The following is a 72089-nucleotide window of genomic DNA, read 5'->3' on the forward strand; positions in this document are numbered from 1 at the left end:
TGTTTTTTTTAGGATAAATTTTTAGATACGGAATGACTAGATCAAAGTGAATTTATTGTTTAAGGATTTTGGCAGGTATTGAAAAAAGCAGCTTTCTAATACAACTGAATCTATTTTTAATCCCATAGGCATTGACGATAGTTTCCAGACATTTTAAATGAGCCAGAATAGAACTGTCAGCAACATCAGAGAGCCAGAGTATATTGGAGACTTTACATTAACAGATGAGGACACTGAGGACTGTCTTCCATATTTGTAGGACGTTTAGCATCTCTGGCCCATAGGCGGAACCCTCTCCCTTCACCCCCTACTCACACGTGCCTCTCACTTTGACCATCTCACAAACATTTCTAGGGGTTAAAAACAATACCTTTCCATAAAAAGCACAATGTATATAGCACCACCTCCAACAATGTAAATACATTTACTTACCAGTTTTTCTGTACCAAACGCAGTATTAGACACTGTAGATCTGAAATAAATTTTAAAAAATTACTGCCTTTAAAATTTACTTATTTGGAGGAGACAAACATATAAACAATACTTAAAATATCTATAGCCTTAACTCTAACCTTTCCAAAACCATTATATAGTCTTAGTACACTGGAGAAAAAAAGAATAATAGATATTTTTTCCTCAATAGTAAAATAGAGTATTAGGGTATTTCTCTTCCAATTCCAACTCTCAAATTTGTTAATTTCCTAGAAGATGTGGTTTTTGCACTACCGGCAATTATATCCATTATGAATCCATTTTACAATGAACTTAAATTTTAAAAAGAAATGATTCAAAACTTCAACATCTATTGTTTCAAAAATCATCTCTATGGTGTTGCTGATAATGTTTCTAATAGTGGGTCATGGGCTTTTTATCAAGTAAGTGGCTTTTATAGTTACGAAGGCTTAAAGGCTTGTTATAAACCAGAGGAAGCGGGTCAGAGTTCAATTCACTTTTGAAACTGGCCAGAAAACAGGCTTTGTGATGAGCATCTCTGTAGGTCTAACATATTCATACAGAAGTTGCCAACACAGATTGGAAAAAAAAAGATACCCCACAAGAACCAGTGGAGTGGTTAAATCAGAAAAAATAAAATCAGCACATGGGAGGAATGCACAACTTCACACTATTTGAACTTCACGCTATTTGAGCTTCACACTATTTGAGTTTTAGACATATTCATCACTGCTTGTTTTTTCTTTTTCCTAAAAGTGGAAACTCCTGGAAAGCAGGGTTTCCTCAACTCCCTAGAGCATTTAACTGTGAAATTCATGACCACTAGAGGGTTAAGAGTCAATTGAATATTCTAACTAGGAGTTGCTGATAGTTCCATTTCAACCCCTGTAGTTGGTAATAATTCTAAAACATACTTCTCCCTTCCTGTGAGGAAAAGCCACCTTTCTGTAAACAATTGAATCCTTCTTTAATGATTCTGAAGTTTGGTGCCTCAGGGACACCCTCAGAAACAAGTTTTCTTTGCCCCAAACCGTAACTGTGGAAAGTGTGGGAGGTTGGCCTTCTTAAATTTAATCCTTTAGTAATAGGTTTTTCTTAAATTTGCCATTTCTTCCAAAAGAGGAGTATAAAAAAACAAATGGTCTAGGGGCAGTAAGCCATAAACAATTCTAACTAAATATTTCATAGGACCCCAAATTGTAAATGTTTATAATATACTCATTCTTGGCTCCTATTTTTAGACCCTATTCAGACCCTATTTAGATCCTATATTTAGACCCTATTCAGAAATTAGAGTCACAGACGTTAGGCATAAAGGATGAGGCTGTCTGTTCTCAGCCACCAATTTATCTCCTAATATGGCCAGTTGCTTTGCAAAAGCAAGAGTAGACTCAGCTATGGATGGATTCATACACATCCATCTTTACTGAAAAAACTAACAGCTCAGTGAGCACATACTTCTTGTGCTCTTTCAACATATGAAAGATTCTATTAAATATTTTGCCATCTACCTGGCATGAAGCCATTAGGTAAACAATTCAAATCAACCAACATTTATCAAAAACTAACCTGCCACAGCAAATATCTACCATTGATTCTCAGTGAATTTGAGAGAATTGACAAGTAATATCACAAACAGCTCTACAGCCCAACCAGCTCTACATGCTGGGCGGGATTAAGGAAATGGGGCTAGCCAGTGCCATTGTTTGAGATCCAAAACAACCTCATGGAGTATTTTGAGGAATGCTCCAAGGTCCCACCAGAGCCATCTTCTCACTTACCCGCTGTGAAAGTCCCACCAATAAAGTTGACTCTCCTGAGACCGTCAATAAAGATGTATTTGTTGAATTTGTTTGCTTTTCTGTATTTCCCTAAGTAGATTAGAAGCTGCTTGGTAGCTGCATGAAAGGTATTCATGAGTGTTTGCCTAATTAATTAATAGAATGTATTTGTATCCGATTATTTCTAGAAGACCTTGTTAAAGTGTTATCTGCGGAGCGAGAGACTCCTGAAGGCTCAAAGTTTTTCTTTCTCCCACTGCAGCTTTTGAGCTCTTGACTCCTCAGAGCCTGAGAGCCTCGTGGCAGCTGTTGTTTGAATTCATTTCTTCCCTGAGTCCCCAGAACTGACAGATCAACTATTTCTAAAGGCAGGGAGGAGGGACAGCCATTGGTGGTCAGTTTGACAGACGTAACGTGTGTCTAGAGCTACAGTTTGCTTCTCTTCCTCTTCACCTTCTAGTCTCTCATAAAGGTTTCCAGAATTCTTTAAAATAATGAGCAGAGAACCAATCTGCATGAGCAAGTCATTGGATAAGCACCAAGGCTCATTGTCATAATTCTCTTCATTTTGTCACAAACCCTAACAACAACTCAGGAAGGAAGATATTATCTCACTCTACACTGGAGAAACATAAAGGCTCAGAGAGGTTGACTCGCTTACCTAAGGCCACCCAGCAGGCAAGTGACGGAGCCAGGCTTTGAACTCAAGACTGTCTGACTCCAAAGTCTTCTCCACTTTTCGTCATTTGGGGCCAATGCCTTGCCTAAGTCTCAGTTTCATCTGTATCTTGAGGATTTCATATTACATAACTTTGAGTGTTCTTCCCAGTGAACCCTTCAGAATTTATGTTTCATTATCTCATTTTCCAGCACTTGAACATCCACTTGACCCCTGACAAATTGAGACCCAGAGAAGTGAATTGACTTGCCTAAATTCAGTGAGCACCTCACTCATTGTAGCCCCTGGCCCAGAGCCTATGTTCTAACATCCATCCCCAGTCTCTTTAATATCTGACATCCTTAACCTGGCCTATCAGGCCCTAATCTTTCTGGCTTTTCTGAATGCCATTTTCCCCTTTATTTTTTACAGTCTGACCATAATGATTGCCTGGTCTACCTATCCTTACCCTCTGTTTCCACCCCCAAACCTTTGAATTGGGATAACACCAACTTATTCTTTAGGTCTCATTTCAGATATCACTTCCTAGGAGTAAGTTTTTTAGCTACCCTCTCCTCTACCCCACACATAGCGTTGCCAGATAAGATATAGGAGCCCAGTTGAATTTGAATTTTGGATAAACAATGAATAAACTTTTTTATGTGTGTCCCAAATACTGCATGAAGCATAATTACACTAAATGGTTCATCGTTTATCTGAGATTCTAATAAATTGGTGTCCTGTGTTTTTATTTGCTAAGTCTGGCAACTCTAAAACACTTTCAAATGAGATCTTTTCTTCTTGTTATACACTCTTAAGAGTATAACCCTCATCGGCTCCTCTTTCATAACTGTTAATAAAATTATAAGTAATAATTTTTTATGATGCTTTGCTTACAGATGGCCTCTGTGCCACTCTAGACTTGCTCCAAGACTGTGTCTATTTTGTTAACCATCTGATGCAGAAAGAAGAAAGAAAGGAAGAAAGAAAGAAAGAGAGAAAAAGAAGAGAAAGAAGGAAAGAAAGAAAGAAAGACAAAAGAAAGAAAAAACAAAGAGAAAAGGGAGGGAGGGAGAGAGGGAGGGAGGGAGGGAGGGAGGGAGAGAGGGGAGGGGAGTGGAGGGGAGAGAGGAGAATAAGAGTTATCTCAGTTTTCTCTTTGGTTAGTGAGAGTTCACATTAACATGTGTGTAACTTATCATGATAGCAACAGGCATTTTAGGCTCATTGAACTAGAACCCAGGCACTGCTCTTACGTGCAATAGCTTCATTCCTTTTTCATTCTTTTTCTCTCCTTCCTTTACTTCCTCAGCATCTATTGATGTTCTGGAAAATACCGTTATTTTTAAGAGAGAAAAGATGAGTTTTGGTGTTGGGAGACAGTGCTCCACAAATATTTTCATGTTTCCTCATGGTCAGAGCTTTATGAACAAATAACACTGAACAAAGAACATTTGACTGAATATCAAATGTGTTAGTCCATTTGGGCTGCTGTAAGAAAGTACCATAGACTGGGTAGCTTATAAACAATAGAAATTTATTTCTCACAGTTCTATGGGCTGAGAAGTCCAAGATCAAGGTGCCAGCATATTCAGTGTCTGGTTAGGGCATCTGCTTTCTGGTTCATAGATGGTGCCTTCTCCCTGTGTCCTCACATGGTGGCAGGGTAAAAAAGCTCCTTCAGGTCCTTTTATAAAGACTCTAATCCCATTCACGAGGCCTCCACCTTTATCCTCTAATCACCTCCCAAAGGCCCCACTTTCTAATACTGTCACTTTAGGATTAGGATTTCAGCACATGAATTTTGAGGTTACACACATATTTGGACCATAGTATGAAACCTAAAGATAGAGACCTCAGGATTTTTCTGTCCCTGAAACCATTTGTTTACAGTCTAGGGTGGTAAAATAAAAACCCTCCTATCTTCTCCACAAAATAATTTTTTTTTTCCATTTGAGAGTAAAGTATTTCTTTCTTCCTCTTTCCAGAAGAAAACATGGATGGATGTCCCATAAACTTCCAAACTTTATAACTTCAGGGTTCCCCTTCTCCTGTGGAGCCAATGCCACTGCACATGCAGTGACATCAAGCCCTCATTGTGTTGCTTTGTGAGAACGTGGCATGCAAAACCTGGTCAGATATAAAGTTATATATATATTACACACCTCACACATGTGTGCATGCACACACACACATAAATATATATATATATATATATATATATATATACATATATACACAAACATATATACATATTGTGGCAGGATAACTTTTTAGCTTGCAAATAGGGTAATATCTCAGATCTTTCTCAGTTTGGACTTAGCATTTTCAGTGTACTTGCTTGGAGGAAAGAGGAATAGGTAGCATGAACTAGTGTGGTTATGTTTTCTATTCAGGTACTTTGAGGTCAGAGGTCACACACCAAACAAAACTGCCCAAAGGAAGCATTGTGAGACATTGGGCACATGTAGGGCAGTGTCTTCCAGGCTCAGGTTCAGGCAATACATTTATCATTGAGCAGCAAAGGATGATATTCTCCTTATTTCTGTACAAAAGCCAGACCATTCTGGTTTCTCAAAACAGAACAATTATGGCACATTTGAATATAGCATGTTTGAAAAAGCTGGTTTTTTCCAGCCTTTTACAGAAAGACAAGGGTTGTATAAAGACTAGGGGTCTTGCCTGCTGCTTGCAAATTTCTGGCAGCCCTGACTTCCCTGGCTTCTGACCTGCCACTTGTCCATGAATTCTCTCTCACTCCTGAGTCCCTCTCGGTGATTACTGCCTTTGGATTTTGGTTCCCTTTGACTTTACTTCTCCTGGGGCTATGGATTCTTGAGTGTTCTCTCCTTGGCTTTAAGTACTGCATTCTACCACTACCTCCATTCCAATGCTACACCCTACTTCCACCCCATACAGAGTGCAGTGCCCTGGGCCTTGGCATGTCTAGTAGGAGGCACTAGACAGAAATTACTAAGTGAGATTGTTTGTCTGGCTAGCAGTGCCTTGCTAGGTGACTAAAGCCAAGTCACTTACCTATCTGAGGTTCAATTGTCTCATTTATTTAATCCAGCCTCAGGAACTGGATTAAACAATCAATAAAGAGGCCACTGTTATGCCTCAGACAAACGATGATGAGTTTGCCAAAACAAATGCACCTACTGTTACTTCAATACACAACAAACCAAGCTGCATCATGAGCTATTAGACTCTCACTTACACTGGGAAAGAGGGAGATTCCAGGAGAGTGAAGAAGAAAAATAACAGCAGAGAGAGGAGTTAAGTGCACCAAAAAAGAACATCAATGTTTCAAACCACATCCTGAGCTGTCCATTTTTTCTCAATAGTTTCCCTTAGGCCAATCACCAACTTGCCTTGGGAAGTGAATTGGCTCCATGGCAACAAGAAAAATGATACCTGAGGAAAATTTTGCAAAGCTAAACCCAAGAGAAACAGTGCCAAGCAAACACTAAATAGTTTCAAAAGCATTTTATTCTGCCCATGGTAATTTCCTGAGTATATATTGCAAGATCAACGCCCTCTATACCTCCTCTGAATACCCTCCTCACTGTGTTCCATTGTAGAAGGATCTTAAGTCATATAGACCCCAAAACTCTGTTCTACAGAACATCAACATCTACAAAAATAGGTTAGTATATAATTCCATGGGTGGGGAAAGGATGCTGTGATAATATATGCTGAAAAACACTAAAGTTTTTGGGATTCACAATGCACCTTAGCCCACTAAAGAATCTGAAAAGACTTTCAGGGAAAAACTTGTACAACTTATCTGGGTTCCTTATATGCTATTAGATCCCTAGAACTCTTCCATTTCACAGGAACATATATTTTGAGAAATTTTATTGTGGATGCTATATTAATTTTCTAGGGTTGCTTTAACAAATTAGCAACAATTGGGTGGCTCAAAACAACAGATATTTATTCTGTCACAGTTCTGGAGGCCAGAAGTCTCAAACTAAGGTGTTGGCAAGTGCACACTCCTTCCAAACACTAGGAAGGAATCCATTCCTTGTTTCTTCCAGCTTCTGATGGCCCCAGGGGCTCCTTGGCTTGTGGCTGCACCATTCAAACTTCTGCCTACATGGTCACATTGCATCCTCCCCTTCTGTTTCTCTTCACTTATCAGAATACATGCAATTGCATCTAGGGCCCTCTCAGACAATCCAGGATAAGCTCCTTGTCTCCATATCCATTTAAGGTCATATTTCTTGTTAACAGGTAAGGTTATATTCACAGGTTCCAGGAATTAGGGTGCAGACATATGTTTTTAGTGACCACCATTTAACACATTACACATGTTAATGGATAAGCATCAAAATGATAACTTCAACTTGATTCAATTTAATTCTACTCAGCCATCATCTGATGAGCCTATAGTATGTGCCAAGCACTGTCTTAGGCCAGATCATCAAATGATTCAAAGCCTAATTATTACCTGTAAGCAATTTACATCCCAGTGGAGGAAATGGACATGACAGTAGACTAATACCATGCAGAGTGATAGGTGCTTATAAAGTTATAATCAAAGCAGAACTGAGGAAGGGATTACTTCTTCCTAGGGAAGTAGGGAGAGCTTTCCAGAGGAGGAGATCATTCCGTTGAGATTTGAAGAATGAGTAACAGTTCCCCAGGCAGAGCACCAAGGGAATTTCAGGTGGAGGAAACACCATGATCAAACATACAGATCATGGTGATAGAAGAAACTTGTCAAGATAAAATGAAAAAATGCATGCAGACCTACTAGCACAATACTTGGCACTCAGTAACGTTACCTGTTTTTCCTAAACTAAAGAGGGTAGAAGCAAGAGATGAGGCCGAAGTCTTAGGCAGGCACCAGACTGCTCTAAACTTAGTCTGGTGTATTTGTGTCTTTGTGTGTATCCATATGAACATGGAACAGGGCCATAGAGAGGAACTTAGAGAAGGTTCCATAAAAATGGGGTTTAGAAAATTATGTATGCAAATAGAAATAAAAACCAGTAAACTTCAGCCAATAGACAGTTATTTTGGAAGAAAAACAATGGATTTAGTCAATAGCTAGATGGTTGGTTGACTGAATTTATTCATTAAAGCAAACAAACACACACGCACAATAGTTAGTCTGCAGATACTTCCACAGTAATTGGGGAGCAGTTGCATCACTTACATGGAACTTAATTTTTTTGGTCATGCCTCAGTACATGCTCTCAAAAGCCTCATGGAGCAGTGTTATGCCCAGTGTTGAGAGCCTGGCACTCGAATGCCACTTTAGAATGCTTGTTTCTAGTAATAGTCTCCACCTTGATGAATGACCTTATTTTAATGACACTGGTATGTTGGCTGGGATGGAACTGGAGCTGGGTCTGCCAACCTCTGTTGCCAGTGAGACATTTCTCACCTGGTAACCATCATTTGCAAGGGCCTCGAGTTCATGAAGCTAAATTTTGATAGAAACAACCGAGTTTTCCCATGAGTCCTTGGGTGACCTTTTAGGTCTCAGCTCAAATTTCATTTCCTCAGAGATCTCCATTACATCTAAAATAGCCCCACTCTGAGTCCAGTTTATCTTTACTACTGCACTCTGTGCTTTACCCAAACTACACCTATCACAGTCTATAATATCCGGTTCATTCATGTTTCCATGTGTTTATTTTTACTTTCTCATCTTCTACTAGAATGTAAATTCTAAGGCCAGTACCTCCTCTGTCTTGTTCAACTTTATAGTCCCTACACATGGAATAGGACCTGGCATAGTTGTTGGTCAATAAATATTTCTCAAATAAATGAGTGAATGAAGACTGGAATCAGGGAATAATTAAACCGATAAAGGGGTCAGAATGGATGCTATAGGAAATAAAAGGTAATGAAATATTCCCTTTTAGGAATTAGATCAACCACTTCAGAATAAGTAACATAGCACAGAAAAAAATTAGGTGTAAATGGTCACTCATGGAATGAGCTCTCACTTGAACTTTTTGAAGGAGTTCCCACAATAACTTTACATTTGACATTTAGCAATTGTCCATATTCTGTTTGTGAGGAATGTTTTGTACAGGGAAGAGCCAGATTGGATCTCTCAAAACCTGATCTTCATGATGCAAACAAACTTCTAGGGGCATTTTTCTAAAAAATAAAAGAGTTCATCTTACTTGCAAAAAAATGATAGAGATTAAACAGTATTGCTTGACTCCCATAAATAAATGCAAATCATACTTACTGAAACTGAAAAAGAGTAAGTTCTAAATTGATTATTTAACTAAGATAATAGGAAGCAGTGAGTATTTCAAAACATATCCCAAGTTTCTGACGTAGAGGAATTAGCCTCTAGGAGCCTGACATTTTATGAGTGACTGCATTAACCTAAGTGACAATTGAAGATCATGGAGCTGCACAGAGGGTAATGGCACAACTTGCCCTAAGGAAAGTAATTTATTCCAAGAACAATTCTAGAAGATTATACTTAAAATATGCTGTGGCTATCCCAAACATGAGACTGTAGATAATTACAGGCAGTAAAGATTAACCAAAAATAAAGTCATACAAGATGGACTTCATTTCTACTTTTATGACAGTTGCTTGTATCTCTCCTGATATTGTGCCTTTAAGCCTCTGAACTTGACCCTATCTTCTGGGATTATGCCTAAAGATTGGGTCCTTAGCCAAACAAGGCAGGCTTGAGACAATTACACCAGGAGGTCAAGCTTCTTTCATGGGAATTTAGCAAGGCTTTTAACCACTTCTCATGAATAGTTTTAGGCAAAATTAAGGCATGTAGGCTGTTGGATTAATTTCTTTGAATACATCCACTCAGCAAAATATTAAGTAATATATTAGGTGTCAAAACGTTGGAGAGATCTGTACTACAGAACCTCAGCTTTCTGAACTTGACTCCCTTCTATCCAGTATGTTTAATGAACATATAAATGAAGACACAGACAGCATGTGTACCAATCTTGCAGACACCAGAAAACTAGAGTACCTTCTCAGGTATTAATCAGCATTCAAAAAACTGGCAGAAGGGTCAAAACTGAACAATTCAATGCTTCAGTTTAAAGGAAACGTTTAACTGCAGGTTAAATAGAACAGATCTGACTAAGCAACAGTTCTTGGGGAAAAAAGACAAAGAGTTTTAGTTACCTGCAAATTCCATATGAACTAGAAGCAACAGGGTTTGTAGAATAAAGTATGCATTCACAACCATCTAGCACTGTAATTTCAAAGCTAAATAAGACCAAGCCTGGCTTAATTAATATTTTTGAGTGAATGAACAAAGGAACAATTTAATAAATGAGATAACTAAAAAGTAATTTTAAGGTTTTACTAGGCAAAACTGGTCATTCAAAGAGTTGTATCAAGTATTTCTTCACAATTGTAGCTGTAAATATTCGATAGGTTGCTTTATAAAGTAGTAAATTCCGCAAAGTTGGCCTTATAAAAGTAAATAGTGCCCTACCTTACAAAGAAGCTTTGAATTGCACAAGGGAATTGGGCCGGATGACTTCCAATGCTCTCTCCATCTTAGGATTCTCTTGAAATATTTTTCACCGAGAGATGGTAGAGATGACATCCATAAAAGAAGGGATTTCTTTTTCCAGACCAGAAGGGAACCTGGTGAGCACTCTTCTTCACCCTAGGACAAAAAGAGAGGGAGAGAGAAAAAAAAAAAACCATAGGGGTTAAGTTACAATGACCTAGATAAAATCCTAGCTCTTCCGCCATAGAATTGTAAACTTTGAACATGTTAGTTATCTCTCTTAAGTCCCAGTCTTCTTGTCCATAAATTGGGAATAATATTATTCACTAGACAAGATGGTGTCCTGGCAGAAGAAGATAAAGAATATAGCATCTAGCATTAACTAAATGTGCAACAGCTAGTGTTCAAGGTGAAATCTATGTGTTCAAGCATAGGTCATGGCTGAGTGAGTCCCTGGGGGCAGTTACTTGTCTCTTGTCCTGCCCTTCTGGAAAAAAATGCATCAAATTGCATTTATTTTGTATGTTGTACATCCTATTATAGATATTTCTTTCTTTCTAAGATTGGCTTAGCTTTTCTCATTTGCCTCCTATAAAGGCCTTGATCTTTAAAACATAAACACACACAAAGAGACAGAGAGAAACAGACAGGTAGAGAGAGAGAGAGAAAGAGGGATTTTTTGAAACCCTGAAGTTAATTTTATTTTGGAAATAAATGTGTTCACCAAGTCAAGCCAGTCACAGATAAGCATTTCCCTCGATCATTTACAATTAAAATTTCCTCAAAACTAAGATTCAGACTATATTTGCAAGGTTGTAAAGATACGGTTTCTCTTGGGCACACAGATTTTGCAACTCAGCAAGCTTCAGAGGAATACCTGAAAGTTAATCACACCTTGGATATACTTTTGCATTTCCTTTGCATGAGCATTACATTTTGAAAAACAAGAATCAGCATGTTTGCTAGGTAAAATACAAAATGTTTTTAAAATATAGTTTCTGTTAAACATCTCACAAGTCCTTCTGAGATCATTTTCAGAGTGATGAACTCCTCTTAAGACAGAAATATAGTAAGTTGTCTCTAGAAGAGAATAACTAAATTTCATGTACATTGACACAGACAGCCACAGAGGGGAAGATAAATAATATCGCTATCATGCTAAGCAACTGAGTGGATCAACACTCCCTTCAACTCTCCTCTCATTACTGAGAGACTGTTTTTGCTGTGAAAGTGCACACCATTCTGAAATTCCAGGTAAATGGAATCAGTTGTCATGGCAGAAACAAAGGACAACGAAATTGACATTTGTTGGCACTGTGCAAAGCACTGTGTTTCCTAATTTAATCCTCAGGACAAATCTATGAGGTAAGTTGCATTGGCCTCATTGTAAAGATAAGTTATTTGAGGGCTGCTGAGGTTAAGTGACTTTTTCAAACCAGGCTGACTTTTCAATATTTCTTACTCACTGTGGTGGATAAGCATAAGAAAATGTTTGTCCTTAGATTCATTACTGATTTTTTTTCCTGCTGTTGAAATAATTATTTTACTTTGCATCAAACATCTTTGAGTCTATTGTCAGGTATTTCTCATCCACATTTTTATTTTAAAATCAGGGCTAATGCAATTCCATTCCTAGATATTTACTCGAAGAATTGAAAACAGATACTCAAATAAGTACATGTAACTCATGGTCACAGCAGCACAATTCACAATTGCCAAAAGGCAGAAACAGCCTTAATGTTCATCAACAGATGAATAGATAAACCGACTGTGGGACATATATATAATCTATTGTGTATATATCTACAAAACAGAATAATATTCAGCCATAAGAAGAAATGAAGTACTGATAACATGCTATGATATGGCTATATCTACAAAACATGTTGAATGAAAGAAGCGAAACACAAAACATCACGTATTGTATGATTCCATGTATGTGAAATGCTGTATCCAGAATTGATAAATCTATAGAAACAGAATGCAGATTGACAGTGGTCAGGGCTGTGGAGGAGGGGGTAACAAGAAAAAATGCTTGATGGGTAATGGACTTTACTTTGGGGTGATGGAAATGTTTTGGAACTAGATAGAAGTAGGTGACGGTTACACTGAGTTGTCCACCTTAAAATGATTGATTTTATGTTTTATAAATTTCACCTCAATGAAATTTAAATCAATTATAAATTGATCTTTTAAAGTCAGGACTAATGACCTTTCATCCAAGATTGCTGCTGAGGGCTCTTCGGTTTTTTTCTTTTCGAGATGGAGTCTTGCTCTGTCGCCCACGCTGGAGAGCGGGAGCGATCTCGGCTCACTGCAACCTCCGCCTCCGGGGTTCAGGCGATTCTCCTGCCTCAGGCTCCCTAGCAGCTGGGATTCCAGGTGTGCGGCACAGTGCCCGGCTAATTTTTGTATTTTTAGTAGAGATGGAATTTCGCCATGTTGGCCAGCCTGGTATTGAACTCCTGACCACAAGTGATCCATCTGCTCAGCCTCCCAAGGTGCTGAGATTACAGGAGTGAACCACCACGCCCAGCAGCTGAGGGCATTTTCTTTGTTGAGGAAAGTAATAGTGATGATCAGATTTGTAATTTTCTTGTATTAAATGCCTAGAACTCTACAGTCAACAGATGGCGCTCTAGTTCCAATTGTTACAGAAGTTCTCTGCCCATCCAAAAGCAAAGGGTTGTTTTCATCAATGAAAAGAGAATAAACACTGTGCTTTAACTTTTTTACGTAGCTAGAAAAAATAAATAATGCGTCTTAATTCCTTTCAGAAATTACTTTCAACTCAATTATGAAGTTAATATTAGACAGCGACTTTTAGAACAGAAGTCACACTTGAAAATATTATGCAGATCAAAACAGCAGATAGAGTTTTAAAAAGCAACAGTTTTACAAGCAGATAGACCTGGATTCTAATTTAAACCCTACCATTTGCTCACTGTGCGTCCTTGAGTAATTTGCTGAATCTCTTTGAATCTCAGTTTCCTCTTCTGCAAAATTTTGACAATAATACCTACTTCTGAAGGTAGTTTTGACAATTAGAAATAATGTCACATGCTTTGCAAAATATTTAGTATGTAGTAACTACTCAGAAAGATATAGTTATTCTAATTAGTGACAGAGAACATATAAACATACAGGTAGGATTACTCTGCCTTAGATCATCTGTGTTTGAATGAGTTTGAAGCATCAGAGTTCTAGTTGTAAATTCTGAGTAAGCTGAAAGTGTTATATGGTTATGCTTCCTCTAAACCAATCACTGAAGTGATGCCATATTAATATGGCAGAAAGCTTGTAATATATTTTTAGGTAGAGAGAAAAAAACAGATTGTAAAATGGTAATATACTGTCATCCCAATTTTGTTTAAAAACAGTATACATCTGGTAGGATATAAACCAAAATGTTAAGGTTAGTTATCACTGGTTTATGAGACTATAGTTTATTTCTATATTTTTAATACTTTTCTGCATTTTTAATATTTTCTATAATAAATAAGTATTCATTTTTCATGACAAAAAGAAATGTCATGTAATAATATGAAGTCAAACATATATCAAAATTGGTACTGCAGAAGTTTTCTTTTGTGAACCAATTGAATCCATAGAAGGACCGCTCTCAGAGCTCAAACACAGTGCTCCAGGGCGCTACCTGCTGCTTAGAATTCTCCATAGGAGAAAAGAGAAAAAGAAAAACCAAGCCCAGTTATGCTTCTCTGTGCCAGTTTTTGAAGCCAGCATATATAGAAGTATCTAGAAGATATACAAATGATTAGGAAGCAGAAAGTTCAGTCAGCCACATTATTTAGGATCATGTCAAACACATCCCTAAAAATTAAAAAGTAATACGATTTCAGTATTTCTTATTAATCTTAATTCATGAGACAAGGCCTTTGTATCAATTCATAATAAATTTAGGAGTATTCGTGAAAAATTTTAAACACAATATATATTTTGACCAACAACCCCACTTCCTGGACACTGACCTATAGAAAGACACATTTGTGTACCAAGTTTCATGGCCAAGAATTGTACAGGAAAACATTGCAAGAACAAAGATTTCCACTAACGGGGAAATGATTTTAACATAATGAGACATTTATACTATGTAATGCTATGCGTCTGCTAAACAGAATGCTATAGACTTCTACATATGGACATGGAATGATCTCCTACACATATTAACTGTAAGAAAAATTAGCAAATTCCAGAACTACTTCCCAAAGAAACCCCTTTTATGTTTTAATAAATCTATATGTGTGCATATATTTGTATATTTATATATGTAAATACATGGAAATATTGAAAAGATCTAGAAAGATAAATACCCAATTATAAACAATGATTATGTCTAGGAAAGGTAGTTTTTAAAACTTTATGTTTTCTGAATTTTTAATTCTTTCATACACACACATTTCCATTTATAAACTTGAATTCAGTTGAACTCTTGGCAGAGATGGAAGACATGGTGTCCATCTAGCCACAGAGACATAACTGATAGCTCAGACTGGTAGGAGAATCAATTAACTCACTCATTGAACAAACATTTATTAAATATTTACAAGATGCCAAGCCTATACTAGAAACTGTAGGTGCAAAAATGAAAATAGTAAAACACTGTCTCTGTCTTCAAATTTTCCAAGAAGGTACACATACCTCATTAAAAAAATCTGGATTTTCACTTGTTCTTTATCTTATATGTTTTTTATAAACTTAGTAGAAACAATGGTTTCTTAGTGTTGCAGAAAACGCAGTAATGAATCATTAACAATGAATCAACAGTGGCTCGAGGAAACATCTTTATGACTTACATCATTAAGATTTGAAGAACTGATTCCGCTCCCACCTCCTAACGTATACCCTTCTTCTACCCCTAAGCTCACAGTTGATGCCAAAATCTCTTCATTGTGAGTTACACATAGACAGGAGCAGTGACGCAAGCTGCGTGAAGTCTACTAAATCCACTATTGCCCTCTCGGTAAACCAGTATGAATGCAGCAACAGGAAGGACCACAAGATGGCAGACTGGAGACGAGTCACGGAGCCTACAGCAGGCGATGAGGTGCTACAGCCAATGGAACCCCGTAGCCCTGGCATCTGAAGAGAGACTGGGAAAGGCTTTATAGTTCTGTTAAATGGAGGCATCAGAGCGAAGAACAATTTTAGCACCACTCTAGTGCTTGCTCACATCTCTTAGTGTTCTATTTAGTTGTTTTTACCATCTAAAAAAAAACCATGTTCATCTCTTCTTCCCACCCCAGATAGACGGTCATACTCATCAAAATCAATCATACTTTCTATTTTAGTATGATTGAGTAGTAGAATTTCTAAATTGGGCAAGATCTCCCCAGATTTGAGGATGAGGTGCTTCATGCATAGGGAGAAGGCAGAAAGATAGATAGGGACCTGGTGGGACAAAGAAGCCCAAGTCCACCTTGCCATAAGGAAAGGCCCTTTTCATGGTGTATGGGGGCTAGGGTTGAGGAATTATTTTCAGGAGGTTGTGTGAGTAAGGCCAAAACTGTAATTTTCCAGACTTTATACCTGTGCATGCAGAGAAACATAGGTAAAGATGTTGAGTAATGTGAAAGTGTACATTGGTGCTGCTGTTCTTATTTAAGCAGATAAAGTATCTACATAACCTATGACCCAGCCATTTCATTCCTGGGCATATATCTCAAATAAATCCTCACACAGGTTTCTAAGCATAGATGCACAAAGATGACAGTGTGGTTTGTAGTGTCCAGCAACTGGAGGTAACCTGGGTGCTCATAACTGGGAGAGTAGATAAGTAAGTGGTGGCTTACAGATATTTACAGGATCATGCATAAAAGGGCAAATGGCCAAGCACCACATATTTTGACCTGCCAACACGGTGTTAACCAGGATGCCTCTTGGAGACAGAAGGAGCAGACATCTGGGACCTCCAATATTGTCCTATCATACTCTAAGTCAGTGCACAGCAATCCGGCAGGGCCAACTGTTTGACTCTAGGAAAAGGACATTGAACCTTGAGCTAGGAGGTTTGAAAGCTATGACTGAGGCGGCATTGGCCTCTTTTGAAAAGCAAAATCCCAACAGCGTATTTTGAGAAAATTGATAATTTGTTGTCAAGATAACTTGCACAAAAAGTCGGCCAGGCACGGTGGCTCATGCCTGTAATCCTAGCACTTTGGGAGGCTGAGTGGATGGATTGCCTGAGCTCAGGAGTTCAAGACCAGTGTAGACAACATGGTGTAACCCTATCTCTACTAAAATGCAAAAAAATTAGCCTGGCATGGTGGCGCGGGCCTGTAGTCCCAGCTACTTGGGAGGCTGAGGCATGAGAATCACTTGAATCCGGGAGGCGGAGGTTGCAGTGAGCCGAGATTACACCACTGCACTCTAGCCTGGGCCACAGAGCAAGACTCTCTCAAAAAAAAAAAAAAAAAAAGTCAAAAGTAGAATAATTAATACTGTGTGGTATAGACATAGAGTCAAATTTATTGACCAGAACAGAATAGACATCAGGAAGAGAGTGCACCCGTGAAAGACTAAATGTACAAAAATACAGAAGTCTGACATTGCCAGACATTGGTAAAGATTTGAATCAGTGGATATTCATATACTTCTGATGGGGGAACACAAATCAATTTAATCGCTTTGGAAAACAGTCTGACACCTTCATATCAAGTTAAATAGTTTACATGCAAAGACCAAGCAATTCCACTCTTAGGTACCCTAGAAACTAGAAGAATTGTTGGGCATGTATACCAAGAGAAAGGAATAAAACATGTATCACAGTATCCTTCGTATCAGTAAAAATTGAAAAGAAAAAAAGAAAAAACCTTCCAATTTCCAACAACAGGAGAGTGACTAAATGAATTATATTACAGAATAATTATACAGTGGAATATTACACAGCCTAAAAATGAATGAACTAAAGCTACTCACAAGCATAGAAAGACATTTCAGAAACATAACGTGAAATGAAATAAGTCACAGAAGATGACATATAGCATGATACAAATAGAATGTTCAAAATCAAGCAAAAGTATACAATGTTATTGTTGGGGAAACATTAACTAAAAAGAACTAAACTACTAAAAATGTAAGAGAATGACAAGCATAAAATTTAGGAGAGGAGTTAGTTACCTCTTAAAACAGAGGCACAGGCTGGGCTTGGGGACAATCACATTCCTACAAGGGTTGACTGAGTTAAGATCAGTGATGGAGTCACAGATATGCCTTATATAACTTATATAAATGTTATTGTGATTTTTATACATTAGTTATTACATTAAAAATGTTAATATATGTATTAAAAGTAAAAAATAAAATCCAGACATTAATGACAGGATGTATTCAGGCATGTTTAGCAGTTCACTTTTCTCCTGTATTTATTTCCTTTAATACTTCCTTAAATGTACAAGGGTTAAACATCATGCTCTTCAGATTCTTTCTCACAAGTATTCTGTCAAAGAAGAACAGGGGTAGATTCGGAGAAAAAAAAGGAAAATCAAAGAACACTTCCAGGTACAATAGGGCCCTGAAGAAACAAGCTTTAATCTATCACTATGGTAAAGGTGAACTTCAGATAGTAAAGGGAACTTCATTTTCTTTTTACATAACTTTGATTGAAAAATTACACATACATATGTTTTAGTCATTCAAACTAGCCCACCAATTTAAGGGTAGGTTATGAGATCCTGCTATTTGTAAAATTTTACCTTGCCACAGGATATCTCTGCTAGCCTACAGAGTAGAGCGTGGGTAGATTTGTGCATTATTGGTTTGTGTCTGCTGCCCATAATTTAACAAAACTTACTTTAAATTCGGAAGGACTACTGAATAAAATGTGCTTGTCATTGGATAACATAAAATTTAAATTCTCATTTTAAGTACTTAGCCTATTGTTCTTTAATGTTTGACACCTTAGACCCTTGTAATTTTGCAAAGACCCGCATACATTTGGATCAAAAGCAATTCAGCTAACTTTGTTTTTTGTATAATATCATTCTCAGCCATATTTATTTCTTAAGTCACGTTTTTCCTGAATACCAGACTTCTTTAGTAGACGCTGAGGAATGAAAGCATGATATAAAGAACACAGGATTTAGAGTGTTAGGACATGAGTTTAAGTCTGACTTACTAAATGGTTCAAGTTTCTTGGCCTTTCTGGGCTTCAATTTACTCATCTGGAAAATGAAAAAAATAATTGCATTAGTCAAGATTTTTTTTGTGTGTAATTCAATTCAATTTGTTTGTCAATTCAATTCAAGATCACTTAAAAAACAAATTCAGGAACTTCACATTGCTGGAAGTTCAGTAGTCAATGCAATTAGATCTAGAACGTCATAAGTCTCTTTCCCCATCTCTATTTTCTGCCTCTCTCCAAATAATTACATTTTTATTCAAACAAACTCTCATCATTTGGTGGGAAAAAACTACTTCTAATTGACCTAGAGTCACGTTCTTCCAGCTCAGCCAATTCAGGAGGATTTTTTTTAAAAAAGGATAATTCTCTCACCCAAGATCAGATTGATCTTTTTAATGCTCATTTCTCAGCCAATTACTGCTCCAAGAACGATAGGCTGTTATAATTGGTCCACCTGGGCTTACATGCTCACCCCTGAGAACAAAGCAGTAGATACACTAATTGACAGACTCACCAGGGCCACTTGTTTTGGACAAGAACAGATCCCCACAGCAGGCAGAAGTGGTGTAGAGCTGAAACTCAATTTTCCACTTCACTAGTAATTTCTCTAGCTAGAGTGTTACAATGACTGAAAATCTGGGACACAGCACTTTGTATATTGTAGAATACATTACATCTTTGGTTAAGGTGATTTTTTAATTTAAAAAAAGTGAAAATATTCAAAGAGAGAACATAAGATCCTATTAAAGTGAGGCATCTGTTCAAAACAAGTCATTTATTGTGTAAAATTAGACAAAAGGTTATATATTTACAAAGCAAATTATATAAAAATGAAGGAAATAAATATTAGTTTTATGTTTAATATATTTTTTTGAGAAATGAAAGTTATCATAAAATCTCCAGTGACTTTAAGTTCCCACAATAAACTAAATGTCTCATTTTCTATCGAGAACTAAATGTGCTCAGGGGTGTGAACATGTCATGATTGCTTAGCTTAATGGGTGGGAAGTAAATGCACTCTTAACTAGAGGGAAAATTTTTTCTAAAGATCATTGCAACATTTATAGAACTATGCACAATTTTATAAAATTGAATGGTTGGAAGTAACCTGCAAAGTTCATCAAGCTTTGCTATGGCTTTAGAATGACAATCAAGGAAATATTAATAACTATCTTGAAATAGATTCTTTTAAATGTCTTCCAGGGAGACCCTCTCTGGGGAACCTATGTTTCATACAATAAATCAAGCTCCATCTTCACCTCTTCCCTTCCAGTTGCCAGGAAATAATTGGATTACACTACAGCTCCCAGGGCAGTGGTTCTCAAACTGGATTTTTCATCAGAATCACTTGGGAAACTTCATAAAATATAGACTTCCAGTCCTACTCTAGACATACTGAACCAGGGTCCAGAAATCGGTCCTTTTTAAAAGCCTCCCTAAAGTGTCAGTCTAGAGCTACTTTGATCTATGCACTGGCTTTGGGTAATCACAGAGTTTAGGACTCTAAATAATAATTTTATATATATATATATATATATATATATATATACACACACACACACACATATTATTCAAGGAATACATATGCAGGTTTGTTACATGGGTATACTGCATGATGCTGAGGTTTGCAACATGAATTGTCCCATTATCTTGGTAATGAGCATAGTACCCAATAAGTAGTTTTTCAGTCCATGCCCTGCTCTACCCCTCCCCCTTCTAGTAGTCCCTAGTGTGTATTTTTCTTATCTTTATATCTACGTGTATTCAGTGTTTAGCTTCACTTATCAACGAGAACATGTGGTATTTGGTGTTCTGTTCCTGCATTAGTTCACTTAGGATAATGGCCTCCAGCTGCACCCGGGTTGCTGCCAATGACCTGACTTCATTCTTTTTTATGGCTGCATAGTATTCCATGGTGTACACATCCACATTTTCTTTATCCAGTCCACCTTTGATAGGCACGTATGTGGATTCCATGTCTTTGCTATTGTGAATAGCACTGTGATAAACATACAAATGCAGGTGTCTTTTTGATAGAATAATTTATTTTCCTTTGGATTTATTCCCAGTAATTGCTTTGAGCGCTATGGCCATTTTGAGGATATTGATTCTTCCAGTTCATGAGCATGGAATATTTTCCATTTCTTTGTGTTGTAGGACTAAGAAGGTATTTGATCATGACTCTAAGATGTCATTGTCAAGAGAAATGTATCTCCTATTTTATCAGGTACTGGGAGAGAAACATGCAAGCTGTTTTTACTTTTCTTATTTTTTCTTTTGAGACAGGATCTCACTGTGTCATCCAGATTGGAGTGCAGTGGTGTGATCACAGCTCACTGCAGCCTCGATCTCCCAAGCTCAAGTGATCCTCCCACCTCAGCCTCATAAGTAGCTGGGACTAAAGTCATGTGCCACCATACCCAGCTATTTCTTTTTAATTTCTTCAGAAAAACGAAGTCTCACTATATTGCCTAGGCTGGTCTCAAACTCCTGACTTCAAGAAATCCTCCTGCCTCAGGCTCCCAAAGTGCTAGGATTACAGGCATGAACCACCACTCCTAGCTATGTTTTAATTTTTGAAGTTCTAACTATATGAAGGAAGTCTGTGACTCTCTCCATTTTCTAATTTTACCTTCAGAATATTGATGTTAATATTATGAATATTGACTATTAAAATATTGATATTGGTATCCAATTCTAAAACCTCTACAGGCAATAAATTTTCTATTACATGCTCTGGATGTTTGAAAGTGCTACAAAAAGAGATGGAATTATCAAGAGGAGGAGAAACAATGAGTAGACAAGTTCCCCTCATTTCATAATAGTTTCCTGAATTTATTAAGAGTGGTTCCATCCTTTCCGAAAAGGTTATCAGTTCACATCCAAATGGGAAACTATCATGAAGTTATTAAGTACATGATACTGAAAAATTTTAAAGAGATCAAGCCATGTAAAAAGTTTTTTATCCTGCTTTTTTTCCGTTTGCATTACATTATAAACATTTTCCATGCAGTTATAATTCTTCATGTGTATGTTGGAATGTACATGGCATATATGCATATGCATATACATAATCTATATATAAATGCATCAAAATACTAGCATGTTAGCAATAGTAGGATTAACAATAATGTTAACTTTATTCATTTTTGTGTTTTTCAACCTTTCTACAAAAATATATTAAAGAATTAAAGAAAAATACATGCTTTATAGCATTTTAAAATAAAGAATAACAGATTTTGCATTTTTTTCTCAAGGCTGGTAAAACCAAGCATAAAGTACCTTATACACAGAAAAATAATATGAATCTTTATCTAATAGGGAAAGTTTCCAGGAGAAATTAGGAAGGACCACTTACTATCTGTTTCTAATTGGAATTTATGTCCAGAATCAGCCCCTTCATTAAGGGAGAGAAACAAGCAAGCTATTTTCACTTTTATATCCAGAATCCATTTATATCCAGAAGCAGCCCCTACATTAATTCTCTTTTAGTAACTTTCTAATATTTCTAATAGGATGTATTACTTTATAAACAAGAAAAACACAATTTTTAAAAAAACTTGAAATCACAACTTTTGCATTAAAAGGAACGGTTTCACGCTGGATTATTCTGTTATGCAGATGCAACACCGTTACCTCTTGCTCTTACTCTGTTATTGTATCTCCTGGTATGGTTCTTATGTTTTGCTTTTTCTTTATTATGGAGTTCCTCTTTTTAGAATTTTGGCACAGTTTTACTGTGGTCTGCTCCAGAATACAAATCTGTGCCCTACATTCAATAGTACCCATTCTCAGCAAAAGCCTAACCAGACAATCTCTTAAGGGGAGGAGATTAAGAGATAGCACTTACTTCTTTTTCTTTCTTTCTTTCTTTTTTTTTGGGGGGGGGGGTTGGGGGTGGGGGGATGGAGTCTTGAGTCTTGCTCTGTCGCCCAGGCTGGAGTGCAGTAGCCCGATCTCTGCTCACTGCAACCTCCGTCTCCCGGGTTCAAGCGATTTTCCTGCCTCAGCCTCTCGAGTAGCTGGGATTATAGGCACGTGCCACCATGCCCAGCTAATTTTTGTATTTTTAGTAGAGACAGGGTTTCACTATTTTGGTCAGGCTGGCCTTGAACTCCTGACTTCAGGTGATCTGCCCGCCTCAGCCTCCCAAAGTGCTGAGATTACAGGCGTAAGCCACCATGCCCGGCCCTAGAGATAGCACTTATTTCTGATAGCCAAGCAACAGCCTTAATATATCTAATCATAGTGCTCAATGAGCTAATTGCTTTGAATTCTACTACTGGAAACACTTCAATATGCGGAGATTCACTGAGTACCTCAGGTAAGACATGGCTGATGAGAAGTACTTATTACCACATCCAAATGGACGAGATATGGTTTCGTTATCATCACCACCACCACCATCTGTTTTGCACATTGCTAAATCTCAAGTGCAAAGAAGAGACACTCAATGATTTCCTGCAAAGACTCACCTGGCAAGTAATATACATTAATATGAACCATCTCCCACCCATCTTCATGAAAGCAATTGATATAATGTTTGACTAACGCTCTTTCTCATATAATTCATGTACTTCTTCTAACACTTTTAAAGTATCTACTCTGGCACTTATCAGCTAACTGGGGAGGGAAAGGGAGAACAAGAAAAAGATAACCATGATAGGCAGACTGGGATGCAAGAATAGACCAGGTAGTACATAGTTCAGCTGTTTAGCAAAGGAATTAACTGACCCAAGTATTAGCAAAGGAATTGATTGGCCCAAGTAAGACTCACCACTGTTGACCCCTTGAGCAGCTGGGACCATTCACTCCTCTGTTCCTCAGCTCAGCCTCCCGTGCCATGGCAGGGGAGAAGCCCTTCAAGCAGCTTCATAACAAAGAGTCAGTGTTTGGTTTATCTGAGGGCAACATCCTACCACAATTCCCGTAATAATAGACTGCACAAGAGTGAGAAGCAGCTTCCTGTGCTAGATAAAACCAAGTTCTTGATACCTGATCACATCTGCATGAGTAAACTGACAAAGGTTCTTTGCTTGACCAAACTTTAATCAGACCTTTGAACCTTCTCCTAGGCCCATCTGTGCACTTCCTTGTAAAATACAGTGTTAGCAAAGAGCCCTCTTAAGTCAGCTTAGCAAGACTCTCCCCACCCTCAGTATCTGATCACCTTTGATAGCTGATCAGGTTCCCCACCCTCCACCATCCCTCAGGTGATGTTTGATCACCCTGGCCTGTCTTCAGGAAGAATCCTGTTAGGTCGGTTTAGTCAGAATCCCCCTCACCCTGATGTTTCCCCTAGTAACTGTCCATCCATTACCCCATACCCTGCTCTATGGCTGTAAGTTCCCACTTGCCCATGCTGTGTTCAGAATAGAACCCAATCTTTTTCTTCGTGTGCAAGACATCTTTGCAGTGGTCCCTGTACCTATTTCAATGGTCCTTATAGAGGTTTCCTTCCCATACTTTAACAAGTATCGTTGATTTTTTTTTTTTAACATAACTCATTAAGACAATTAGAAGGCACTTACAACTCAATGCTAATCCAATCTTCTTCCTGTTGGTGAACAGAGAAAGTATGGTGGGCATTTTCTCACTGATTTTTGAAGCATATGAATCTAAGAAGGATGGAGATGGATTCCTGTATGTGATGTATGCCTCTCAGGAGACATTTGGAATAAAATAGTCTGTGTAACGTTAGAAAAATGCATCTATTCTAGAATTTCTGAAACTCTTACTAAGGAAAAAAGGAATGTTATCAACAGTTCATCTAATCACAGATCATCCAAACAGAGGTATTCTCACCTGGGAGTTTTAGGAAGTTGTTTTTGTATTTTCAAACAGAGAAAAAGCTCTAAATGAGCACATTCAGCTTTGGATACTATATTATTTAACCTAGGCAATCTTGTTTTCAAATTTTATAAGCTTAAAAATAAAATACTTGACATTCTAAGTCACAAAAAATATAAAAAAGAATAGAAAGTGATTAGTGAGGATTAAGGACATCTGGCATGGTTTTCTGTTGGAGCTGAAATTTAAATTAAGTCTCACAAAAAGAGTGAGACTCAGACAAGCAGAAAAAAAGAAAGATAAAATTCCATGCCAGGGAATGCAATAAGTAAAACTTTGATATCATAAATTTGCACACTCTATTCAAGAAACTATAAGAGAAGTATAAGGAGATAAGTTTGGATTCATAGATAGTACTTGGGGAGAATTTTGCTTTGATTTTTATTTTATTCATGTTTTATGAATATGAAATATTTTAAACTTATAAAGAAATCCAGAAAGTATAGTATTGATAATATAACAGGATGACTATAGCCAATAATAACTTAATAGTACATTTTAAGTTACAAGGGTATAATTGGATTGTTTGTAACTCAGAGGATAAATGCTTGAGCGGATGAACACCCCGTTTCCATGATGCGATTGTTACGCATTGCATGCCTGTATCAAAACATCTCATGTACCCCATAAATACATACACCTACTATGTACCCATAATTTTTTTTATTATTTAGAATAAAGTTACACAACAGAAAGCTATGCGTCTATCACAGACTTTAAATAGATGTTAAAATTTGTCATCTGTGCCTGGGCTGCACATTTTAGGCTGGAGGCAGGCAGTAGTTTGAAGGGATAACACAACACCGCGGGGCCAGCATGAAGTGTTTTCTTAGACTCTGAACTGCACTCAGACATCGGGAGGGAGGGAAGAGAAATGCATAATAATTTCCCCAGTTAATCGTTTTTAACATTGTATCATTCTTAAATACTGATACATAATGGAGATAAGTAAAAGACTGATACAAACTTTTAAGTTAAAATATAAACTATCAAAGAAAACTTTTACATGCTGCATCTACACAAGGACTACATTCCCAGAACCCACACTAGACCCTCTCCATAGGAATACACCTATTTCTCTCTTTTGCTGTTAGACAGACTTCTGTGAAGAAAATATGAGATGTTCTCTTTTGGGTCATAAGGACTCACTGAAGTAGTATCTGTTATATGGAGCTTGGCATTCTAAATACTAAAATTATACTGTTTGCAACTTAAATTGAGTGTTATCCCATTAGCCCATTAAATAAGAATGGGCAGAAACCAGGCAACATTCTGGAGTCTTTCTCTGAAGGCAAGCCCCCACTGAGTAATACATAAAAGAATGGCAGAAGATAAAAATGTTGCATTTTGATTTTGTCATGACTCATATGTGTTCAATTTAGCAGTTACTTACATGAAGTTTCAAGTGAGCAGTGCTAACCCTAACCTTTGTTCTTCTCCCTCCCGGAGGAGGGCTTAAGTCTCCAGGATGACATGAAGGGCAAGGAGGGAAATCCAGGCAGTGGGCTGCTCAGATTGCTCCATTCCTGGGCTGGCTTACGCATGGCACCAGGCAATCAAGCCTGAGTCTCTGTCTGCTCTTCTACAGTGTCCTCCAGGCCCTGCTGTTAACCATGCAAAGCAGATAATACCATGAGAAAACACAGTCACTGTTATGGATGGAGTGTTTGTGTCTCCACCTCCTCTTCCCTAGTTCATATGTTGAAGTCCTCACCTCCAGTGCGACGGTAGCAAAAAATGGGATCTTTGGGAGGTAATTAGGTTTAGTTGAGGTCATAAGGAATTAATGCCCCATAGGAAGAAGAGACATCAGAGCTTCCTCTCTCACCATGTGAGGACACATCAGGAGGACAGCTGTCTGTAAGCCAGGAAGAGGCTTCCTCAGAAATTGAATCAGCCAGTATCTTGATTTGGGCCTTCCAGCCTCCGGACTGTGAGAAATCAATGTCTGTTGTTTAAGCCATCCAGTCTAGGGTATTTTGTTATAGCAGCCCAAGCTAAGACAGTCACATCATTTATTAATGATGAAAGAACCCCAGAAGTTATCCAACTCTCAGTCTTTGATTTACAGGGATTGTAGTGTAACAATTAAGATTATGAGATCTAGTTCAAAGATCCAGTTCTGCTACTTACTCTGTGCCTCAATATCTCCTTTGTAAAATGGATATACTTTGTCACTTAGAGAACTGCTGTGAGAATTGGATAATACATAGAGTATATTCAGAAGAGTGCTTGACATTATGTGCTCAGTGCTGGTTTTGTTATATATTTGTATAAAACCCAAGAACCATTCTAGTCTGCATTTCTTGTTTTGTATCCTTGTAAATTCCTACCCAGTCTCATCCCCTTGGCAAGCTTATCAATTTACCTACATTCCTGCCCAAATTAGGCATATACCTCCACCTCCCCACATTTCCAAGACCTTGTCATTTGTTGCTGGGGTGGTCTGATGGTCTAAGCTACCTTATTTGGTGCCCTTGCTGTCCTTCCCTGGTGATAACTCTAATAGTAATTGATTTTCTACCAAGCATGCGTAAAACATATCTAGAAGGTTTACAGCTAAAAATATTAACCTTGTTCTGTGTATTTTCTCATGCACCAATACCCCCTAGCCAACACTGAAACTGCCAAAAGTTTATTAATGTGAACTGCCAACCTCAGTGCCAGCTGCAGTTTCTCTTCTAAGAGGCATTTTTCCAGGGCTTTTACCTCTAGGATGATCCAAGAGAGAGAAGAGAGAGAAAGCGGAGGAGCAATTTTAAAAGAACTATACAGAGAGGGGGGCTTAGATGGGTGAGAAACAAGAACCTGCTGCTGTATTATACAAAGAATGAAGAGAATGACTGTCTTGGAGCAGGGCTCACACTCATTTCTTGTGGACCTCCTGCCACATAACAATCCTGGATATGTAGAAGGGCCCTCAACCCTTAATAGACAAGATCAAAGCAGGGGAAGCCTAATGGGAAAATCTTGCATCCTGATAAAGGTGATACTAAACTGAACTTGGGAACTTCCTTGTGTGAAGGAGATACATATTCAGTTTCTGTGGTCAAATTTATTGAAAAATGAAAAAAAAAAAAAAAACCATCCACTCTACCTTAAAGAAACCCATTTGTGTTGAATTAATTTCTTTGTAAATTTCACTGTTTTTGTCTATTTGGGGGTATAGCAGCACAGCTTCTCTCAGATATTGGATCTTCTTAATTTAAATTCAAACATACTAATTTCATTATATATTGTACATATCATTATTTTGCTCCCAAACAAAGTTCCTACATGGGACTGAAAAGAACAGAGAAAAGTCAAGCCTGATGGTACACACTTTGCAATCATCCATGCAGAATAAATAATTGAAGCCATGATAATAACGGAAATCTTGGAAAAGAGAGTAAAAGCGGAGAAGAGCAAGTCTTCAAGGGCAAAGTCGTAAGAACCCCCAAATGTTCTTGCAGGAGAAGGAGAAAGAGGTGCTCTCCTAGATGAGAGAGTAATTAACCAAAGATGTAGAGAACAAGAAAGAATTGGAGCTGGGCACAGTGGGTCACGCCTGTAATTCCATCCCTTTGGGAGGCTGAGGTGAGTGGATCACTTGAACTCAGGGGTTCAAGGCTAGTCTGGGCAACATGGTGAAACCTCACCTCTGCCAGAAATACAAAAAAAAAAAAAATTAGCTGGGCATGGTAGCATGCATCTGTGATCCCAGCTACTTAGGAGGCAGAGGAGGGAGGATAGCGTGAGCTTGGGGGGATGGGGTTGCAGTGAGCCAAGATTGTGCCACTGCACTCCAGCCTGGGCAACAGAGTGAGACCTCATCTCAAAGAAAAAAAAAGAATTGGAAGAAAAATGTCAAGTAATGAAGGCTTGGCCAATCAAGTTGATTGAGGCAAAAAGAAAACGGGAGTTGAGAAAAATCTTCTGGATTTACCTATTGGGAAGCTCTTGTGATCCTCAAAGAAGCAATTTCAGTGAAGCGCTGGAAGGAGATACTCCCTTACAAGAAGCTGAAGAGGGTGAGACTATTCTGGTTCCATGGAATAAAAAGACAGCTATGGACATAGATCTATGGGCTCTGCTCATAGATCCTGCCTTCCTCATTCATGGGGCTGCAAGTACTGTGGTCCTTCACCCAGACTCATTCAGTCCAGCTCCTCTGGTGAGCCATCTCACCCAGGAAACAAGCACATTGAGACTTTCTGGAAAGGATTTTGGCATTGGTTGTGGGATTCATCCAAGTATCCAGTATTCCAGCAGCACGTTTGCACTGAGTTGTGGCCTTCTCTCCACCTCCCATCCTTTTGGCTCCCACACTGTTACTAGGGTTCAGCTTTGACTTTTGGATTGGCATTGATATTTACCCACGGGTAGAAGAACATGCCCTGAATCCTATAACCTCCTGTCTTGGAAACTGGCTCGCTGACTAGCCTTTGCATAACCCTCTCCAAGGGTCTGAATTCTGTTTATAAGCCCTAGCAGGGAGTCATGGTCCTAAAGGACTAACTGCACAGAAGGAAGATACTGTGACCCACATGACTTCAGCTTTTATCACCATTTCCTAGAATTTTTTGCCACCTGCCCAAACCACAGGATTGGTCTTAAATGGAGATTAGCTATCATTTCTGTTGCACACAGTGTGTTAATGTAAAAGAATCCTCTGCCTTCTCCTGACTATCATGATCTATCACCTGTAGCTATACCACTGTGGATGGCCTTCAGTTCCTTGGCTTGTGTTCTAGCTTATGAAATGTCCCTCCCAAGCTTTTCCCTTTATGGAGATAGTTTGAACACTAATCTCTGGCCTTAAACCCCACCCTACTTCCAAAACACATAAAAACATGCACGCTTAAAGGTAAAGACATGTACACACACATAAAACCTTTGATTTTAGATGATTCTTTCATTCCTATGGGTCCCTTAGCTTGGTAGAGTCATGGATCCCCTAAAACTCCACCATCTAGGTGAAACCCCAACTATAGTCTCCCTAATCCCCCAGGCTGAGTAGACAGAATCAGATATAGCATTAGTTTATATCAACAGGAACCTACTGTCTAGATAAAGGGAAGCAAGAATCTTACTGTAATTGGTACTGGGAAAAGACACAACCAAGCACTGAATTAAATTTGGATAAGTTCATTTTAACTTTGGTGTCAATTCTTACAAAGTTCTAGCAATGACAAATAAGAAGTCTGACAAACCTAATGTCTTAATTAGAAATAAAGCCAACAAACATAAGAGAAAAGCTCAGTATCACTGATCATTAGAGAAATGCAAATCAAAACCACAGTGAGATAACATCACATGCCAGTCAGAATGGCAATTGTTAAAAAGTCAAGAAACAACAGATGCTGGCAAGGCTGTGAAGAAAAAGGAATGCTTTTACATTGTTGGTGGGAATATAAATTAGTTCAGCCATTGTGGGAGACAGTGTAGTGATTCCTCAAAGATCTAGAAAAAGAAATACCATTTGACCCAGCAATCCCATTACATATATCCCATTATATATATTATTATATACATATAAATAATTCTATTATAAAGATACATGCATGTATATGTTCATTGCAGCACTATTCACAGTAGCAAAGACATGGAATCAACCAAAAGGCCCATCAACGGTAGACTGAATAAAGAAAATGTGGTACATATACACTATAGACTACGATGAAGCCATAAAAAAGAACTAGATCATGTCCTTTTCAGGAACATGGATGGAGCTGGAAGCCATTATCCTCAGCAAACTAACACAGGAACAGAAAACTAAACACTGCATGTTCTCACCTGTAAGTGTGATCTGAACAATGAGAACACATGGACACAAGGAGGGGAACAACATACACAGGGACCTGTAGTGGGGTGGGAGGAGAGAGAGCATTAGGATAAATCGCTAACGCATGTGGGGCTTAATACCTAGGTGATGGGTTGATAGGTGCAGCAAACCACCATGGCACACGTTTACCTATGTAACAAACCTGCATGTCCTCCAGATGTATCCCAGAACTTAAAATAAAATAGAAAGTTTAAAAAAATAAATAAATACGATGTACATCTATTTTAAAACTAGACTTTTTTTTTTTTTAACTGTGGAGTCTGGTTGACAAGGAGTGTAGCAGATATACTTCAAAAGCAATCAGAAATACAGTTTCTTAGGATCTGCTGATCTCTAACATTCCTTTCAGGTCTTATAGCCCGAGACCCTGAAAAAATAAGATTATTCTACTATTATTCAGAAGTTTCCAGTTCAAATTTTCGTGTATTGTTTCCTCTTTCCAATAGTTGATGCCTCTGGCAGCACTTCCGAGAATCTCTTTCCTGCATCAGAGAATATCTTTTGAAAGACAGTAAATTAGTGAGATGATGGGTTAATAAGCTAATAGTCTCATACAATTTCTGTGGCAGGTTAAATGTGATGAGGGCTCAATGTTGGATCAAATTTCAATCAGGAACCAAATGAGGGGTAATTTAACATAAAAGAAAAAAATCACCCTTTTTAGTAACTCTGTAACTAACACTTTCATTATGTTACACATTGTGGTAGGCACAATAATGATCCCACCCACCCCAAATGTCCACATCTAATTCCCAGAAGTTGTGAATATGCTATCTCAGATGGCAAAGGGGACTTGCAGATGTGACTAAGTTTATAGACCTTGATATGGGGAAAGTACCCCAGATTATGCACACAGGCCCAATCTAATCATAAAAATCATTTAAGTTGAAGAGTCTTTCCCAGCTGTGTTCAGACAGAGATTGAATAACTGAAGAAAGGTCAGAGAGATGCAACAGTGCTAGCTTTGAAGATGAAGGAAAGGGACATGAGTCAAGAAATATGGGTGTTTTCTAGAAGTTGGAAAAGACAAAGAAGCAGCTTTCCCACTAGACATCATTGAGCAACACGGTCCCACTGATGCTCACTGCTGCCTTGATTTTAGCCCAGTGAGACCTGTGTTGGACTCCTGACCTACTGACACTGTAAGATGATAAATTTATATTGCTTAATCACTAATTTGTGGTAATGAGTTGTATACACAATAGAAAACTAACACATATATTGAATATATATATATTTTTACTTATGGTCTGCTCTCCAATACAAATTCTGCCCAGAGGACTAATACCTTGCAAACTCTGTGTATAAATACCTTTTAAAATTTTCCTAACAATTACATGTTTCATTTACATAGTGTTTATCATGTAAGATAGGCAGGGTATGGGTGAGTATTCCCATTTAATAGATGAGGAAACTGAGCTTTAGACTGTAAAGTGTCTTGCTCAAAGTTGCAGAATTGATAAGAGAGTGGTTGGGATAGAATGTCGATTCTTGTCTTTTGACTCTTTCAATCTTTTTTCCATAGCACCAACTCTGTCTCTAGCATTATTTCATGTGATCCTCATACCAACAGTTTAGGCAGAAGAAACAGATACAGATGCCATTGTTTTTATTTTATGGATGCAAAATTGTAGAGGAATTAAGTGATCAGTACTGAAACCAGGACAAGAATTCCTTACATTTAACTTGTAATCTAGGGCTCTTTCTGATCTGCACAGCCACCTATAAAATATGGTGTGTATGCCTAGATTTAACACATGCAGGATATTTAAAGGAAAGAACATATTGTTTAAATAAAAACAAACTTGACTTAGTAGTGACTTATAACAAGTTAGTTAATGTCCTTGAATCTTAGTTTTCTCGTTTGTAAAATACAAATAGTATACCAGCTTGACATAATTGTTGAAAGAATTTGTTCAGTTTTCAACAATAATGAGAAAGTTGCATTTAAACACAGCTCCTGGCATATATGAATATGTAAGCACATTGTGTCAGGGCATCATGTCAATTTCATGACAGCTTTATGTTCCTCCTCATAGACAAACAGAATCCACATTTTCAATCTGTCAAAAGTCACTACATACTGGCTCCAATCAAGCTAATAAATCCAACCAAAGAAAGAGATACGGGGAAAACAAGATGTTCCCTTCATTATCATGGATGAATCTGTAGTGGTCCCTTTGCCTTCTTGAGTCCAAAAGGAAAACTACATGAATGTGAAGGATTTAGTCTTCTGGGCTTCTGATAATTAGAGACACAAGAAAAAGTGAGTTTTAACTTCAGTGAACCTTTCCAAGAGAAGTTGCAATCATGTTCAAGTCTGTTCCATTTGTATGGTCTCTATCAATTCAAAGTTAACGGGAACAGAGAGCCCCCAACTTGAACGGGGAGCTCCTGAAATGCTAGGAAAATACATTTTCCACAATCATTTAAAAATACAGTACTACTTGACATAACTCTAGAAGGAACTTCTGTGGCTCAGCACAAACCTACTCTCTTGAGATAAATACAACATTCTATAAGTAAAAGCCTCTTTTTAAAAAAGAAAATGACTAATTAGCAATGGGACTGTAGACTGTGTTTTACTATGATGTAAGTTCTGATTATTTGGGGTATTTTTGTATTCTCATAATGAAGACTGCTAATACTATCTTATCAAAAGCAATTTTGAAGAAATACATATTTCTTTGCCCAAAATAATTATTCATAGACACTGTCATTTTGGATAATAAAAAGCAGATAAAACATTTTACAAAGAACTAAACATTTATTATTTATTACTCTATGATTTTCCTTTGTGATATAAATTAAAGGGAGATTAGGAATATATGGAATATTTTCGTTCTTTGAGTATATAGATCATGAAATCCAGCTAATGCTTTTTCTTCCCATTAAACATTGAAAATAGGTTATTAAAATAGACACACTGATGATATCTACCAACCACTTCTAAAGTCCTTCTATCCTCATGATATATATTAAATATGTATTCTTATATACTATTGAGTAACCAGAAAATGTCATAAGTAAACCTGCATAACTGAAATGCACTCAACATAAAATCAAGGACTCTCAGAATTAGATAGAAGTGTCAGCTCTCACGGGCTTCTTCACTTGGGCATCCTAAAAGCGATCTTAATTCAACAGTCCCCAAACTGAACTCAACATCCCCTTCTACCCTTCTCCAACCTACTCTTCCTCTAGGTTTTCCATTCTGAATGGCAGCAGCCCTGCCTCCCACCTCTTCACCCTGGTTGTGAGCCTGGTTACTTTTCCCCCTCCCTCCTCACAATCAGCAAATTTCTACATCTTGACAGTCACTCCTTAAATATCCCTTGACTTCAGTCAGAATACCACCACCTAAGTCTATACATGCAACCTCTGTCACGTGGATACCGGAAATGATTTCTTAGCTAATCCCCTGCTCTGCTCTCATTTCTCTCCTCCCCGTTGACACCTAGTTTCTTAAATATCACTTATGAGACTCCTGTGCTCGAAATTGTTCTTTTGCATCTCACTCCCTATAGGACGAAGACCATACATCTTAGCATGGAGTAAAATATTAGGTTGGTGTAAAAGTAATTGCAGTTTTTGCCATTACTTTCAATAAAACTTTCATTGCTTAGATCCTCAAAAAAAAAACAACTTATATTTTGCTGGTTGTGCATAAGTACCCTGAACTTGGCCATTCTGAACTCTTGGAAGTTTGCTCCAAATATGACATGCCCCTTCACAGCTCTGCACCTGATCATCTACTATCCTTACCAACTAAATTAGCTCCCCGCAACTTATCTGCCAATAAACTCCTGCTTGTTCTTTAAAAGGCTCTCTTCAGCTGCCCTTTCCTAATAACCCTGCTTTGCTCCAAGAGGCACTCCTTTCTCTTCCTGTACAGCATCCATTATGCTGACTTTACTTGTTTGTCTCCCTCGTTAAATGATAAGCTCTTTGCGGGCTTCTTGTTCATAATTGCTTTCTGACAAATGAATGGTTCTAGGCTAACATTTTCCCTTGTCAAAGGAGGTAATTTAGCTCCAGAGAGGTTGAGCAACTTGCCTAAGGCCACATAACTGAATAACAGACAAGCTTTCCAGGCAGACACCACAGGCCTCCAGATGCCAGCCTAGTAATTACTGTCTGCATCCAGATGCTTTCATATTTAGCACAATCATGTCTTACAGCAACATCTTTCCCTGAGTTTTCTATGTTTATTAGTGAACTATCACTGTTGAATCAACTTTTTTTTCACCAATGCCTTGATTTTCTCTTGGGAAACTACCTCTTACATATTCTCAGTGCTGTAATTAAAACAGGGCCAGCTCCATACCCTGACTTCAGAAAAAGGTAAGTGACACAGGGCTGCCCAATGGGAGTGCTATGTCCCCTGAGTGAATCAGAGACAATGAGTGTCAGCCCAGGACTGGAGAAAGAAAAGCTCTGTTTCCACTGGGCTATGAAGCTGAACCGAGAGAAGAGACTCAGAAAGAAGTCAAACGAGAGAAACACAGAGTTGAGAGATTTCTGAGGAAATCTGAGGTTTGAACACCTCCAGCCAGTCATTTCATATGCCAGTATGGGGAAGCTTTGTCATGTGTTGACTTGGCTAAGCTACACTCTATCACTCAGAATCCCCTTTGCTATAAGTGTCTGATTAGAGTGGAACACAAAAGACATTTTGCATGGGATTCAGAAGGTGGAGGTGAAGGCAACCACATTGTTTTTATGTCTGAAAGGGCTGGGCAGGGGAACCAGCTTCTGCTGCAGTGCATGTGCTTTGTCAGTTATCTACTCACTTTCCTTTGTTGTTGTGAGGCAACAGCCAGATTTACATCCACTCCACCCTCCCTCAGATTCTCTTACACTTTCACCGGTTCCTGGGCCAAGTGCATGTTTAGCTTCATGACAAAGGGTGCCATCTTTCCTTCTGCAGGAAGGAGTTGACGTGGTCTGCAGATGGTAAGAGACAGAACAGGTTCCAGTCCATCCTCAGAGGTTTTATATATATATATATATATATATATATATATACCCCACTTTCCTACTAGACAGCTAGCTCTGAAGTCTTCATGCTCCAGCATCAGAAATGAAGACAACAGCTATATGAAAACTCATTAACTAACCAGCTTTCAAAATTGCATAGATCTAATTCTTGTAATAAATCTTAGTGTGTGTGTGTGTGTGTGTGTGTGTGTGTGTGTGTGTGATTGCATAGATCTAATTCTTGTAATAAATCTCTTTGTGTGTGTGTGTGTGTGTGCGCGCGCACACACGCGCACAGACACCTTTGATGGATTGAGCCTTTCTCTGATTGGACCCCAGCTGATGCACAATATTATCAAGGGTCTTTTTCATTACATACTTAATGTTTAGGTCAGTATGGTTTAAGTTTAAATTTAAGCCAGATGGAATTTGGTTTCTGTCACTTGCCACTAAAGAATGATTAATATGCAGGATTATCCTATCTTGACTAAGCAACTTGATATCCTGAGGGCAAGATCTGTACTTCACTTCTCCTTAAATCCCCAACATGCAGCAAAATGTCAGATACATAGTAGGTACTCGACAGACACATGTTGAATGAACTAACAAAAGGCCACAGAATAAAAATGTTCTCTAAGGGACCCAGAGTTGAAGCCTCGCACAATGTGAATCATGTGGAAGATGAAAAGCGAGATGAGAGGAACCCCATGCCTCTGCAGAAAGCCACGAAGATCCTGGGTCTGAGGAGCAGCTGGGCCTCCCACCTGGCCGCCTGGAGGAAGGGGCAGCACAGGCCTGACATCTCATATTCACCACGAGCACAACAGGTGTCCCGGGGCCAGCCAGCCCTCGCACGGAAGCGAACTTCCTGTCACTGCCGACAGGGATTCACTAGATGTACATAACAGAAGTGGCGCAGGAAGGCATTTTTTCAATAGAAAATTTGAAAGCATATCAGGTTCCTAGAAAAGGAAGCTTCTGAGAAGGTGATTTCACAGTAAGAAACCCCATGAATCATTAAAAGGATTTATATCTGAGATAAAACATAAATGTGAATCATTCTTTGTGCTTGTCTAGAACATTTTAAGAGAGGCTAAGGAAGTAAGTGGTTCATAGGAACCACAAAGACAAAAATTTCTCAACAGAAACGTTTCAAATGGTTTGACTGATATTCAGCATAAGTGAATCAGGCAATGAGCCAATTTATTTCCAAGAAGAAGCCTTCGCAGAGAAAAAGATGTGACAAACACCTTGAATATTGAATCAAAATGGCAGAGGGCAGGCTAATCATGACCCCCAAAGATATCCAAGATCTAACTCTGGAACTTGTGAATATTACCTTATATAGAGAAAGCACATTTGAAGATGTGATTAAATTAAAGCTGTTGAGATGGGAAGAGTGTCCTGGATCATCCAAGTGGACCCTAAATGCAACCACAAGTGTACTTGTAAGAAGGAAAAAGAGGTAGATTTGACCATGGAGGAGATGGTGATGTGAAGAAGAAGTCGAGAGAGATTTGAAGATTCTGGCCTTGACAATGAAGTAAGGGGCCATGAGCCAAGAAATGCTATTCTAGAAGGTAGAAAAAATGTAAGAAAAGGGATTCTTCCTAGAGCCTCTGCTGGTGATGGGGTGGATGGGGGTGCATGGTCCTGCCAACACCTTTGTTTTACCCTCTTAAAACCTATGTTGTATTTATACCCCCCCACCCCCAAGAACTGTAAGAGAACAAAGTGTGATGTTTTAAGTCATCATGTTTGTGATGATTGGTTACAGCAACCATAGGAACCTCATATTAGGGACCAGGCCCTGGAGCCACAGCTTGCTGGATGTAGAAAAGAGGAAACAGTGCTGAACATGGGCCTACTGGTAAGCAGGATGCTGCAAAGACCAAAGACTTACAGAGAAGAGTCCAAACTGGCTCCCCACCCCAAAGGGTACTCTTCTGAGATACAGAATAATCTGCAGCACCCTATCACTGCCCCAAAAGAAACCTCTCTTCTCTACATCAAGCATAAGAAAAATGCTTGATGGATTTCCTGGATCCACAACCATCTACTCTCCTAAATTTTTTTCTGGTGACCTTGGTATCTGTCCCATTGACTCGCCCCTTCCTTTCATCTCTATGCTTGGCTCCTTCTAATCGACAATTCACTTAGTTTGAAGGTTTCCTTCCCTGGCTTGACTTTGGCATATTGTCTTTAGGGTTCTACTGGTTCCATGTCTCATATCCCATTGGCCTGAGCAGCTCTTCTTCGATATTCAACTATGGTTCATGGAAACCCATCTGGAATTATCAGCCCAGCTCACCTTAGTTTTCTGTGAAGAAGGTGTAGTGGAACAGAAAAAAGCCCTGGCTCTGGAGCCAGAGAGAGATAAGATTTTGGAACCTGGCTCCACCTCTTGCTGATATGGATCCTTAGCTTCTTCAAAGGTTATTTTTCTAACCAGTAAACTAGAGATAATACTTTCTTCATTGGGTTGCTGTGAAGATTAGAGATAATGTATAGAAACTGAGTATCCTTCTCAACACAAATTAAATGCTCAATAAAAACCTGTTATTATAATCATAAATCAAGTGAATGGTTACTATTATACTTTCAGTTGAGAGTGTCTTTGCTGTGACTGTGGTCTCTGCAACACAGCCCCTCCCCTGAATCTACCTCCCCTAAGTGGTAGTCTCCTCTTAGGCAACTTGAGTACAACTCTTTTTTTTTTTTTCCGCCTGCTAGGAGAAGCCCAAGCTCTGTATCAGTGAATCATAATAGAAGCAAAAATCCAATTTGGGTTTCTTGTCTGACCATCTGGGTTTCTAAGAGAACAGAATGTGAAGTCAGACATTCTGGATTCAAATCCTAGTTCTATTTCTACTTTCTAGTTATGGCACCTTTGACACATTATTTATCTTCTCTGTGCTTCAGATATCCCATTGTAAAATGGAGATAATAATAGTGACCAGCAACATAATTGAAAATTGTGGGAAGCAGTTGAACAGACACTTCAAAAGAGAATATATTCAAATGGCACAAAAAGTAAAGAAAAATACTCACATAATCGATCATCAGTTCAAAACACAATGAAATGCCACTACATACTCAGCAGAATAGCTAAATGAATATGACTAAGTCTTGGTGGAAAAGGGGAACAATTGAGATTCCTCTACACTGCAAATGAGTATAATACCATCCTGAGACCTGAGAAGAGGGTTCATTCTAGACCTGGTCCTACCTCACCTCATAAAGTAAGGAACCCATGGAGCCAAATGGACATGGCAACTAAGAACCCATGCTCCTCCTTCCCTGGGCTATAGTCTAAAACCAGGACTCCAGAATGTCCTGTCTAATTGGGCCTCTTCCCTAGGCCTATTTTTTAAAGGCAGACCACGTTGCTGGAATGTGTAAATCTTAGTCCATGGGGTGGCCAAAGAAGGGTGGCATGGACAGAGCTTTCATATGCATATTAGGCTGGTTGCAATGTAAGACATAAAAAAGAGTGGAAAAGAAGAAAAGCAAGCCTTGCACTGGGGTAGAAGGGATGGCTGTCCCCATGCTATGCTGCCACTGAGGATAACTAGCACAATCACCATAAACAATGGTTTGATAGGATCTACTAAAGCTGAACATAAATATAACACATAACCCAGCAATCTCACTAGATACATAATCAATAAAAGTAAATATCGCACTTTGGGAAGCCAAGGCAGGCAGATCACTTGCGGTCAGGAGTTCAAGACCAGCCTGGCCAACATGATAAAACTTTGTCTCTACTAAAAGTACAAAAATTAGCTGGGCATGGTGGCAGGTGCCTGTAATCCCAGCTACTCGGGAGGCTGAGGCAGGAGAAACTGGAATCCGGAAGGCAAAAGTTGCAGTGAGCCAAGATCATGCCAAGATCTGGGCAACAGAGCAAGGCTCCATCTCAAAAAACTAACTAACTAACTAAATAAATAAATACATTTGTTTTATTCATGTGTAATACACACACACATATATTGTTAAAGAGAGTAGTACCACAATTTATTATAGCCCAAAACTAGAAACAACCCAAATTTTCTTCAACATTGAAGTGCACAAATAAATTGCAGTATAATTATACAATGGAATACTAACAGCAATGAAAATGACTGAACTGCTACACACAACAATGTAGATAAGGCTCACAAATAGAATATTGAGCCTAAGAAGTCAGATATAAATGAAAACATCCCATGTGATTATATTTATATAAAGTTTAAAAACAGGCAAAACTATCTATGTTGACAGGAGTTAGAATAATGATTAACCTTAGGGTGGTAGGGGGTGCCTCTACGGTGCTGACAGTGCTCTATTTCTTGGTGTAGGGTACAGTTACACAAGCATATTCAATTCATAAAAACTCATTGAAATGTACATTTATAATTTATGCTTGGTGTCATGAGACAGAGTAACCATATATTCCAGGAAGAATATATTCAATGGGAAGGGAGCTCAGGGACTCCCACTTCAACTCAGCATGTGAACCAATTGCCCTTGGATGTCCACCCAGAATCTACAGAAGAAGGATTTGCACCCTTTCTATGTGCTTCTGTTGTTACATATATTCTTTCATAGTGATTGTCAGCTTCCATAGGTGTCTCCCTCAATGCACCATAGGCCACTTGAGGGCAGAGACTGCTTCTTTTATTTCTAACTTCCCCATGATTAGCATTGTATATGACAAGTGAATGGTTTTCAATAACTCTGAATCAAAGAATAAATCCCTGACCTGTTAGAAGCATGTAATACATGCTAATCCCCTCCCTACCCATCTCTCTCTCTCCTCATATTTTTTTTCTTTGTCTCTTCCTCCAGTTTTTCCTTCCAGCCAGGGGAACCTCTATTAGACAGCAGCTTTCGAGTCTCTGTTGACAAGAACCATTATTAACAGTCTAAACTGAAACAGCGACCAAGTCCACTTCAAAGCGTACCCAAAGTACATATCATGATTTACTCTCTAATTAGACAAAAGTTTCCATTGAAGAAATTCCCTGATTTGTTGCTCAAGCAGCAAGCACCTGCAGTTAATGGGGTCTTTCAGGACGGTGGGTATAGCTTCTAGAGAATCATCCATGTTATATGAAGTGGAAGATCAACAAATCCAACAGCTGATAACAACGCAATGCACGTCACCTGAGGACAAACAAATACAACTAAGGCAGTTTACAGGCTGTCATGAATGATCTGCAAAATGCCCCCAACAGGGGAAGGAGGGTCCTGAAAGAGCTCAGTATCGGATGAGCACTTGCTTATGGTGCACAAGTACTAGTCAACAATTCTTTGCATATGGCATATTAAATATTAAGGTATAATTGGCTGAAAATGGCATTAAGCTCTAGAATTTTTTTCTATAGAAATATCCATATGTGCAAAATGATATATGAAAAAAAGTTCATAGAATCATTATTTGGGAAAGGGAAAATTAGAATCAATTGCAATGCTTATTGTTAATAGAATGTTCAAATTATGGTACTGCCATTTTATGAAGTAATATGTAGCTGTTAAAAGAGCATAGGATGCCTCTATATGTATTGGCATGGAATTATATGAAATATCCAAAGAGAAAATACTGCAGAACTATATGTAATTTCCAATTATATGAAATTTTTAAATACAGAAATATGTTTATAAAATGCATAGAAAAACATCTGGAAAGATTTATACCAAAAAGTTGATGGCGGTTATATCAGAGAGGAAGAGTTAGAGAAATGAGAAAGACAGCCAGGAACAGAAGGAATGACATTTTGCTTTTTCTTATTTATATTTCTGATTTGTTTAAATCTTTTATAATGAGCTTATACTGCATGATAATGCTTAAAATCTTTAAGGTATTAGATTACTTTAGAAATGTGTTTGAAATAATCTCCATTGCTTACCTTGGATATTTATTCCATCTTCCTATGTATCAACCATTTGTCTAACTGTAAAATAGTGATAATAATTACTATTTCATGGTGTGGTAGCAGGAAATGATCTATGTAAAGCTTTCAGCCCAATTCCTGCTACTAATAAAATTTATTTGTACAAGTTGATTATTGCTGTTTGTAATAAAGCATGCCAAAAATTAGTAGTTTAAAACAATGACCATTTATTATTGCTCATGTAACTATAACTTTGCTGGAGGTTGGCTGGTATAAACTGGGTTTATCTGGGCTGCTCTCTTGAGTTTGGCTGTGCTCAACACACCCACATCCTCCTTGGATCAACGTGATAATCAGAGCATGTCCTTATCGTGACAGCAGAAGCACAGATAGGGCAAACATGCAAAGTCCATTAAGGAATAGGTTTAGAACTGACACACTGTAATTTCTACCTCATACTATTGGCCAAATATATCACAAGACCTATCTCACAGCAAAGGGATATAGAAATACACTTTACTAAGAGTGACCAACCATCTCAGGTTGCCCGGGACTTGGGGGGCTTCCAGAATGCAGAAATTTCCATAGTAAAACCAGGAAAGTCCTTGGGTAAATCTGGACTGGTTGGCCACTCAACATCTCTATTTAGTGAGATGAATTTCAAAGTTACCCAGCAACAAGTATGGAAAGGGATGGGATCAAGACTCAAGGCCAACGATGCAATCCACCACACCTTTAATACTGTCATAATCTCAGCAACTAGAAAAACAGGCAAATAGTAGGTGGTCCAAATTAATTTTGGTAGATTGATTTTAAGTTGGCTGAACAATATCAGATCCCCCTAAACTCTCCATCAACAGAATATTTCCCAGAATAGACTCCTCAAATAAAAGGGTATTAAAGATGTTTCTGTAGTAACGGGGTATAGCATTAGACAGATGATTAGATCATTAAAGAAGCTTAAGACTCTTTCAAACCTAATTCTAACTTCATTTGACAGACAATAAGATCAGTCTCTCCAAGACCAATGAAAATTGCTAATATCAATCTCCTTTCCTTCTAGGGAGAACATTTTGCTTATAACAGACTCTTACCAGGGGCAGGTTGTCTGACTTCTAATCATTTGCTTGTATGTGTTCATGAATATTTATTTAGCCCCCTCAGCTTTACTAATCCTTTTCAAATGCAGGGACCCGTTGTGGGTGTTTGTTCCCAGAGGTTAAATCCACAGAGCCAGGGGGAGCTCCACTCTGCCTGTTGTTTCCCTATACCCACCACTTTCCTCTTCCTGTCTAGACTATACATTTTCTCCTCTGAAGACAGATCCTTATGGATAAGATCAATGCATAGGCACAAATCACAAAGATTTCTCTCAATTTACAACCATTTTCTTCATCTGAAATGCATCAAAAAAGAAAGCCTATTAAAGCCTGCAAGTGTTAGGGTTTTTAAATTTAAAAAAAAAAAATAATAAGGAAAAGCAGGACTCTAGACATCCCATAATGGGAATGGGCAGCTAAAATATAATACTTTGGGTTCATTTTCATATGAACTTGGATAATAAAACAAAGAAATATTAACATGCAATGAAAACACGCTCAAATGAGAGAGCCAACTGGGAGATGACTGTCAAAGTTTGAGGGTCAAAATGGCAGATAGTTTCAAGACTTTCAGGAAAATCAATTAGAGCCTAAGTGACCTCTGGGATAAGTATCTGGACACTAACTACTTTACGAATTCCAATCTAGGTGCGAGTAACAAGTGAATTAAACTGCTTAGAGTTCTATCAATAATCAGGAATGTATAGTTTAGATAGATTACCTTAAATTTTAATCAATAATTTTAAAGGGACCCAGTAATCAGCTTCATTACACTCTACCCAGATGAAGTAAGTGGGTAAACTAACTAAAATATAAAGGATTTTTCAGCTGCCCACCTCTCCTCACAAATGGGTACTCTCCCGACTGACTCTGTGACATTTATACAGCCTGTAATTCTGAACACATCACCTGCTTTAGGAGACCTAGCAGCAACTCCATATGAAGACTTAAGATCTTGTTAATCACTTGGGCCTGATAGAAACTGACAAAGTCGGCCGGGCGCGGTGGCTCACGCTTGTAATCCCAGCACTTTGGGAGGCCGAGGCGGGCGGATCACGAGGTCAGGAGATCGAGACCACGGTGAAAACTCGTCTCTACTAAAAATACAAAAAATTAGCCGAGCGTGGTGGCGGGCGCCTGTAGTCCCAGCTACTTGGAGAGGCTGAGGCAGGAGAATGGCGTGAACCCGGGAGGCGGAGCTTGCAGTGAGCCGAGATTGCGCCACTGCACTCCAGCCTGGGCAACAGAGCAAGACTCCGTCTCAAAAAAAAAAAAAAAAGAAACTGACAAAGTCTTTGCCTTGCCTGAGAGTCCAGCTCCACTAAGCACCCAGGAGATTCCCAGTTGACAAATAGTGAGGGCAAAGGGCAAGCCAGTCCCCAAGCTGAGCTTCCCCTGGGTCCTTCTTTTGATCCACTGGCTTCCCAGCCCATCTGTTTTCATTCTTAGTTTAATTTGATGAGGCAAGTGGTCAAGAAGCACATCATCGCAGATGTCAAACGCATAAGGTAAATAAGAATCCGCAGTGTTGCTACCCTCAGCCTTTCTCTAAGTGATCTCAGAGGGCATTATGATTATAACGTTAAACCAGGATACCAAGTTTAGGGGCAGCTTATCAGTTAACCATGACATTCCATGAAAAGGGTGGACCGACCAACATTTTATTAGAACAGGCTGACTAATAAACAGGGAAGAGATAAGACAAAGTGACACTATTCCCCTGGGTTTTCAAATTATCCAGGGAATAAAAGAAATTTCAGGGCAAATATCCATCCTGAATTAAAAGCTACTCAGGGGATGAGAAACAAACGAAAATCTATTATGCCATAGAAAGGGTCTCCAGAGGCCTAGAGCAATTTTTTTAAATATGAGCCACTGATTAATGACTTGGGCTACAAGGGAATGCCTAGGGAATTAGAGACTTGTAATTTAATTTCCTTCTGGGAATAGCAAGTCTAGAAGGAGAGGAAGCCACCTTGCTAATTGGTATTAGAAGATTGGGGTTAAAGGAAAAAAGAGGAAATAAAGTTCAGTTTAGGAATCTTATGGAGATGATGGCATGTCAAATACAGTTTTCATAGAGATGAGAGCGATAACTAACAGTTACTGAGTGCTTACTATATGCCAAGAACTTCCAAGTGAATTCTGTTCTGTAGTACTGGTACTACCACGTATTTTATCAATTCTGAAACAAAAACACACATACACACAGATCTTAGACATACATATCATTTTCTATACATCATGTCTTTATCTATATATATTTTTATATAAGATTGATTCACCTTACAATCACTATGGGCCAAAGGACAGACATGATGTAATTCTGTCATTGTCTATGAATGCGCAAACCCATATTCCTGTCACTTCAGTTGACTTATGCACATCATTGGCACTGTATATGCCAAGTTTAATTGCTGCTGTTTAAAAATATTTCACACTATCCTCACACTATACTAAAGTTTTTTTGACAAGCATAAGAACTGAGCAAAGATGTGACTTTAAATTTGGTATTAGTAAAGCAAATACTCATTATAAGAAAAAAATTTCATCTTTTTTTCCAAAGCAACAGCCAAATGCTTTATGGGGCACTAAGAAATGAAAGCATCAATAAATAAATGAAGTTGTGTTTCATTTTGTTCCACAGACACATGTAAAATAATTGTCTATTACATGACAAGCAATTCAAGCAAAGGCAGGGATATATGCAAGATAATTGTCTATTTCATGCCAAACAATGCAAGTGAAGGCAGGGAAAATTGCCAAGTCCCCAGGAAGAGATTAGTGACATTTCCAAACTCAGAGAGACTGATTTGACTAACTTGTACATGAGCCTGATTTGACTGATTTGTACATTATTGGCAGTGTTATGTTTTGTTTTCTTATTGATACGTAAAATAATGGTGCATCTCCTGTCTGATGGCACTTAGATTCAATAAACTAAGGTACTGCCACATCTTTTTCTTTTCAGATGAGAAAATCAAGGCAAAGGTAAGTTACTTGTCCCAAAACCCATGGAAAGTGAACTTTTTAGAGATATTTAAAATTAGTTCAGTCTGATTGCAGAACTTATTATTTTAATCAGTATGAAAAACTACTCTCCAAACATGGAAAGAAAGTTGGCATAATCTTTTAAAAAATTAAGTCAGAGCATGGCATTTCTCTCTCCAATACATTTTCATCTCATGCTGAGTAAAAGTTGAAGTTCTTACGAGGGCTTACTGGGCCTTGCAAGATCTGCAGTTCCCTTCCTGCCCGTTTGCCACTACCTCTCAACCTCATCTACTTCTATTCCCCTTCACTCACTCTACTCCAGTCCTACTGACTACTTGCCTTCCCCATGCCATGCTAGCAAATCTGCTCCTACTTCAAATATACTCCTACCTCAGGGCCTTTGCGTTTGTTATTCTCACTACTAGGAATACTTCCCCATCACATCTTCACTTGGTCACTTTCTCATTCCTTCATTGTCTGTTCAAATGTCAGAGAGGCCCTCCCTGACCTATATAAAAATAGCAGAACTCTGTTCCATCTCATGCCCTGTCTATTCCCTTTAACATGTTTTATTTTCTCCATAGCATATTACTATATGAAATATTATATATATGACTTTGTTCATTTTCTTGTTGATTGCAACAATTTAAGTAAGCTTCAGAAGGCAGGACCTTTGTTTTATACGTTTCTGTATCTATATAGACAGTAGGCACTCGATAAGTAAATGAAGAAAATGAATGGATCTTCCTCTGACAAGGTCATTCCACTGTCTTTCCCTTCTGTTTTATTGTCAGTCCAGAAAATTATGCAAATTGGAATCTATGAATTATTATTGCTTGTAAATCAGTAATGCTCTTTTTCATCCCATTTGAGAGATTTAAAACGGTTGACACTCTTATGATAGAGTGTTTCGAAATGCAGATTCCAGAGCTAGACTACCTGGATTTTAATGCTGGCTCTACCATTTGCCTATGCAATGTCACAAAAGTTACTCCATTCCTCTGAGTCCTCGTTTCCTCATCTGTAAGACTGGGATAATAACAGTGTAGGACTTACATCTGAGGATTCTTATAAGGATTAAATTAAATAATACAGGGATTATTAGCAAGTGCTAAGTATTAAAAAAAAAAATATATATATATATATATATATTTTGAGACAGAGTCTCACTCTGTCGCTCAGGCTGGAGTGCAGTGGCACGATCTCGGCTCACTGCAACCTCTGCCTCTCGGGTTCAAGTGATTCTCCTGCCTCAACCTCCTGAGTAGCTGAGATTATAGGTGCATGCCACAACGCCCTGCTAATTTTTTTTGTATTTTTAGTAGAGACAGGGTTTCACAGTGTTAGCCCCAGGATGGTCTCGAGTTCCTGACCTCGTGATCTGCCTGCCTTGGCCTCCCAAAGTGCTGGGATTACAGGCATGAGCCACTGCGCCGTGCCAATAAAACAATTATTTTTATTAGGTAGATTTTTTATTGGCAAATTATTTCCAACCTACCTAATAGGAACCATTAAGAGCAAGATGGTTCACAATGGGGGCAATTCTTCCTCCAAAGAAGATATTTTCAATGCTAGAGACATTTTGATTATCACAGTTAGGGATGGGGTGCAGGATGTTCCTGTTATCTAGTGGGTAAGAAGACAGGGATGCTGCTAAATATTCTATAATGCACAAGGGGGTCCTCCACAGCAAAGCATTATCAAGCCCAATGTCAATAATGTCATTGATGAGAAATCCAGGTAGAGATTATTTGTTTCAACATACTTCACCCTTCAGTATTCCAGAACAAGTAAGACATGTAAAGGGGAAACATTTTTGTAAACCACCTCCACTCCATCTGTCATGTTTTGAAATCAGCTTAAAGATGAAAATCCATGCTCATATTACCCTTCTCCAGAGGCCTGGCCTTAAATCTCTCCATACTATTTTCTTTTATGATTCAACCCAAAAGAGATTCAGATTCAGGTGTTGCTGTCCAGACCTCAGGATTCCCAGGCAATTGTCCTTGAAGATTCTCGTGTTGGCCTTTTCAGTTCTGCATCAGTCCACTAGAGGGTAGAGAAACACTATCAATCATTCAGCATTTGGGTACCTGACAGTTTTCAGTAATACAAATCTTAATAAAATGCTAAATTATTTCTGGCTTATGAAATAAAAACTGCCCAGAACAGCTTTATCAAACACCTCTATATGTACATAGTTTTAGAGGCTGATTCAAGTATTTTACTTTGTCATCACCCTCAAAATCTAAAGTATAGTAGTAATTTAAGTCAATATTATATGTTAAATGGAGGCCTAATAAATGGCCATTGATGATCTTATGACTATTATGATGTTGTTATGATAATATCATGATAATATATTGTGACTATATTGGTAAAGCTCTTTTTTGATGAAGATTTAATCATGCTGTGAATTAAATCATATCAAATTGATTTAAATGATTCTCCCCACCAGGAGTTAAGCAAAAATTGAGAGTGAATTGAAATCTAAAAATGAACTCCAATATGGAATAAATAGCATTATTTTGTTGAACCCTAAACCAAACGCAGCACAAAGTATAAATGCTTATTGTCTTGTCAATACTGCATTAGGATGAACCGGAATGACTAAACAAATTACAGCATCATCACCAACTATCTAGATATATCTCAATCCCACACACTCAGGTTTGAAATAGAGGCACTGTATTAGTCTGTTTTCATGCTGCTGATAAAAACATACCTGAGACTGGGCAATTTACAAAAGAAAGAGGTTTAATTGACTTACAGTTCCACAGGGCTAGGGAGGCCTCACAATCATGGCGGAAGGCAAAGAGGAGTAAGTCATGTCTTACATGAATGGCAGGAGGCAAAGAGCGAGAGAGAGCTTGTGCAGGGAAACTTCCATTTTTAAAACCATCAGATCTCGCAAAGCATGTGAAAGACCTGCTTTTCTCATGATAGTGATGATTCAGTGATTCAATTACCTCCCACCAGGTCCCTCCCACAACAGGTGGGAATTTGAGATGAGATTTGGGTGTGGACACAGCCAAACCATATCATTCTGCCCCTGGACCCTCCAAAATCTCATGTCCTCACATTTCTAAACTAATCATGTCTTCCCAACAGTCTCCATAAGTCTTAATTTATTTCAGCATTAACTAAAAAGTCCACAGTCCAGAGTCTCATCCAAGTCAAGGCAAGTTCCTTCTGCCTATGAGCTTGTAAAATCAAAAGCAAGTTAGTTACTTCTTAGATACAATGGGAGTACAGGCATTGGGTAAATACAGCCATTCCAAATGGGAAAAATTGGGCAAAACAAAGGGGCTACAGGCCCCACGCAAGTGTGAAATCCAACAGGGCAGTCAAATCTTCTCCAAAATGATCTCCTTTGACTCCATGTCTCACATCCAGGTCATGCTGATGCAAGGGGTGGGTTCCCATGGTCTTGGGCAGCTCTGCACCTATGGCTTTAAAGGGTAAAGTCTCCCTTCTGGCTGCTTTCATGGGCTGACATTGAGTGTCTACAGCTTTTCCAGGCACATGATGCAAACTATCAGCAGATCTACCATTCTGGGGTCTGGAGGAAAGTGGCCCTCTTCTCAGAGCTCCACTAGGTGGTACCCCAGTGGGGACTCTGTGTGGGGGTGCCCACCCCACATTTCCCTTCTGCATTGTGGTAGCAGAGGTTCTCCATGAGTGCCCTGCCCCTGCAGCAAACTTCTGCCTGGACATCCAGGTGTTTCTGTACATCCTCTGAAACCTAGGCGGAGGTTTCCAAACCTCAATATTTGACTTCTGTGCACCCGCAGGCTCAATACCACATGGAAGCTGCCAAGACTTGAGGCTTGCACCCTCTGAAGCCACAGCCTGAGCTGTACCTTGACCCTATTTAGTCACAGCTGGAGTGGCTGGGACACAGGGCACGGAGTCCCTAGGCTGCACACAGCACAGAAACCCTGGGCCTAGCCCACAAAACTACTTTTTCTTCCTACACCATTGGGCCTGTGATGGAAGGGGCTGCCATGAAGACATCTGACATGCCTGGAGACATTTTCCTCATTGTTTTGGGGATTAACATTCAGCTCCTTGTTACTTACACAAATTTCTGAAGCTGGCTTGAATTTCTCCTTAGAAAATGGGATTTTCTTTTCTGTCACATTGTCAGGTTGCAAATTTTCCAAGCTTTCATGCTCTGTTTACCTTTTAAAACTGAATGCCTTTAGCAGCACCCAAGTCACCTCTTGAATGCTTTGCTGCTTAGAAATTTCTTCCATCAAATACCCTAAATCATCTTTCAAGTTCAAAGTTCCAAAATCTCTAGGGCAGGGGCAAAATACCACCAGTCTCTTTGCTAAAACATAACAAGAGTCACCTTTGCTCCAGTTCCCAACGGGTTCATCTCCTCCTGAGACCACCTCAGCCTGGATTTCTTTGCCCATATCATTTTTCTTTGTCCATATCAAAATGCTGATAATGATCAGCATTTTGGCCAAAGCCACTCAACAAGTCTCTAGGGAGTTCCAAACTTTTCCACATTTTCCTATCTACTTCTGAGCCTTCCAAACTGTTCCAACCTCTGCATGTCACCCAGTTTCAAAGTCACTTCCACATTTTGGGGTATCTTTTCATGAATGTCCCACTCTACTGAATTAGTCTGCACTCACACTGCTAATAAAGACATACCTGAGACTGGGCAATTTACAAAAGAAAGAGGTTTAATTGACTTACAGTTCCACATGGCTGGGGAGGCCTCACAATCATGGTGACAGGCAAGGAGGTGCAAATCATGTATTACACGGATGGCAGCAGGCAAAGAGACAGAGAGAGCGTGAGCAGGAAAACTCTCATTTTTAAAACCATCAGACCTCATGAACTTATTCACTATCACAAGAACGGCATGGGAAAGACTCGCCCCCATGATTCAATTACCTCCCACCAGGTCCCTCCTACAACTCATGGGAGTTTGAGATGGGATTTGAGTGGGGACACAGCCAAAACATATCAGGCATTAATAAAAAGTTAAAGGAAACTTTGGAGGAAGAAGAGTAAGGAATTGAAGAACAAAGTGGCCAGCTGTTTTCACTTTCAACTAAAAGTTAATAAAAGTGCAGATACAAATACTACAGAAGTGATTCCTAAACTTATTCTTGACGTATTCCAAGTTATCCATAATTATCTCTAAAGATATTGCAAAATTATGTTCAAAAATTATTTTAATTTTCTTTGACTTACACACACATGCACACATAACCACAAATAAACAAAAAGGCTGTGTGAATATTTTGACACAGAGCTATCAAACTGAATGATGCTGTCAATTAGTAAATGAGAGTAGGAATCAATGACTAAGAAATGTTTAAGCATCACACCAGAAAACATCAGATTTTAGGAGACTGCAAAGAATTGTGGTTAACTGTTAAAGTCTGGTATTAGACTATCTGTGTTTGAAAATTGCCTATACGAGTTAATAATTTTGAAGCTCTGGGAAAATAATTTTACGTCTCTTTGTTGTAACTTAAAATACCATAAATGTCTTATTATACACGAGTGCATATAGGTATAGCACTTAGCACAGTGCTTGGCACATGTTAACTCTCTATATAAGTGTTTTCTATGAGAATTATAATTTCCTTTAATAGATAAACCAAGAGATAATATATGAATCTTGTCTCTTTTATTGGGCATGCCCTTTCTTTCTAAAGTGTCATTAAATCATTTTATTTTTCAAGAAAAGCAACAGACTGAACATGTTGGACTTCATCGAACTTGAGAAATATGAAAAACTTGGCTCAGTTTCTGAGCCATCCCATCACAATGATCACAATAGAGGCAGTTCTCATGCTTTTCTTTTCTTTTTCTTTCCATTCTCCCATATGCCCACTCCACATTTCTTTAAATGTAAGCAACAGGTGCAACGCGGGAGGGAGTAGAAGTAATCATTCTTTATTATTTTTCCATTTAACCACCAACACTCAGGCCAGGCATGAGGATAATCATAATGTACAACAGGATAAAAAAAGCCTCTTAAAACCATTCTGAGGCACTCTTTGGAAAGGTTAAGTGAATTAATGGAACAAAATTTTTTCCATTTGTCAGGTTCTCGAAAGTTTCACCAGATGATTATGTTTTTGATTTTCTTCTTGTAATGACTGGTTATCATTAACTTGTGATGAGACCAGATGCAAGAGGAAGTGGGGAATCCAAAGACAGAAATAATGAGGGCAAATTCAGAATCAAAATCTTGTCATCATATCAGCCCCGAAACAAACAGTTAATGCCTTGATCTGCTACCATGGAAACAGACCTTTATGTCAGGGTGACATGGGTTCCAGGGGCGTACAGCACACCTCACTTTGCGCTTCATTCAACTTCAGTCGATTGCATTTTATTCAGAAAAAAATCCCTATTTTGACAAGTCAGTCTCAAATCCTAAAAGGTCCAAAATGTCACATGCTCAATGTATTAAGGCAAAATCCTATTTGTGAAAATCACTAACCCATGTCACGATCAGCATTATGTCACATCAGTGCATTATTTCATGAAAACAGGACTGCGTTGCTCAGAAATGAAAAATTAAAATATGCAAGAAACTAAAACTAGGCACTACAAAGTTTGTATTAATATCATTCTCTTTTACCTCCTTGTCTTAAAATACAGCACGACAGGGTCTCACTAGTTAAAAAATGCCTGTAAATGTTTCTTTACTTCACAGAGCATAATTGTGAAATGAACCCTCGCTTTGCCGCTTGTTGTGTAACTTTAGCCTAAATCTCAAATTCGTTATTCCTCTGTTTTCTCATTTATAAAGTAAGGACAATAATAGTTCCTACCTCATAGGATCCTCGTAGAATTAAATGAAATAATATACACAAAACTCCTAGTGCCTGGCACATTGCAAGCACTATCTATAAAGATGTTTGCTATAATAAAACCAATTATTTCATTATAATTATTTGATGACAGAAAGTTTGATCTTGCCTTAAGATGCTTAGTTTTTATTTAAATTAATTTGAAAACACCTGCTGGTAGTGTTCTAAGCACTAAAAATATGGCACTTATTATATGTAGGGGCTAAACAAGGGAACAGAATGCCAAAAGAAGGGAAAAGTTAAACTCAAGAGAATTTTCTATTTTCCATCATTTTTGTCTCTTAGGCTGTGTGCAAAACCTTTTGCTACATTCATTCACAGTTCATGACAAGCCCTAATGAATGGATGAATTAATGAATGATGAACAGAACAGTTTTCTGACCAACCAGCAGCCAGAGCCATTCATTCTAATTGTGGGACTGGATTGGAAATTACTTAGCAACCAGTTGAGTAAATGATGGAGAAGACTCTACACAGCAGTTTTATGATCATAATCAAGCAAGCGTCATGACAACCCTTCTCCTGACCATATTTCCTGAGCTCTGCTTATCTGCAAGTCATCAGAATAAATAGGTCCAATTAAGGAAAACAGTGGCACATATTCCCTAGATCGTGGATGCCCAGAAACGTGTGGCCTCAAAGCCCTTGAGAAAATGTCCGACAGAGTCTCTGGCTCATATGAAAACAAATACATCATTACATAATGAAATAAATATCAGATTATAAATCTTCACCAGGACATAGAGTTGGTGTCTTGGGTAAGCATATCTAATTTCTGGGTAGGAATGCCAATTGAATAATATTTATTCTTTATGCCACCCTGTTGTTGTTCTGGGTTGGTTCTAACATCTCTATATAATCTTCTAAAAGCTTATAGTCAGGAGGATCTGAAAAGCTGAGTTCAGTCTCCCAGCAGTTTTCCTTATATGTGGTCACAGGCTACAGCATAAACATTTCCAGTGGTAAATTTCAACTTCACAAGAGGCAGTTTATTTACTCCATATACATTTATTAAGCACCTACTAAGTAATATATATTGGGTTTTGTGTTAGGAATACCAAATTAAATAAAATTAAGTCCTTTCAAGGGCATATTATCTACTGGAAGAGAAAAATGTGCATAAAAACAGAATCACGTGAGATATTTCTATAGGAGTAAGTGCAGAGCGCTATGTCAGTATATAATAATAGAGTTGTTCACATTTCTTTCATGTCAGGTACTGTTCTAAAATTCCACACGTATTGACTCTTTCAACCTCATGGCACTCTTGAAAGTAAATTGAGGTGTTGAGAGGTTAAATTATTTAGAGTCACACAGTAAGTGTTACAGCCAGTTTAAGAGAAACATAAAACCCATCCTGGGACAATTAAGAAGACTTCCTGGAGGAAGGAAGTAGAATATGAGATGCCATTTGATAGATGAATATGAGTCAACTAGATCATATTGGAGGAAGGACATCTTGGGCAGAGGGAAAAATGTGTGTCAGTATCACCCTTAGACCCAGAAGCAGGTCCTCTGCTCTAGGGCTCCTTCAGCCATGGTCTTTCTCATGGTCATGGAATCTATAGGGCCAAGAGGTTATGCCCACGCAGTGCCCCAACCCATTTCATTCTAGATTTTGCTGTGAAAATCAGGACCCCAGAAGTACCCACCGCCCCGCCCCCCCCCCGCCACCCAACGACTGCACTGGCCCCAGGAGCCCTTGCAGGATCTTTGAGGGCTTCTTCTCCACATTCATCCTCCAAAGGGTGGGCCTAGATGCTGTGTGCTTGCTGCTAGGGAATGGCTGTTTTTATGGGGTGTGGATGGCACCCGGATGTGCAAGCTGGGATGTCTACACACCTATGTGCAAAGCCTTTTGTGGTGCAGGATAGAACAAGAAGTAGGAAGGTAGGAAGGGAAAGCTGTGGGCTGGGTGCTAGGAGCATGCCCTTGTGCTGTCACATTCTGATGTCAAATTCTTTTTTTTTTTTTTTTTTTTTTGAGACGGAGTCTTGCTCTATCATCCAGGCTGGAGTGCAGTGGCCCGATCTCGGCTCACTGCAAGCTCCGCCTCCCGGGTTCACGCCATTCTCCTGCCTCAGCCTCTCCGAGTAGCTGGGACTACAGGCGCCCGCCACCACGCCCGGCTAATTTTTTTTGTATTTTTAGTAGAGACGGGGTTTCACTGTGGTCTCGATCTCCTGACCTCGTGATCCACCCGCCTCGGCCTCCCAAAGTGCTGGGATTACAAGCGTGAGCCACCGCGCCCGGCTCTGATGTCAAATTCTGAAACGTCTGAGAATTCAAAAACTAAACCTGGCTTTCCAGGTGGTTAATAAAGATATTTTAGTCAAAGGTGGAGGACACAACATGTTTTATATAACAATGTATCACCTTAATGTATACATTTTAAGAATTTAGAAATATGGCCTGTGGCCTTCATTTATACTCAAGCCTTTGGCGCTTCAAATGTTAGAGGTGGACCTGCTGTGTGTGAGACATGAAGATCAAAAGCACACCTTGTTTGGAAAACTAAAAGTAGATCAGCAAAGCTTTGGCCTAGAATGTTAAGCAATGGAAAGGCAGGCAGGGTTCAGAGAAGTGCTTGCCTACCTAGTGGTTTGAACTTACCTCTGAAGGCAGAATTAAGCATCATTAAGGATTTTTTAGCTGAAAAGTAAGCCAGCATTGGGTTTAGTGCACTCACATTCCATATATCAATCTGCTCTGTTCCCAGAAGAAACACCTGATATTTTTATTCTCTCTTATTCCCTTTGACTCTATCTAGATGCAGAAAAAAAGAAAGAATGATGATATCTGTTATGGCTGTAGGAGTCCAAAGAACAAAGCATGGTACAGTTAGAAAAGCAAACATCTGGGAGGAAAAAAAAAAAAAAAGAAAAGCAATTCTGGTGTTCTTATCTGGCCTCCTCAGCTGGAAAGAGCCTGAAATCACAGACAGGGAGAAGTCGGGTAGCCAATCTGGAGCCCAAGGGCCCACAGACATCAAGGACAGAACAAGGGAATGGATCAGAGCCAGATAAGTCATCAAAGGGCTAATAAGGTAGACTTCATGCACAAGAGGTAGGGAGTTTTTGGAACGAGGCTTGCTTTGCATCCAAGCCTTGTGACCCTCTCAGGTGCAGCAGAAAACTCTGTTATTGGTTGACTTCCTAGATCAAGGCCAGTCATGCTGGGCGTTCAGGTCTGCAAGATAGGTCTCTCATAGAATAGGCCATGCAAGGCTGCATCTGACTATAATTGATAAACACTGGACAAACAGAATCCTCCTTCAGTAGGTCTCTGTAGTAGATGGTTATCAAATTTTCTTGCCAAAAATAACCTGACTTCTTCATGGGGAATTATCCTTTCACTACTGTATGTCATTTTGGGAAAAACAACACGAGCAAACTCCAACCTCACATCCCACCAACAGGACAGATCTTTGGATTACTGTTTCCATCCCACCTGCAGCCAGTGGGTAGTGATGTGACCTAATCCCAACCTATCAAACACCTACACTAAAACTTTAAACTGTGAGTTGATGAGGCAAGAATATGAGAACAGTCGGGGTGCAGATTACTTCAGCAGCAGACTCTGGTGTGTCAAGGAACACTGCTGTGTTGGTGGCAGAAATGCTGGGGTAGATCTTGACCAGACTGCCCGAGGAGCACGAACTTGGAGGCAGAAGATGCTGCCCACTCTTTTCCCAAGCACAGACCTCCAGCCTCCTGTGAGTGCCCTTCATTCTGTCAAGGAATCCCCAAGTGCTCCCATAGAATCAGCCACCTTTCCTTCCATGTCATAAGCAGTTCGTGCTTCCATGCCAGCAAGTTAGTTTGAAACCCTGGAGATGACTACTCATAATTATTTATGAAAACACAGATTTTCACATAATCACAGTTTAAACTTGAAAAACAGTGGCTTCTTCATTTTTAGCTAAGTGCATTTAACATAATGCTATATTATGCTTCTACGCCCTCTTCTCACATTCCAGGTTGTGCTCAATGTTACAGACCCAGATTGGCTATTAGCTTACCCTGGGACAAGGGTCCCCACAAGAAGGGGAGTTATATTTTTTACTTCCCTGGAGCCCTGTGATTCCTGATACTATGCTGAACAGCGAGGAGACGCTGACAAGGAAGTCAGATCGCTGAGGCAGAGAGGGAATGCCCTGCCAGCCCTTCTTTCTGTACACGGAAATACTGATCAGCTTGGGCAGGAAGTACCAATGAAGATTGAGAAGTCAATGTACAGGGAGCCTGGTTCTCCCTGCTAGCTACTGATCACATTTGGGCAGATAGATTTTTTTAAATTTAAAATATCATTTTGAAAATTAGAAAAGCATACACACACATATGCAACTAAACAGATGTTCATATTCCTCCTCCTCTTCCTTCTACGGTACTCACAGGAAACACATGTCTGTGTTGTCCTAAGTCCAGTTACTAATTAGCACGTTTCAGTAGCACATTTTACTGAGGATAGAGAGGATTTCAAAGGGATTCCTTCCTTTTAAGTTGAGACAGCTGGCGCTAATTACCAAGCAGGAAAAGAATGTGCAAACAGATCATTGAAAAGCCAGCAGTGAAGCAGAAAGCTGAAGGGGTCTTTCGGTCCTATTGTAGAAACCCCTGCCAGTGGTTGGAAGGGATTCCATATTATCTACATCTTCACCTTGCCCCCAGGAAGCAGCTGTCCAGTTTCATCACCCTGCAAGTAGGTGGGAAACACAGTCCAAAAACAAGAATTCAAAGGTCATTTCACAGCATGCGTGTAAATTTCACATACATATGATCAGAGCTCTTGTAGTAAACTATCTCATTCTCAGTCAAAGATGTACAGCAAATAGAAGGTGAGAATGATCTTCTCCTTTTTAAACCAACCCAGGGTATTACAGATTCAAAGTTTATCTTTGTAATTAAGTGTTGCCATGAAATTAGGGCAATCTAGATACCCTAGATGATGCCTACTAAGGAAAAAACAAATCTCGACTCTCATTCAGTGACAATGCTAATGGAAAGAACACTAGATCAGAAATGAAGAGATTCCTGATACATAATAATTATGATACTTTCTGGAAAAAATTAATGAGTTTTTCTGAGCCTGAGAATTTCAACTATAAAATTGGAATAATGGGGCCTACCACATAGAAGTGTAGGTGAAAGTTTTAGATTATTATGGAAGTACAATATATATTTAGTTTAAATATCCAGGTAAAGGTAAAATTTGTGGCATTTTGGAATGTGATTTCCAGCAAAAGCCAACCAAAATAATTCCAGCCCAGTGGAAGTATGTGAACAGCCTATAGAAGGAGTTGATTGTCCTGGGCTCTAAGGCTACCTAGGGAAGATAGAAAGCTTGCAAGATGACTAACTGGATTTTAGGAACTGGCTCCACAATTAAGAAAAGTTATGCCAAAGATGCAGTAGAGTGACTAAAGGTAAAGGTTCTGAAATCACACTGCAGAGTTTCAAATTCTGCTCTACCACTGCCCATATTTTTGTGACCCTAGGCAAGGCACTTGACCCCAACTGTAAAATAAGTCTAACAATAATGATACCAACTCATGGATGGCTTCATTGTGAGGATAAAATAAGATGTAATACATGCACAATGCTTGGCAAATTATAACTTTCATCTCAAAAAGTATCAGCATTATTGTTACAAAGACAATGTTGGTATTATAATTACGGAGCTGAGTAACGAGTTCTTTTACTTCATTATTTTCATTTGAATAATTACTATTAGCTAACATGTATATAGTGCTTACATTGTGCAGCTTTTGCGCATATTGATTCAATTAATTCTCATAAAAATTCTATGGGTATGCTAGTGAATGGCAGAAATCTTACTCTTAATAACTATACAAATTAATGTGGGCCGGTGATTGAGGTTTTGGGAAAGTTTAAAAGTGAACTGTTATACTTGCTACATTGGTAGTTTGTGTAGCTGGATTTGAACAGGAAAATATAATGCATGCTTGCTGAGCTGAATGTTCCCCCTACACACCACGAGGACAAATATATTTAGCTGCCTTGGCATTATGAAGTAGTCATGCCTTGACTTATCCAAAGCACTGTCATTTGTTCTTTTTTCTCCTTCATTATTTCTATCTTCAGGAAACTGAAAAAAAAATCTGAAAAATAAAAGAAGTGCTCCCTCATTCCAAATATTCTACTTTTAAAGACAAAAATAATAACTCAGAATAATGGCAAGATAAATTTGATGAATCAAATACCAATTGAAAACCCACTTAACACCCACATTCAGTGTCTGTGTGAAACGTTCCAAGTTCTATCATTTTTAACAAAGCCCAAAGATTTTTCACTCAGCTCTTTTTATATCAAAGAAAAAGAAATTTCTGAATCACTGTGAGTGCTTTTTATAAAACACCTAATTTTTAGGAACAGTGCCTAGACCCATGCACACATCAAGGAACTCAATAAAGGCTTGTTGATTGCTTAAGTACTGATGAACAGTGTCTGGTTGATATCAGATACCTCCATAAATGGGAGATGTAGCAGTTTTTATGAGTAGGCTCTTTTGAACCGGGGAAGGCATACAGAGAAGATAATTTGTTAGTGGCTGACGATGATGGCTGCAGATTAAATATAAGCCAGTTGTATGAGATCTGTGAAGAAAACAACTTCATGTTTTAGAAGAGATATAGAAAGCCTCAGGAGTGCCACAAAGAGAAATTGTGACAAACAAGATTATCTAAACAATGTCCTGGGTCATTTAAAGAAGAGAAACCCTTTGCACACTGTAAGGTCTTGTCCCAAAACCTGCTCTTTTCCCCTCGCTGACTCTTTGTCACAGATTCCAGTTCTCGTCGTGCCCAACACTTGCGAACCAAGTTACTACATCCTGCATCTGTGCTCCTATTTATGTTTGGCTTCCTCTCCAACTTTTCTTCCATCTCTAATAATTTGTGTGTGACAATTTTCAGACACCTGAGCAAAAATCATGTGCCAGCTCTTGGCATATAGTTCTTCTGCACTCAATAGACCCTTATACACTGAAATACTATATTCCTTTGAAATTAAAATCTTGCAATCTAATTATTCACCGGGTCTTCCACACTTAGAATTTTTTTCTCGTGAAACTGCTTGAGAATAGGATCTATGATTCCCGCATCTTTTCTGTTTCCCAGTGAGCTGCTCTCTGTGCAATATATCACACTTAGTAGTTACTCTAATACTGTGGTTAATTGTCTATAACCCTGCCTTCAGCTTGCCCATGCCATTAAGGTGGCCCTGTGAAAGAGGTGTAATTAGTTTTTGTTATCCCTACAAGAAGTTGCAGAACCATTAGTATTGACTCCATCAAAATCTACAGATAACATCTGTTCATATTCTACAGGCAGGTAGAAAGCTGCATGATCATGGTTAATGCATGAAAGGCCAGTTAACACAGTGGTTACAAGCATGCTTTGAAAGATCCAACAGCCCATCCTCTGCTACTTTATAATTGCTGAGCTATTAACCTTGATGAGCATGCTTTTAAAGGTCCAACAGCCCATCCTCTGCCACTCTATGGTTGGTGAGCTATTAACCTTGTTAACCTGTTCTCTCTTCTAAAGATGAAAATCATAATTGTATCTATCTCACAGAGTTTTTATGTAGATAAAAAGACAATATAGGTAGTGCAGCACCTGGGACAGGGAAAGCCCTCAATAAATACATACTATTAATATCATGATTAAAATAATTAACCAATAACTCAAACACAATTTGAAGATGCAACGGACTAGCTAATGATATACAAGTTATCCAGACTTGAGGTTTTGCTTTTACAGACGCATACATTTATTGAGTATTTAAATTACTTATAATTTATGGTCCTTAATCTTGAAAGCAGTCTGGCATCCAGGTATCACGATAGCTTTATAGTGATTCAGACATTAATTAGAATTGTAGCTTTCCATTTACTAGTTAAATGGCACTGGACAATTTGGCTTATTTCTGGAAGCTTCAATGTCCTTATTCGACACAAGAAAAGAAGGTAATTCCTACTTTGCAAAATGGTGATAATTACATGTATATTCCCTAGCAGTCAATGAATGACAGCTGTCATGATTTTTAGTCCTCTAATCTTCCTAATTATTCCAAGGGACAGACAGATGTATCTTTCAGATGTAACTGAAAGATAAATCTGTAGCAGAAAGCTACACATAGGACACTACATAGAACTCTGCCTCTTCACCTCCCTAGTGGCATTCCTTCAGAATTAAGAAAGGAGTGTATCTTTGGGGACAGACTCACGTGGGAGAATTTGAAGTAGGCAATTTGTGGACTCATGTTCTATAGAGTTGGCAGAATGTGGGTTATCATCACAGGGTGGGTATTGTTGTGCTTCCTGCAATCTTAGAATTGCCACACTGTGGCATGGTATTATTATCCTCTCTACGATGGGCTGATTACGAGGTAAAGCTGCATTGGCTGACCACTCTATCAGGTGTCTGCTCTAATAACTCCAAGCATGATTACTTTTTTAAAAAACAAATAGAGACGTGGAGGAAAAACAAGGAACCACCAACCAGTAAGCACTTCAAACCACACCACAAAAGACCAGATGTTGCTAGACTGTGTTTTATTTGGACAAGTTCTAATTAATCTTCTCTGAGATCAAGTGAAGGATTTAACCAATACTTAGTCACCCAGGGTAATAAAGTTGATGATTATTTAGCAACATGTGGAACTACGGAGAGTTCTTTTTCATTTCTCGAGGGAAGAAGGAGTGAGAAGGCAGAAAGAAGGAATATCAAGCTATACAAAGACCTAACTAAAAATTTAAGTAGTTCAATTTTCTTTTCTCCCTATATAACACAGAGAATTGGAGCCATCCCAGTTCCAATAGTACAAATTGTGTCAAGAACCATGAAAATTTCAGTAGCTATAATTATAACCAGGAAAAACATATAAACATATTTTGAATAGGAGGCTCATATTCTGGTGGTTTAATGAGCAAAAGGCAAACAATAATAATAACAATAACATATTACAGATTGAAATAAGAGCTTTGAGATTTTTTAAACAAGAGAGAAAATCACAAAGGAAATGTACCAATTGCAGAAAGAGATACCAAGAAGAGCTGCCATTTAGACTGAGATATAAAGGCTGGAGAGAAGATAGATGTTTCAGGCTGAGGGAAGAGGGTATGCATGGACCTGAGGGGGCTTAGTGTAAGAAAGGGCCTAAGGGAGGAAATCAATAAAGAAGAATGAGTAATAAGGAAAGTGGCAAGAGGGGTGGAAAAATAGTCAAGGCCAACTCATGCAGTGCCTTTGGGTCATGACTCATACTGTTAGTAGAATAAGGAGCCATTGACCAGCTTTTAGAAGGAGAGAGGCAAGATGTGATTTAGACAATCTTGCATATCAATCAGAAGACAGCTTCTTGAGACAGATTCCTGAGGCTCAAGTCTTCGCTTAACAGCTACATATTAGCTGGGTGACTTTTTGTTTCCTCATCTGCAAAGAACATTTTGCATGATTTTATTTATGTAAAATATCCAGAAAAAGTAAATCCACAGAGAAAGAAAATATACTGATGGTTGCTGGGGTCTGGAAGGAGGGGAGGATGAGAACTAACTGCTTAATAAGTATAGAGTTTCCTTTTGGAGTTAGGAAAATGTTTTGGAACTAGATAGAGGAACAATACTGTGATTAGATTAATGTCATTGGATTGTTCACTTTTAAATGATTAATTTTGGGCTGGATGCAGGGGCTCATGCATATAATTCCAATGCTATGGGAGGTCAAGGTTGACAAATCACTTGAGGCCAGGAGTTCAAGACCAGCCTGGGCAACATAGTGAAATTTTGTCTCTACTAAAATATTGAAAAATTAGCTGGGCATGGTGGCACATGGTTGTAGTCCTAGCTACTTGGGAGGCTGAGTCAAGAGGATTCTTTGAACTGAGGAGTTGGAGGTTACAATAAACTATGATCAAGCCACTGCATTCCAACCTGGGAGAAGAGATAAAGAAATACATACAAAATAAAACGGTCAATTTTATGTAATGTGAATTTCATCTCAATAAAATTCCATAAAAAAGAATGGATCTTAGGTTTTGTCTTGATCAACTGGATGAAAAGTTTCTCAAGTCAGATGAGGACAGAGAGTTCAGTGTTCTGTTTTGAGCATTTAAGTATATGATGTTTATAATTTTTACAAGATGCAAGAAATAAGTTACATATACAAGTTTGGAGCTCAGAGGAGGTATCAGAACTCGAAGCGTAAATTTTAAAACTGTAAAAGTGGATGATATAAGTATCTAAAGGAGATATGTCTAAAGGAGAAAATGTAGGCAAAAGATTTTATTACTATTATTATACTTTAAGTTCTGGGGTACATGCGAAGAACGTGCAGGTTTGTTACATAGGTATACATGTGCCATGGTGGTTTGCTGCACCCATCAATCCATCATCTACATTGGATATTTCTCCTAATGCTATCCCTCCCCTAGCCCCCACCCCCTAATTTTAAAAAGACCTAAGACAAGCTCTGAGAAATGGCAGCATTTAAGACATTGCACCACAAAGACATTGATAAGTAGAAGGAAATTAAGAAAATAACCCTGGAAGCCAAGAGGTAAGCATGTTTCAAGCAGGTAGGGTCCCAACTTTGACAAATATTGCTGAGAAGTCAGATAAGATGAGCAGGGAAGAAGTCCATTGGGTTTGGCAACCTGAAGGTTATTGTAGATTTTAACAAAGAGAATTCCAGTTAGTGAAGATGCAGGAGCACATTGGACTGGGTTGAAAAGTGGAAAGAGGATAAGGAGTAGAGGCAGTTTGTTTGAAGAGCCAGGAATTTGGTGATAAAGGAAAACAAAAAAAATATGGCAGGAAACCGTGTATGGTTATGTTAAAGAAAAGTCTTAAAAGATGGGAAACACTAGAGCATGATTGTACAATAACAGTGAGATGTTACCCCTAAGGGAAAGCAGAAATAATTTTAGGAGCAAAGCCCTTGATAAGCTAAGCAGTAATGGGACCCAGAGCAGAAGTGAAGAAGAAACATCCTTTCTGAGAGGAGGAGGAACACTTCCCACATTGTGAAAGAAGGAGAGTTTGGATGCAGATATACTACACTGGCAGGTTTTGTGGTGGGAAGATGAGTGAGTTCATTTCCAATGACTTCTATTTTCTCAATGAAGTATGAGTCTGGGTCATCTGTAGGAGGAGGATGTGTGGGAGATCTGAGGAAAAAGGAGTTGATATGGTACAGTCATCTCATAGAAATGAAGAAATTTTATAGGATTCCTGAGCAGTGCTGAGTGCCCGCTTGATGTTTCTGAATTCTGAATCAGTCATCTTGGCTTTGTAACTTTCCTCAACAAAGTTTCTGTTTGGGTTTGAGCAAAAAATAGGGAAGAGTTGAGCAACTTAGAATAGCCTTCATGATTCACCCCAGACCTATCATATTCCTCCTCCTGCTCACTGGCTACTGGGCATTGAATAAAGTTTAATGGGCCCGTCTGTTAAATATAGAAGGAGAGAAACATCAACATCAAGATATTTTACGCCTGGATAGCTGTCAGTGGCAACAAAGTCATACAAAAATCCTTGGGCCTCAGCTCACTCAATGTATCCAGTAGGAAGCACTGCCTTGTAGTCACACTTGCACTGATGATTGGTTGCCATGGAAATTTCCATGTTAAAAAGGCCAAAGTCATTTCAGGAACGGAAGTGCAGCCTCACTAATTTAGTGTGATCTATATCCACATTAAAGGATAAACAATAGAATCAGTGAAAAGAAATGCAGTTGTGTTCTTTTCCAAGTATACTTGATCTAACCATATGAGCCTAAATTGTGTCAAAATAAGTTCTAAATAAGAGGGATTGAAATTAATTACCTGGTAAAGAAAACAGAGAAAAGACAAATAAAGAGCTTCATAGAGCCTACTGAAATAACAAAAGGAAAATTAGGATAAGAAGAAAGGATGGATTTTCATGGTGCCAGAAAAAGCTTTCATATGGATTAAGGAGGAAATTGTAGCAACCAACACTCTGGTTATGGGACTCGATGAATCCTCTGTGTTGTCCTCTGAAAGTCCTCCTGTCTTTGTCTTTCCTCACATCATTTAGCCACATGTCCTCCTCTGCTCCTTGCCATCTGGAAACCACTCTGTCTTCTCATCGTGCTTCAGGTGTCAGTTTAAAAAATTCTCCAGGAACATCTTCCCTTATCTCACTCAGTTTTCTTTATGCCCTGCCTTTTATGGAGAGTAATTTCTGAAGACCATTTATTACTATTACCATTAGGTTTTGAGAGGTTATTATCTAATATCTGCCTTTCTGCTCAACACCATATTCCCAGTTCTTGGTTTATACCTTGCACTCAGAGACCAGTATATAACCATGGAAGGAAAAGAAGAGAGGGAAGAAGGGAGACAGAATATAAAAAAGGGAGGAAGAAAAACATGAAGGAAGGAAGGAAGGAAGGAAGGAAGGAAGGAAGGAAGGAAGGAAGGAAGGAAGGAAGGAGGGAAGGAAGGAAGGAAGGTTTCTTAATCTATAAAAGTTTTCTCTTTTCTTTGAATTCACAGAATATTATTTCTGTACCCTGCATGTAATACTTAAATACTGCTCTGATATCTCTCTTGGATTGTGTAATGTGCAAATATTATACACATATTGGCTACTGAGTAATTTGTTAAATGAAAAAGACTCATACCCTCACAAGTAAGAACCTAAGAAGTCCCATATGCTAGAGTGGCATCAAATATCCCCCTCAGATATGATAATAATTTATCATCAATTTTTCAGAGTTTTATCTGAAATAGTCTTGAATGTGTGCCTTTCCATAGAATAATGTCATCCTTAAATGTCCTCATTGGATGTAAAGGTACCAAGAGATTCCTATTTACTTCTTTATCCTTGTTATTCATCACTTATTGATCATTTTTAAAATTTTTTTTATTTCAATAGTTTTGGGGGTATGGGTGGTTTTTGGTTACATAGATTAGTTTTTAAGTGGTGGTTTCTGAGATTTTAGTGTGCCCAGCCAAGCAGTGTACACTGTACCCAACATGTAGGCTTTTACCCCTCACTCCCCTCCCAACCTTCTCCTCAAGTTCCCAAAGTCCATTCATCATCCTTACATTGCATCGTATTTAAACTCTATCGATTTTGAACAACTCATGGTTTTTCAAAGGGCTTTCCTTTCTTTTAACTGCAAGATTTTCTTCTCAGGTCAAAATTCTACTCATTACATTCTTCACATTATCCAGGAAGGCTTCTGGTATTTCCACCACTAGCTCTGTTCTGCACAATTTATGGTATGAGTCCCCAGCTCACTGCAGAACTATGTCTCTTTCATCTTTGTATTTTCAAGGCTTTGTCCATACGTTGAAATCTAGTAGCTACCCCATGAGTGTCTGAAACTCACCTCCTGTTTATTATGAAGCTATAACCATTATGGTTTCATAGACTTCACTCGGTCTTACCAAATATTCTCTCCAATAATTCTCCTGGAGAGAATTGTTGTAATTTATAAGATGGCCACATTGTGAGAGGCATAGTACCTACCAGAAATAGACTTTTACATTAAACCATCCTTTCTTTTTGAACTTACCTTGGTTAAACAAGCCTGTATCAGGTATTTTACAAAATTATTCATTCCCGTAATAATGATATTCAAGCATATCATACCAATTTCATCCACAAAAAGGGTTATCAGCTTCTATCATATAATTAAAAATAGTATTAGGTGAACATTTTATAGATAAGAATGCATGATTTTGGTACAAAGCAAGGTTGACATATTTTATTTCTCATCATTCTTCTCTTTCTTCCTCACCCGTTCCTTTCACCCTGCCATTTTTCTTTCCCTTATTCTTCTCCATTTCTCCTGCATTTCCAACTGCCAGTAACATATAAATCCACTTAAAGCAATCATGGGTATTAGTTTTGCTGACACCTTTTCTAACATGCGGATTTAGGCAGCAGAAAGTATAGATATCAAATGTGGGCTTGTGTTCCCTGGTTCTAAATTACACCAAATCAGAAAAGAATTGCATGTATAAAACTGAGGGGAAACTTTATTGTCTTTTTAACTGGCAAATTAAAATTGTGTATATTTATGGCATACAGCGTCATGTTTTGATATATTGTATACACTGTGGAATGGCTAAATCAAGCAAACTTTAGGTTTTAATAACCCCTGTGTCATCTTTAGTGCCAAATGCAAAAGAAAGAGTCAAGAAAAGGAGAAGGGAAAAGATAACACCAAGAGGATTTTCTGCTGGGACATTAAAAGTAGCATGAAGAAAGAGTAAATTACATTTCACTTGACAGTGACAAACCCACTAAGAAGATGAGGTAAAGGCAAGAAAGAGCCATGGCAATGCCGAATGAAGATCTAGTAAAAGGGCAGGGTGCCCTTCATCTTTTTGGATGGTGCAGTCTGAGCCATTCCTGCAGAGAGCCATCCTCAAGAAAGCTGTCTGTGACTCAGTGACCCAGCCAGCAATGATGTGTGGGCAAAGCAAACAATTACAGTAAAGAAAATGACTACCCAGAATGTGGTAGTGACAGCAGCACTTACTGGCACCTGTAGTCAGAAAAACTCATTCATTCACCTTTTCAAGTGTTGTTTATGAGGCACCTACTCTACACAAATCATAGGCCCTAAATAGCCATTCTCTTCCAGATTCTCATAACCTCATATTTTGAGTGCTCCTAAATGGTCTCCTTGTCTCCAGGCTTGCTCTCTGTTCTAGTCTGTCCTACACACAAGGGCCAGGAAATTCTCCCTCCTACACAAGAGTGGTTATAAGCACAGACTCTGGAATTAGACTTCCTGGATTCAAATCCTGGCTCCACAGTATATTAGCCCTATGATCTTAGGCAAGTTACCTAAGCTACCCAAGTTAACAAGTTACCATCTGAGCCCCAGTGTATCAGTCAGCTCAGTTTATGTGGCAGAAACAAAAGTCCCCCACATCTTCAAAGTTTAAAAATAAAGCTTTGTTTCTGGCTCATGTTTATGTCCTTTATGGGTCTGAGCCAATGCTTTGCAACCTCCTCATTTTACAACCAAAGTTAAAGTTGCAGCCCTTCTCTGGATCATGCAAGGCAGTAGCAGAGGGAAACAGTGCAGCTCCATTAAAGCTTTTGCTTAGAAATGTCACATCACACTTTCATTCACATTTCATTTGTGAAAACAAAGAGGCAGGACTGGGAGGGAGGGGCAGAAAGAATGTTGACAATATAATCAACTGCATCCAGATTCCTCATCTGGAAAATAACTTCCTTACACTTTCCTCCCCGATGCCATACAAACTCCCCTATCAAATACAAGTGTTCAGTCCAACAAACCAAAATATAATTTGCCTTATTCTGCTCAATAACTAAGTTAAACATTTCATATATAAATTGGCTCAATGAATATAGAGTTATAGACCTATGAAGGCAAAACAGAGCTTTCTACAAAAAAGTTCTACTTGTAAAATTGAACTAAGACATCCAGCCCTCATTGTTACACTGACATAAACAAGTTACCTACAACACAGGAATGATGTGGAGAAAACATGACTTAAGAGCATTCATATTCTCAATGGATATATCCACACATCTTCACAAATCCTCACATTTCCAAATACCTTTATAGCCTATTATCTATTCCATAAAATACAGCAAAGTAGGATGTCATCAAAGCAACTCCATTTGTAAAGATGATGAATAAAAAAGAGCAGTGCCACATAGAAGAATGACAGTCAGCCAGGACATCAATCTGGCTAGACTAACTATTGTAACACACAACCCTAAATCTCAGTGATTTAATGCAATAAATTTTTATTTATTGATCTCATCCTAATTCAGTGTGCGTTAATAGTGGCAGGAGGGTGGGGCTAGAAGTTCTGCTCCACATACTCATTCAGGAGCCCAGCCTTCTTCTATCTTGCCATCCCACCCTCCTCTATGTTCTTGGAGTCCTCCCCTTACAGGTGTGAGATAGGGAAAGAAAGTAGAGGACAGCATTTAGGAGAGTTTTATCACCTAAGCCTGGAAAAGCTATATATCACTTTCATCATATTTATTGACCACAACTCAGATACAAGCCTGTAACTGACTACAAAGAAGGCTGGGAAATATAGTCTAGTTATGTGTCAAAAGGAAAGCAGTTTGGGAAACAACTAGTCAATCTGTACCACAGTGACACAGTCTCACTTTCTAGCTAGGTGACTTGATCCACTACACAGCCTCAAGGCCAGGGATTCAAATATGTGAATTTACAAAATCACAAATTACAACATATTCTGTACATTTGGCCTTATTGCCATGTACCTTTGGGAATGACAAATATCTGTTTGTTTGTTTTGCTATTATAAAGTATTGGTTCTGATACGAATTGCTAAATCATTCTGTGAAAACGGGAGTCTGATCTCTGGAATGTGCTACTTAGGCTGATCACTGAATTAAGCTAATAGGTAAAAGAGAATAGCCATTCAAATGCTAAACACACATGGCATAACACACAGACACAAAGCGCCATTATTCTGTGTTTTGTGCAAACACACAAACTCCTCCCACCAAGGTTGACATAATGAAGAAGAAAAGAAGAGAAAGGATATGCACACAAGGAATTGAACCAAATCAAATGTTTTTGGATATGCTTGACTACCTGCCTTGATAAGGAATAAAATGAATTCACAAGATTTGCCTGCCCTCATAGTCAATAATTGTTAGAAAATTGCCAGGCCCAAGATGGATGACATCATGCAGGGCAAATGAAGATCATTTCTTTCTACATTGATTGGTGCTTGGGTTTTGTTTATACCTCAGCTGCCTGGGCCTTGTTGTAAGTAACCAGATATTGTAGGTTTAAAACAAGCTTTCCATTTGCATCACTGGGCAATGAGTGCAGCCAACAGGAAGCCCAGTGATTCAGATAACTAGTTTTAATTGAAATCAATACCAATGCAAGCAAAGCTGACTGGAATGGGAGCACTATGCTCTGATGGAATCATTTCATGGTCTCTGCCAATGACAACCATTATCAGGAATGAACTGTAACTTCTATAGTGACTCATAACACTTTCCAGGAGGAAAAATAAAAGAGTCTCTAGACTAGTAAAAGTTTTCAATTAGGAAAAAAAAAAGTTACCTCTTTAGGTCTCTGTTACATTTCAGTTATAGACTCCTGTTCAATTCCAGTTTGAGATTCCATTAAATGAAAAATGGCAATTAGCTATGCTACTTCCTCTTCTGCCAACCCTTCTCCAACCTTTCCCTTCCACTCTAATCACAGATTAGGTCTGGTGAAGAAAGAGAATAATTTTTATAATTAACATGTATCAGGCATGTTCTAGGTGTAGAATTATGTTCTAGTCCAGCAGTCAGCAAAATCAGCAAACTCTGTCTACAAAAGGGCCAAATAGTAAATATTTTAGGCTTTGTGGGCCATACAGTCTTGACTGTGACTACTCAGTTCCACTGATGTAACCAAATGCAGACATAGACAATACATTATGAATGGGCATCTCTGTGTCCTAAAAAAACTTTATTTACAAAACAAACAGCAGGCAGGATTTGGCTTGTAAAACCCTGTTCTTGGCTTTACAGGTGTTATCATTTAATCTTCACTGAGGAGGGTATTCTTATTCTGATTTTTCATATGAGGTGAATTGATAACCCCAAGACTTCTCTTCTGGTAATGAGTGAAGCCATGTCTATCATCAAAGACATGTCTCACACCAAAGCAGACTATAGTTTACCCATTTTGCCACTCTACTGCCTGGCTGAAGAAGGAGCAAGGAAGCCTGGGAAACAGCAAAAGCTTCAGTGCTGAGCCTGATTATTTACAAATACAACTACTAGTTTAAAGAGTGTCTAACTCTTCCCTCTTGGTGATCCAGTGTTGACTTGACCAAATTTTTCATGATGCAAAGTACGTACAGAGTCAGCTGCCACCTAAAAAAGCATTGGGAGCGTGTAAACTCCTAAAATAAGTTTGCTTTCCATGACCCCTGGAGCTTCTAATCCACATAAGAGGTCAAAAATTGTGCCACGTTTGAAGAGTGCTTAAGAATTAATTTAGTATTTCACAAAGACCATGCATATAATATCCCTGTGTTTAATGCCCACCACAAGGACAGGAAATGAATGTGTCTATATTCCTGAAGAGCCTTGCACTGCACCTAACACATAAGAAATTCTCCAAAAATATTTGTGCCATGCCTTCATGGAATATCAGTGTAACCAAAGTGAGATACTATCTCTGTTCTTCACGAGCTGACACTCTACCAGAAAAGAAAATGTATATATACAAATATTGTAGTCTGCCCTTCATTATTGCTTATAATCATCAAAAGAGAACTAAAAGTGCTATAGTTGTTCAGATGAGAAAAGAGAGTTTAATTACAGTCACATCTTCATAGAAGATGCAGCATCAAAACTGGCTCTTAGAACATGAGTAGGATTAGGTAGATGGAGATGTTGGAGGAAGGGCATCTCAGGCAAAGGAGACATGATAAGCAAATACAGGGATATGGGAAAAGATGGGGCATCTTCATAGCATAGACACTGCTTGGTTTGACTGAGCATTGGGCAAGAGAGTAGGGGTAATGAAAGGCAACGCTAGAAAAGGAGTTTGGAGAAAGCACGCCTTAAATTATCGTAGAAAGATTGTGAGATAAAAACTAATGAAAGAAAATGTATTTTCAAACAAAATATTTCAAAGTTTTCCATTTTCTCCAAAACACAGAATTATTTTCCTAATATATAAGAAAGTTGACAGGAAAAAAAGATCCTGAATTGTAATACAGCAGAAAAATTATAGTCATAAGGTAGAGGAGATTATATCATACACAATCATCTATAAAGTTATTAAATTTGTTATTTTTTAGTTGTGTGGATTTATATCTATTCTAACTTCACATCATGTCTCAGGAAGTATCATCACCTCATGAGGTAAAAACCAAACCTAATTTTTCTCACCATTGTATTCCTAGAGCCTAGCAAAGTGTCTGATATATGGAAGATACTCAATAAATGTATAAAGAAGAAATGAGTGAAGTAGTATTGTTCTTCATGTTCATTAAAATGACCATCTTATCTGCTTATTTCTTGGTTTGGGTAAGTATATGTCAGCTATTTGAAATCCAACTAGGAAAATGACAAGTAAATTTTTAGTAGAAGACACAATGATATAATAAACATTAGTTAGCTTAAGATTCTTACCCTGATTTTCGAGTTCATTCATAAAAGAATCAAATAAACCTGGGTTTTTATTTTAAAATCAGAACCATTAGAATTTAGCCATATTTGAGAGGTCCATATAGTTATTTCTGATGGTTACAAATAACTTAATACCGAAGGAATCATATACTTAAATCGAAATAATAATGATCGGCCTCCTAATTATTCCTCCCCTTCACCACCATCCCCTATTCCTGTCTGACCTACTCTGCTCCAGGGTTATCTCTCTGAAGTTCTAGTATGATCACGTTTTAGCATTTTGAAAGCCCAGATTAACAGTTCATTTAAAATTTAAATATTTGCAAAACCTTACTAGTAATATCCTAGTAAGCATAATACAGCAATATATAAGGTAAATTTTGGCCTGCAGTTGGGAGGTTTTCATGAGAATTCCTATGTTTGTCTGGATTAGTCTTTGGGGTCTGGCTAGAGGGAAAGCATTCCCTGCATTTCCTAATCGCTGAAGCTAAAGCAGGATTTCCTTGCCAAGTAGGCAAAGTACAATCTTTAGAGACACCCTTGCCTCAGAGCAAGATGATGAAACCCCCAGATGGTGGTTTGCTATTTTCATATGGCATAGAAAAGTGTACAGTGTTAATAGATACTGAAATTGAAGCATGAGAATGGTCCAGAGTGGTGCAACTTCTGCAATAAATGCAGTGTTTCCATTTTTTTTCTTTTTTCTTTTTGTCATTAGCTACAACTGTTTACTTAAGAAAACATTTATGGTTGATAGTGATTATGGTGGTGATGGAATTCATCCCATTGCAATGCAAACATTCAGCTAGCTCCTGAGGTTATTATAGTGGTTCTGTTTGAGCAGCATGGCTTCCAAAGTGGAGGTGGAAATTAAATGGCATTTACATAGCAGAGCTGTACGGATAATTAGTAATTCGACACACAGCCATTCA

This window comes from Symphalangus syndactylus, chromosome 13 (genome assembly GCF_028878055.3).
Source record: "Symphalangus syndactylus isolate Jambi chromosome 13, NHGRI_mSymSyn1-v2.1_pri, whole genome shotgun sequence".
NCBI classification, from domain to species: domain Eukaryota; kingdom Metazoa; phylum Chordata; class Mammalia; order Primates; family Hylobatidae; genus Symphalangus; species Symphalangus syndactylus.